The following is a 72,089-nucleotide window of genomic DNA, read 5'->3' as shown; positions in this document are numbered from 1 at the left end:
TAACTTTTTTTTTTTACTCTTATATTCTCAATTTTATTACGGAATTTCGTCTGTTAAATATTTTTTCAGCTTTTGCTGCAAGTTTATATAAAAAATTATATAATATGATTTATATATTTGTGTTCGTATCCTGGCCTGGGAGGATTTACTGGGCGCAAATCCTTAACTGTAGCCTCTGTGTAACTCAACAGTAAAATTGGTACTTGGTTGTTAAACGATTTTTCGCGGGGGTCGTATTCCAGGGAACATAGGATTAAGGACTTGCCCGAAACGCTACGCGTACTAGTGGCGGCACAAGAATGTAAGAACTCTTGTATATATAAATAAATAAAAATACAAATAAATAAAAATAAATGTTCCAGCTCGGTACCCGGCGTTGCTTGGGTGATGAAGACCGCAGCTTCACTACACACACGATCTTTATCTCATAAACGCCCGACATTATTGTAACCATCTTCTCTCATGTACACCATCTTTCAAACCCCATTACTTTCCCTTTTGCCCACTTTCCCTGCCCTCTCCCACCTTCCCTCCCCCTTCTCACTTCTACTTAATGACTGTAGCCATCCTTACTACACACAGTCCTCATCGATAAATAAAATGCAAAATATTGTTTAATAATCATGTAAAATATTATGATAGATGAATATTAATGAGGATGGAATCTGGAATTATGCCTTATTGGAAATTGAGCTCCAAGGAGCATGGAGTCAATCTCGTTCTCCCTATGACTATCCCCAAGCAGCAACCAGTCACCCTGCATAGTTTGGTGAGACCGACATCAGGTGTCTGGCCGCCAATTGCGAACCAATATTCTCCATTATGCATTTAGATGTGTATTTACAGACACAAATGCACAGGATCTTGTGACCTCGTAAGCAAAGTCGCCGGCTACTTTAGAACTTGAAGGGCCCAAGAGCTTAAAAAAATCTCAATCCCGATAGCACAAATATGTGAATATATATATTGGTATATTGGCGAACACACACACACATTTATGGTAACAATAGTATTATATTTTATATCTTTAACTAATTTCAATATTGCTCACTTCCCCTTGCTAATCTCAGGATCACGCTTTGTACTTGTTCGTCATTATCACACTCACCCTTTCTTGTCCCTCTACTCTCTCCCGTTTTATTTAATATTCACTCCCTCTGGCCCCTATCCCTTTTGCATTTCTTTTTGGTTATTGCTACTTATGGTGTTTAATCTCTTCCATCTGTTATTCCCCCTTCTACTGTTGTTCTAGAGAGAAACTCTCTCCTCTTTCCATTCTCACTCAACCATTTTCCTCTACCTCCTCCGGTTTCGCATTCTCCATCATCTTTTTTTTTCTAGACTTACCTTCTCTTCGTACTTCCCTTCCTCTTCCTCCAGTTTCCCCCATCATGTATTTATACTTCATCAAATAGATGTTTCCATTCCCTCGTATCTCCTGTCTTCTATGTTCTTTAATTTTTTACTCATTTAGATTAGTTCATTATTATTCCATTCTTCCTTTCTCTATACAAAGTTATCGGGACTTTTCCAGTTTTCTTTTCATGTTCTCAAATAAACACCACGAAAAAGGGCACCAATCAATCCACATACAAATATTAAGAGACTTGTAGCGTAAAAATAATCTACAAACAAATCATCGATCAACTCATTGTTACAGTTTAAACCATAACAATAGAGCAAATTTATAATAAATTATTGAACGACCTCTATTAAAATACGAATCAGGTCAGAAGCAGTTCATAATAAACCCTAAATAGAAAATGAATCCTCAAACAGCTCTTAATCACGAGTAAGTCGTGAAGGCTAGTTTGGTGTTACGTTTAAGGATTATCAACCTCTGGAGGGTTAATAAACCCACCAGAAGATTTAACTAACCAGGCAGCAAATTTACCTTTGTCCTGATCAAAACTCCCAACTAAAGTAAATTACAGTTAGCATATATGTCCGTGTGGTCGTGAAGGCGACCAGTTTGGAAGTATTTGACGTTCTACTCCAAGAACGTGGACAGTCGTAGCATCCACGACCCCAAGAACGTGGATAGTCGTAGTATCCACGACCCCAAGAACGTGGATAGGCGTAGTATCCACGACTGCAAGAACATGGATAGTCGTAGTATTCACGTACGACTCCAAGAACACGGCACTGATTATTACGCCTCTTTATTGGGATCTATTATCACTAATACACACACATTCTTCTCCCACATAAGACTAATGATCTAGTAGATATATGCTAATTGCACAAATAAATTAATAAAAAGCATTTGTTATTAAATGTATTATTAGTATCAATATTTTTATTGACATATCATAATAAAAAATGGACATATTTGACATTACATACATAAATATAATTTGTTTTTAACAAGGCACTAATTGGAGCGTTTAAGGTTGGGAGTATCAAGTAACTTGATACAAGGTTTTCAGTAACTGCATGTTTTCTGGTCAATTGTATGTAATAATGCTGTGATTTAAAATTTTGATTGAATACTAATGTACATAATTAGCCATTTATAAGATATTTTTCATTGCCAGAGCATCAGAATGTTTTGGTCCCCAGCCTATTGCCAAAACGCTTTCCATCATTTGAAATATTTTAGATGATATGAGTGTTGAGATTATGCGGGTCTTGCAGAGGAAACATTTGTCTGCTTGATACTTATCACACCTATTGCTATGAAGTATATTTTTAAGAGAGAGTGACTTTTAGAGAAGCTAAGTGAAAGGTATGTGTGTGTTATCAACACTATTAAATGCACACAGACAGCTGCATTCTTTCTGTGTTGTAGAGTCTTGCTGTACGGCCTTGAAATGAATATATTAAGTATGCTTCTTAATAGATGCACAATCCAGTACTGAATTCTGTAGAAATTTTAGACTGCCGACAGGAATCTCAAATTTGTGGGATGAATATAGATCTCATTTGGAAGTTTCAATGTTATGAAGAATCTGACCCTTAATCTTACCAAATGAAGCACAACCCTCAATTGGCATGAAAGTTTCCATTCGTATATGACTCAGCACATATTGCATGTCCCGTAAAGGTCAGATTATCACCAATTTCCACTCCTAATATGGTAATTGATGGGTTGTACATCAGTGTTTTCTTGTCAAGACAATATATTTGGTGGCCTCCGTGAGATAGTAGTCATCAATTGGGTTTTGTCTGCCGCAATAACAACTTAGCACCGTCGTCCCCCATGAAAGTTAACGTGATTTACATCTTTATTCGTGTCTCATGAAGAAGTCAGTGTATAAATTTCTGTCTAGACGCAAATCTTGATGTTAGCGTCAGAATGTCCTCCAGGAAGCTGTTGCAAACTATACAAAAATTACATAAATAATTAATAATATTATGCTTCTTTTAATGCAACTTTTAAGTATTATGTTAATAATTATAAGAGCGTATATTAGGTAATTTGCAGTAATGACTGGGATTTTCTAATTATAAATTTTTGTCTAATTAGTGCGTGAACATTGCTGACCTAATGAACTGGTCACCGCTGGTTCCGTGATCGGTATTAATGGGTAATTAACGAATTCTGAGAGTTTCGTAACTGATGCTTCGTTGTAAAGTCTCATGAATCAGCGATGTTCAATGAGATGTTTTAATGAACAAGTGTTCTTCATTGATATATAAGTAATATATCTCACGATGCTCCAGGTGTTACGTAATGGATTGTCAGCTGAGTGAAATAATAATATAAACAAAGATTCATATATATATATATATATATATATATATATATATATATATATATATATATATATATATATATATATATATATATATTTATTTATATATATATGCTAAACAACCTCACACTCAAAATCCTACTAAAATTATATTTTACATAGCAAGTTATTTTTTATTCTATTAAAATTCTTTAATGAAATCAAACACTATTCAGAATCGGTTGTACACTTGTTATTGATGAAACTTACATAAAAAGTAGAGTACATTAAATACACAAAAAAAAAACACAATAATAGCTAGACTAAACAGGAGCACAACAGTCTAAATCAAACTTATACTTTAATTTAATCTAACATTTATCTTACAACTTGAAAAGGTGATATATTGCAAAAATAAAGTGAAGCTTATCATTAGAGCGGTAAAAACCATTAATTACAAAAAAGGGGCTTCTAGCCTGAAAGGAAGGTGCAGCTAGCCAAGGGGGGGAAGGTATTAGCCTAATGGGAAGGTGCTACTAGCCTAAGGGAAAGTAGCTACTTGCCTAAAGAGCAGTCGCTGCTCATCCTGGAGCAGGCCTTGGACTGTAAAGAACGGCTAGGATGGGCGTCCTAGGTCGTGTGAATTTCCTGAAAGCTTTAGTGCAGTGCAGTGCTAACGCTGCTCTCGGGGTCATCTTTCTTCTAATCACCAAATTGCCCACTAGAAAGGTTGCAGTAAATGAGTCTCGTAAGTCTGGTCATTCCACTGGCGATGTCACTTAGTATCTGAATGGTTACTTCATGCAAGTAATATAAAGTCAAAAGTCAAAACCCGGTATAAAGTCAAAACCTTATAATTTTAACCTAAGTATCTTGTATGTCATCATTATGTCCATTTTGTGTCTGCATTGAAAATACAATTGTGAAGTTTATCACTCTTAGCGTCTCTTTATAGTTCCTCTGTAGTTAAGTGAAGCCAAGACGGGGTATTTCACTCATAATGGTGTTTGATTAAAGTCTATCTTATACAAAACGCCATTCGCTCTCCACCTATCTTTCTCTCTTCCCTCCCTCTCTCTCTCTCTCTCTCTCTCTCTCTCTCTCTCTCTCTCTCTCTCTCTCTCTCGCTCTCTCCTATATCTAAAACCAGTAATTGCGCACCATCTCCTAAATTGCTTTCATGCCCCTTACATAACTTTCCCGTCATAAATCTCGCCTTGCCAGTCAAATATCCAAGACCGGATAAAACTGAGTGGAGCTCAGCGCCTGCTGTGCCAAGGACCGGCTAACAGATGTCTTAAACTCTGTGCTCATTAGTCAGCCGCAGGTGTCCAGGAGGTGTTCAATTCCAGCTGGAACTTTGCAAGAAGTAGTGGTTTATTGGTTGGTGTTGCGTGGTTTGTTGCGGGGTATTCGAGAGAGTGAAATGCCTCGTTTCGTATTTAGGTTTTGTGGGTGCTATTGGTGATGATTTTTTTAAGCCGTTGCAGTGAATGCTTATGTTAAATTCAGTAGGAAAACTGTTTTTAATTTCATTTTGGATTTGGTGGTTATGGTCAGTATAGACTATTGTTCAAAAACGGATCACGTCCCCACCGTTCTGTCTGTCTGTGTGTGTGTCTCTCTCTCTCTCTCTCTCTCTCTCTCTCTCTCTCTCTCTCTCTCTCTCTCTCTCTCTCTCTCTCTCTCTCTCTCGCTCTCTCTTTCGCGTCACTCGCATGCACTACAAAAACTTACGTGCCGCTCGCACTCAAAAACAATAGCCACTTCCACTCTGAAAACTCCGGCGAAGGTAATTACCGGTGCCTTGAACAGGTGCCTCCTCTACTGTTGTTACAAAGACCCGTTCATGCTGTTAACAGAACTCTGCCTCAGTCTGACAGCGTCCTTCTGTTAATTGACTAAAAAACTTTTACTTTCAGCTAATGGCCGACAACAGTAAGGTGCGGATGTAGAAAGTATTTGTTTTGTACAACTGGTTAATTGTTATCTCTTATCATGCCTGCAGTACCGGGCATCAGTTCATTCGTTACGCCTTTTGTTCTGTGGTTTGCCTAATGCATTATCCATTCATTATATCTACTTTTAAATTTAGTTATTATGATGTATCTATTTATGTAGCTGAATTACCTTATTCAGTAATATTTACTGTGTTACTTGCAAGGATCTTGTATGTCGCAAATATTCCTCATTTCAAGACGTTTGTAACATAAAATGTTCAAACTCCCTTAGCCTCCCGTCGTATTTCTGTCCTCTAAGTTTCTTGACAAGTTTGGTAGCATAATCTCTCAGCTTTCCTAGTTAATTTTGTGTATTTTCTCACATGAATTCATATACCGTGATCACATATGAAGTAACAGTAGCTTGAATTCTTTCTTGGTGAAATTACTATTATATAGGTGTTTGCCTGCTTTGCATATCAGACTGATGTGATTACGTTGATATGTGTGTGTGTACGTGTAGATGTGTACAGGTACTTGAGCCCTCATATACATATGCATATGTATATGTATGTATTTGTGTGTGCATGTGTGTGCATGTGTGTACGTGACCTCTCTGGGGCAAGACATTAGAATTAACACTGTTAATATCCGTTCGCTGGTGAAAAGACTGTTCACTTGCTTTTATTATCACACGTTATTCTCTCTATTTATGAACCTTCGTCTCTGGAAATTACTTTTCACACTGGTACATTTGTGTCTCTAATTTCTACCTGCATCTCAAGATTCCAGCTGCCTCCTCTTTTTTCAGTGTTCTACACATTAACCATTGTTTCCTTCTCTACTTGTTGACTACAAATACATTTTTTGGTATTCAGATAGCACATCTCTGATCTTAATTCCGGTGTGGTCCAATTTTTATTCTCAGATAACATGTGTGGGCGTATTCTCACCCGCAGTATTCTCTCTTTCTCGCTATCCTTACAGCTCCGGCGAGTTAATTTATTCTTGCCTGTATTTAGATTTTAATAACCGCGTGGTGGTGGACACAAAATATTCTTCACTTTGGTCTCCAAGGACAGAGTTCGATCCTACAATCTTCCCACAACGGAGGCCGCTATACGGTGTCTGTCAATGGGCAGAATTTTAGAGAGGTGGAATAAAGATATTTTCTTTATACTATAAACAATAGTCTCCGACTGTTCAGAATTTAGCTCCATCTCTCTTTCTATTCCTCTTGTGTCTAATTTATCTGTTGAACTCCATCACTATGTTCATGGCTCTCTACAATATACCTCAGCTACTAATCTTACTTCTCTCTATACCTACCCCTAATCTCCTCCTCTTATATAAACATATATATTCACCACTAATCATCTCTTTCTATATATAACTCTACTTCCAATCTTCCCTCTCTATAAACCTCCTTCATTAATCTGCTTCATCTACCAGTTCAACACTTACGAACCTGCACCTCATTTTAAGGTTTAATCTTGGAGGGTAATTTTGGAGAGTGATGCGGCAGAGAAGATAATGGGGAGAGAGACGGGAAAAGGAAGAAGGTTGATCGGGAGAGGAACAGGCGTGAAAAAGGGTGAAAGTGAGAGAGAGGGATAGAGGGGGCGAGGGCCGAGAAGGATAGGAGTGAGAGAGATAGGGAGAGAGGAGAGGGAGAGAGAGAGAGAGAGAGAGAGAGAGAGAGAGAGAGAGAGAGAGAGAGAGAGAGAGAGAGAGAGAGAGAGAGAGAGAGAGAGAGAGAGAGAGAGAGATGGATGAGCGAGTGAAGATAAAAGGGTGACGGGTGAGAGGGTGAAGGTACGGGTGAGATGTAGCGGTGTGAGAGGGAGATAGGTGAGAGCGAGAGGGGTGAAAATGAGAGGGAGCGTGAGGGAAATGGGTGATAGAGACAGAAGAAGAGGGATGATAGAAATGAAGAAGGGGTGTTAAAGAGGGAGATGGGATGAGAGAGGGGGATAGGGTAGAGAGAGAGAGAGAGAAAATGGTAGAAAAGGGATGGAGAAGCATGAATGGTGGAGAGAAGAGACTGGGATGAATATGGGGAGAAGAGGAGGAAGAGTATTACGAAATGGTCGCAAGGAAGTATATATAAGAAAGATTAGAAGAGCAAAGAAGAGAGAGTGGAGGAGGAGGTAGAGAAGCAGAAGGAGAGAAAAAGACAAACAAGATAAATAGATAGATAAAGAGAGGGAGGGGTCAATATCAGAAACTGAAATACAGATAGGGTGAGAGACACAGAGAGAGTAAATATAAATTGAAAAAAAAGAAAGAGAGCAAGGGAAAAATATAGAGTAGAAGGGAATGATTAACATATTCATAGCAACTGGCAAATACTCTGCAGTAATTACTCTTTAGGGAAGTCGCCTCATAACCTATTCTGCCTATGTGTTTGTTAATTATTAATAAACATGTTACTCCTATTATTATTCTTTGTATTAATTTTACGATTATTAGTAATGTCATAATAAACATAATTTTACATTCATACATCAAATTATTGATAATTCTTTTAAAGAGTATTAACAATAATTAAAACTTGCTCAAGAGCTTAACAACAATCAGTCAAGTAAATAGGTTATTGGTTTCGAAGGTATACCAACTTGAATGCGAGGGGAAAAAAATGAATAGTGATCATCGTTTAGGATTCGAACCAATACCACAACTAAAGCTCGGAAAGCACTCAAGCGCGAAGAGCTTTTTTCCCGTGTTTCCGTGGATGTGTAAACTTTTAATAAGCTTTGGCAGTGTAGCTCCCTCCCCCACTCCTGACCGAAAGTTGAGCCATGGAGTAGACATTAACGTGGGTCCATTAACTTAGGAAATGATAGATGAGTCACGACCAGAGTAGACAGTCTTAGGAGTGATAGATCAGCCACGACCGGATGGTCTTGGAAGTGATAGAGGAGCAATTTCCGAAGTTGACATAAGCTTTGGTCTAATCATAAATCATATTACATTTACCTCTCCTTCCTGGAACTTCATTAAATGAGGTTCCGTGGCGTCTGTTGGGTCTAGACGCACAAGTAGGACAGGACGGAAACCCTCTTGGGTGTTGTGGAGGTCATAATTGCTTATAATTTGTCTTGCTTAGCTGCTAAAGGGTATTCTGTGAAGCGTAGTGTGTCTCTGTCTAGGTCTCTCACTCACTCTCTCTCTCTCTCTCTCTCTCTCTCTCTCTCTCTCTCTCTCTCTCTCTCTCTCTCTCTCTCTCTCTCATTATTTATCTCCATCTCCAATCTCATGCTCTTCTTCTTCTCCTCTCACTCACTTTCATGTTTTAGAACTTTTTAAATGTAGTAATTATGTTAATATATGTTTTTCCACCTTTTTCGTAGTTAAAATTTATGGTAACCAAATCATGTGGTAACCCGTTAACACAGTATTACGTTTTCAAGAACAATTTGATAATGTGGTGTCAATCTATTTGAAAACCATCAGTTTATAATACAACTATTGAATGCATCAGTATTCATTGTAAACAAATGTGCATGATATAAGCAAATGAATTGCAAAGTGAAATTATGTAAATGTTAACAGCAAATATATATATATATATATATATATATATATATATATATATATATATATATATATATATATATATATATATATATATATATATATATATATATCTGTACGTACTTAATAAAATCCCCATCCAGATTAAAACAAAACAAAAAAATATAAGCTTTCCTTCCCTCCACCCACCCCACTCCCCCAAAAAATTACAATGCCCCCGGTCAGAGAGTGCAACAGGTCAGTTGCCACACACAACACTCCTTCACAAGTCGGGGTTGGGAATTTTTTTCTTTTCCACAGTTTTTGTAACGGGCGATAAAAGTTGGGAAAACAAACTGGGACCCCGACAGCCCCTTTCTTCTACAAACAAAATGAAAAAGAAAAAGTGAGAAAATTGTGTGGAAAAACATCTAGTTATCTGATCACGGGGGACAAGAAAAAATAGACAGAGAAAAATGGGAGAGAAAAAGAGCATATAGAAAAATAATCAGATTAGGATAGACTATACGGATTATGCCGAAACAATATGCCTGGTACACTCACTGTTACTTGTATATTAGCTGGGTAGATGATGTGACGATAGACAATCCCAGCAGGGAAAAAAATAGTTTCACCCCATTGTACTCACAGACATTGTGCAGAGAAATTCAAGAGAGAGAGAGAGAATGAATTTGGGATAATATGAAACTCATTTAGCAGTATTATTATCCGTTTCCCACTAGAAAGAAGATCCATCAACCTGATACGGTCAATATATACACACAAGAGCTTATTTCATTCATTGGTGTATATACACACAAATACACTTGCTGGCTGATCAGTGAGAGTGTTACGGAAACCAGTGATGTAAACACTATGAGGTACACCCTCAACCCCCCTCCCTTCTCAGTGTATATACACTGTATACATACAATATATATATCAACACTGAGAGTTTACTTTAGTCCTCGAGACAGTTCTGGACTAAAATGTTTTGGCTTATTGGTAAGTAAGCACTTGTGATCATATTAACTCTGCAGAGGTAAATACAATTCCACAACTATTTGGTAAACACCAATCCTATCAGATGAGAGTAAAGAATGAAATCATAAATAAAAGAAAATTACATATATTAAATACAAAAAACATTTCACAATATTGTTTGTTCATTCGTTATATTGTTCACTAAATAATTACCACTATCCGCCAACTACTAACACATACTGTAAATGTACAGCTTCAATATCCATTACGGCTAACAACAACAAAAATTAATATATATATATATATATATATATATATATATATATATATGCAAGAATTGAATAAAAAATTGTGGGAATATATACACTTAAAATATTGAAAGACTTTGATGTGATCAAACTCACAACCAAGCGAGTGTCAACATTAGAGTACTTTTTAAAACAAATATTGGATTTTTTTATTTATGGTGGATAGCGTGAGAAATGAGGTTCTGTAAATGTAACGACATGTTGCTTTTCCTATAAAAATATAGCGACCGATTTCCATTTTTTTTTAAATTCCAAAGAGTTTTCATATGTCAATTTTACATCTTTTGTCTATTAGAGTAAAAAAAAATGCATATTTCAGCTAGTAAGTATCATCCTACTTCAGTCGTCCATTCAGGCCTATATGTTAGTATAATTTCTGTTTTACCTGCTTTCTTATTGCAAAAAATGGAAAACCTATGGGATTGACTTGTGTGTTAATGTTAACTCACATGATCAACATTTACCAGATATGATATTTATGTTTTTTAACTATCTATGGGTATTATTGTTCACCTGTCTCACACATGCACTTTATTCGATCAGACATATTTTTTAACAAATTTTTTTCCTCAGCTATCTTAAACTTGAGTCTTCTTCACACTTTTTTCTTCAGTGTCTACAACAACACCTTCAAATAAGTTAACTAGCATCTTAAAGTATATCTACGAAGTTTGTAACTCTGTAGATTGCTATCATGGTCAGTAGATCAGATGATATCGCAAGTACCTTAGATGAAAATTGGACTTAAAATAATGTTTTGGTCACTACTGTGGAACTTTTCACTGACCTCACTTGAATGAAGTAGTTCCTGGACTCTGGTAAGAAAGAAGTCCAAATAATTTCCACCTGACGTTGGTGAGGGTCATTACTGCCTTAGTGAAGAGAGGAAAGAAAAGCAAAGCGGAGAAAACACAGAGGCAAGAAAGTAAAAAAAAAATATTTAGTCAATAAAATGGTTTCATGAAAGTTCGGTCTGTTGTCGATCGCTTATTGAACCTTTCCACTAAGTGGCATCTGTCACTGAATGAATACAAGATCAACACGATATATTTTTTACCTTGAAAGGCACTACAGACTTTCTGTAGTGGCTGAGCTTCAGGTACTTAGTATCTCAGGTGACATACTACAGTTAAAAAGGTACTAGCTTCACGAATTGACTAAGAGTAGTTGTTGTTGGGGCTGAATCTAAAATATACTCGACAGATGCAAATTCTCCCCACAGAGTAGCGTGCTTAACCTTTATTGCTTTTTTGTGTAATGTGTATTTCAAAGATCTTCTCATTTCTGAAATCACATGCTGCTGCTGACTGCACTTTACCCTTGACATATATAAGAGAATAGAAGAGATGCTTAATGCTACGACACTCATCAACTACACTTGCAGCAACTTCTGTCTGTAGTAGATGATGGCAGGTAAAATTTTATGCAGATAAGACACACGCGTTGATTAAAACTGGATTGCATGTCACTGAACGATAGACAGGTAAACGAATGAGTTTAACAAATCTTATGCTATGGAAAGAAGTTTCTACCGGCATGCTCGATAAACACGTGACAATAGGTGAAATGTAGTAAATCGACCATTTTAACTCTGGCACAGTTATCTTCAACGTCATCGAATAAATAATATGTTGCTTACTTACCGCTATATACAAATTTTTGTTGCTGGAAACAAGTAAACCCATGAGATAAATATGTTTCAAAGGCAACACTTAAAATGAACTGAATATAACTGCTATTAACTTGTAGTTTCTTTAGGATCAGCAGCAGTACTCCTAATGAGCCCTAGACTTAACTTAAAGAGAGAGAGAGAGACCGAGAGAGAGAGAGAGAGAGACAGTGATAGAGAGACCGAGAGAGAGAGAGAGAGAGACAGTGATAGAGAGACCGAGAGAGAGAGAGAGAGAGACAGTGATAGAGAGACCGAGAGAGAGAGAGAGAGAGACAGTGATAGAGAGACCGAGAGAGAGAGAGAGAGAGACAGTGATAGAGAGACCGAGAGAGAGAGAGAGAGAGACAGTGATAGAGAGACCGAGAGAGAGAGAGAGAGAGACAGTGATAGAGAGACCGAGAGAGAGAGAGAGAGAGACAGTGATAGAGAGACCGAGAGAGAGAGAGAGCGCCAGAGACAGATCGTGTGTGTGTTTCAACACTGGGAGAGAAGTGGAGTAGGGTGGGGCCACCTCCCTACTCACATTCAGCTCGGAACAAATGGAGTGTCCATCAAGCGGAACAACTTAGGCTTTTCCTTGGTCCACCTGCAACCCAAACACCTACACACACCTTCACCAAACACCCACACACACACCCACACCCACACACACACACACACACACACACACTTTCCAACACCACACACACACTTCCCAACACCACACACACACACACACACACACTTTCCAACACCACACACACACAAACACGCACACACATCCAAACATGTTGTTAATATTTATTCCATCCAAAGCAATCGATAAATAATTACTCAGAGAATGGTGAAGCACCTACGAATGACAGACTTTTTAACAAAGAGGTAACATGGCTTTAGAGGTGCAAAGTCATGCCTGACTAATTTGACACACAATAACAGGACCACAGAATTCGGGCGTAGAGCGAACCCTGAAGCGACTGCATTTTTATATTAATATCAAAATGCATTTTATATTGTTCCTTTCAATAGACTGAGTGGCAAAATATAGATTCAATAACTGGAAATACAATGAACTGGAAATGATCGTACCCAATCGAAAGGAAACAAAGGGTCACAGTCATATAAGATATAAGGATAGTGAGATGGAACTAGACTCCCGTTGAGAGTCCTTCAAGACCCAAATCCTTGACCCGTTGCTGTTCCTTATCCACGTGAAGGACCCACCAGAGGCACCCCTTGTAAACGTCAATGCTTGAAGTGAAGGGCAATTTAGTGGGAGGAATATAAATAAAAAGATTACAGTGTGTTGCATAAAGATTTTGACAAAGTACACGAGTGGGCAGACAAATGACCTCTGGAGATCTACCCCCCAATAGGAGTAAGGAAATGAGACAGGAGACATATAGGACTCTATACTATATAGCAGAGGTCCCAAAAATTTTATCTGCTTCGAATTTTCGAAACAAATATTTGCTAGAGCCACACGTATTTTTTTTATTGATTACAAGTACATAACAAAAATTATTTTAGTGCTTGATTCATAACATTCCACACAATTACTGAATACTATGATCATGGGACATCCAGAAAGTATACAACAATGCAGGAACAGACACACAGACTTGAGTCATTCCCAAAATATAAATTTAGACGAACGTCTTTAAGTTTAAAACCTCTCATTGAGAGAAATTAGCTTTTCTCGGGTAATCTCATTTTGCATATAATATATTATATTTATATGCAACCAATATTATTTGTATTGGTAGTATATAATCTTATTTATATGCAACCTCACAACACTTACCTAACTCCCGGGTACCTATTTAAGGACACGTATTACCCTATTTCTGTACAACATGAAAATCGAATCCTGGATCTCCGATTGTGAGTCGAGAACGAAGTCTACTGTACCACGAGAACTTACAGTCACTATGCAGGAAGTGGCCTAAGAAAAGAACTGCTTTCGTGAAAATACGCAATTTGTTTTCCCAAGATAATTTGCGCAGCTTATATCAGGCGTGCTAGATTACGCAGAACTGACATAAAACTTGTAAACACAAAACATATTACAGAGGTCATCACTTAATCTTGTGTATAAATTAAGATATTAAACCAAGAAGTAAGATTAAGGGACATAACTCTCATTTCAAGACAGTGAGATATCACAGGTGATTAACTCTCATTTCTAAACAGTGAGATATCACAGGCGATTTGATCAAAACATACAAAACATCGAAGGGAACAGACAAGGTGGATAAGTACTATCTCTTTCAATTGACAACGCTTGTAACAAGAGTATATAGATAATTGAAAACGTAAAAGAATCAACAGGATGAGACTGGGTTCATAGAGCTAAATCTGACCATCCATTGCCCCTGATAGGTGAACAGAAATAGGTAAGTCCACGTGCATATTCACAGTCAATTAGGTGGTCGCTTCTTCAGGTGAGCCTTTATGCTCAGCGCCTGAGTTTGCAGAATAATTACTACGACATTTCAGTCCGTTTTGGACCATTATCAAGATGAGTAAGAAAATGGAGAAACGTCGTCATTTCTGCAGTTTTCTGATGTGTGGTTTCGTCATCATATCCTTAGCAACGTTATTGTGATTCATCGTCTGCAGAGTAATTGATATATAATATATTTCTGGGTCGAGACACAACCTGAGGACCCCAAACTTGGAATGAAGTTAATGAACAATTTTATGATTAACAAGATGGGGCTGGGTCACCTAAAAACTTGTCTTATATGAACTGCTAATAAATATGCCCTCTTCAGGGAGGCTTGAACCACTATATCCTATAATGGTTTTAACTAATGCCTTCATTATAGGAACAGTACTGGCTGGGCGTTATTACTAGTAAACAATAATCAACATAAGTCCCAGTTTAAAAAATTAGCATAATTTATGATCGGCTAAAACCAATCAGCAAACTTCCTGAGGTAAAAAGAGTCAATCAGCATACATTGTCGGGGACTGGAACCAATCACCACACCATTTTTTGGTTGAGAAAATCCAACCAGAGTATATTAAAAACAGTTAAACAATACGGCTCGCTTTAATCACTCATATACATGAAATCAAAATGAAACCACACTATTATTTTGCATTATTAATTAGTAATACTTACACAATGAAATCACGATAATGTTATATACTAATGAGAAAATCAAGTAGAGAAATTCCGGGATTCGAACCCTGGACCTGGTTACTCCAGAGCCTCGCACCTTACCTCTAAACCACGACATGCTATAAGCTATACAACCTGGGATTCCACTGGATCCACAGGACGTCTGGATAACCCTACAAAAGTCAGTCCAAGTTTAACATATAACCCGACTGCACTTTGGTACAGATAATAGGTAGTTTTGTTCATTATTATTATTATTATTATTATTTTATTCTACGCATACTGTTTATATGTGTCTAACTCACTTTATCTGTTCTTCTTCGAATCTCTGTATCTATATCTGTGTCTGTTTCTGTCTAGGTATTTCTGTCTCTCAATCTCACTTGAGGAATGAGTGTATGGAAATGGGAGTAATGGGTGAGAAAGTAAGAGGGGGGGCTTTGACAGGTTCGAGGATTGTGCTATAGTGGGTCTGGTTTGGTCTGGTGTTGGACTTAACACCTAACAACCTGTGGAACTATACTTCAGCCCTGAGCATAGTACAGGATTAAAGTAAACTTGTTGTGTATATATACACCGTGAAGGGTTGTATAACTCTCAGTGTGCACCGAGAGTTATCACATGTGTAGAGGGTAATGCACATGTCATCGCAACTGACTGAAGAGGCAGCAGGAGTGTGTATATATGGAGAGAAGGGACAAGTGTAGTCAGACACCAGATGTTGATGCACATATATGCTTGTTATGGGCAAAGTATGCTATAATTATTGGGACAATTTGCTGATATAAGTGCGATATGTTTTACTAAACTGGAAGAAAAATAAATGTTTTTTTAATGTGTATTTTAGAACATTTTAAAGGTCATGCTTGTTTGATAGTCGCTAGAGGCCAACAGGGGTCACATGGCAGAATCCATGCAGTACGCATTTAATTGGTGCTGATCCCGACCCAGCCAAGTTGAGCATGTACTCAGCACCAATTACATGGAAAAAAATTAGTGAGGTTAGTCACAGGCGTCTGGCCTGCAATCTTGTAGGCCAGATGCAATACATACATACATATATAAATACATATATATATATATATATATATATATATATATATATATATATATATATATATACATATATATATACATTTATATATATATACATAATATATATATATATATATTATGTATACATATATACATTATATATATATATATATATATATATATATATATATATATATATATATATATATATATATATATATATATATATATATATATATATTTTTTGAAATGTAATATCTAAATATCTCTCTATTTATATATATATATATATATATATATATATATATATATATATATATATATATATATATATATATATATATATATATATATATGTCGTACCTAGTAGCCAGAACGCACTTTTTGGCCTACTATTCAAGGCCCGATTTGCCTAATAAGCCAAGTTTTCCTGAATTAATATATATTCTCTAATTTTTTTCTTATGAAATGATAAATCTACCCTTTTCATTATGTATGAGGTCAATTTTTCTTTATTGGAGTTAAAATTAACGTAGATATTTGACCGAACCTAACCAACCTTACCTAACCTATCTTTATAGGTTAGGTTACGTTAGGTAGCCGAAAAAGTTAGGTTAGGTTAGGTTAGGTAGGTTAGGTAGTCGAAAAACAATTAATTCATGAAAACTTGGCTTATTAGGCAAATCGGGCCTTGCATAGTAGGCTGAGAAGTGCGTTCTGGCTACTAGGTACGACATTATATATATATATATATATATATATATATATATATATATATATATATATATATATATATATATATATATATATATATATATATAAATAGAGAGAGAGATATTTAGATATTACATTTCAAAATAATATAAAAAGTTTATTCAAAATTTCTGAATTTGAAATTTGCAGTCAGTTTTACATAAATACTCGACGATTGGATGTGATTTTAAAACCAAATTGCTTTTCTAGGAACGCTACGAACTTCGTACCTCTGTAATGGCTGATGGTTGGACATTTTCTAATTAAAATTAACTCTCTATTATTTCTTTCGCTCCCCTTTCCTTTCTCTCTTCCTCTCCAGTTCCCCCCTCCTTCCAGGGCCTCACTCTCCTGCTCCGTCCCTCCCTCTCTCACTCCCTCTCTCTCTCACTCCCTCTCTCTCCCACTCCCTCTCTCTCCCACTCCCTCTCTCTCCCACTCCCTCTCTCTCCCACTCCCTCTCTCTCCCACTCCATCTCTCTCCCACTTCCTCCCTCTCTCTCCCTCTCCCTCCATGTCCCACTCCCTCCCTCCCTAAACCCAGTAGTGGAACGGAAGCTTCATATCCGGTCGTTTAAGGAGACTGGTTATCGCACGTGAACCAAGGGAAGGAGGGAAACCGAAGGATATTAGAGATTGTAAATGTTTAGCAATTATTATTTTATTAATAAGAACAAAGAGAGAGAAAGAAAGATAAAAAAATAATGTTTATTAAACTAAATTTAGTACTTCAGAGTGTCTAACAATCATGAATATTCTCTTTATGCTTCAGAGCTATACAGGCAGTGAAGTATTCATAAATATATATGGAATAAAAGCTATGACCCTTCGTGGATTTGAACCTGGATGGCCAGGGGTCACCCCACTGGCTATCCAGTACTGATATCACTCCACCATCCTTCGATAACCAGACAAATAAACATAATCTCTTACTCATGTAGATCGATGCTAGTTACCCTCCCCTCTCATCCCATGGCCCCGTTACTCTATTCCCCCTTCTCACATGATCCCTCCCATGCTCCTCCCTCCCATGGTCCCCTTCTCCCATGCTCCCCGCCTCCCATGTCCTCGTGCTTGCTGTCCGCGATGAGGAACTGCAGCATGAAGACATAATTGATACATTAGGCATGCACTGGTTCCGTCCAGCGCATATTACAATCCCCAGGAAAGTGGTGTAAGGGACCTCTGGGCGAATCTAGTTTAACGCGCATGTTTATATATATATATATATATATATATATATATATATATATATATATATATATATATATATATATATATATAAATATATATATATAATATATATATAATATATATATAAATATATATAAATATATATATATATATAAATATATATATATATATATATATATATATATATATATATATATATATAAATCGTCTCTTTCCCTTGTCCTCCCTCTCTTCCTCCCCTCCCCCCTTTATCTTTTACCTGCCCCTGCTCCTCCCTGTTACCCTTCTCTCAGAACTTTTTTTTTATTAAGAAGCACTGAAACAACTGACTAACAAACACACACATTCTCTCTCATATAATATAGACCAGATATGAGAATACAATTTTACTACTAAATTTTCAATGATTAAATTATAATTATCAAGAAAAAGTCTACCCATTTGATGTTTATTTCACTGCTATGACGCAAGTTCAGAATCAACTTGCTGTCTATTTCACTGTTATTATGCTAGTCCAAAATCTACTTGCTGTCTACTTTACTGCTAAGATAACAATCCAAAATCTTCTTGCTGTCTATTTCACTGTCAAGATTCTTATCCACGATCCAGAAAGACGATGTTTTAACATTTAAGCACCACTTCATAGCAGCCGCTGAAAGCGGTGCTATGGAGGAATTCTCTCGTTACCATTCACTAGATACAGGAAAGGCTGTGGGAGCTGGATGAGGAAAACCCATGACAGCTTTACAATTGCTACGAACTGTTGGCATCGCTTCATATTCATCCAGCAATTCTGCTAGGCAGAAGGAAAAATGACCCTTATGTGAATGACAGCAACTGTAATCGGAGTTCATAAATGGATATGCATTCGCTGGCTAGTGTCACTGCTGACAATCACTGTCAGGAGTCAAGACATTAATCTCACCGTATTACGGCAAGGTCTTGAAAGCGAAGACTTCACGACGGATTTATTGCAAGACCCTCTCCACTGTGAGTCACACAATACGTCAGACTCAGGTTTTTATATGCATCGCCACAATGGTACCCTCAACCTCTCCCATTGTTTAACCAAGAGGAAGGGTACTATAAGAGGGAAAGCGTCAAGCCTTTACGATTATATAGCACTTGGAAGGGGTCAGGATAAGGATTTGGGATGGGACGGGTGAAAGATATGGTGCCCAACCACTTGGATCGTCGCGGATTGAACGCCGACCTGCATGAAGCGAGACCGTCGGTCTACCGTCCGGCCCAAGTGGTTGAACTCAAGACTCATAAAAAGAAAACACTGCTAGAAATTTTCCTTGAAAAAATAATTCCCACAACAGAACAGGCTAAGGCTGACGCGTGGCTAAGACCAGCTACTCATCATCGCCTGATAAAATCTATACTGGATATGATCACGATATACGAGATCTTCAAAGACATAATATATGTGAATTTTGGTGAACTGAAAGACGTAACAAATACTGGAAGCTCTGTAGAACTATATGGAAATAAGACCTTATTAATTTGTCAATACGAGTGTATTCAGTAAATGGAATATGCTAGCAAGTAAGATAGTGTGGGATATTATTTATGTTCTCGTATATAAATGTGATTCAGAACAGAGATAAAGAAGTGAAAGAACAGAAATCTACCAATGGTTAAAAGGTGGTGGCCAGGAGCTAATTTATCTTCCACAAGACAAGTAGATAGACAAGTAGGTATCAATGCATACACACACGCATAAACATGTATTTAAGGACAAGCAAACGCCTAAGTTCATGCGTTCAGAACTCACGTTGGTACCCCTGCACCTCTCACATCACAAGGGTAACAATAATAGCTGACAAGAGAAGCGAGGCTCGCTTCTAGATAACTAATCAGAACAATGTAATCCGTCAGAGACAATTCGTATCCTACAAACCCCTTGAGTCGAACGTATAACTAATTCACAATGCTTGTTTCGCCAGCTCGACACAGTCGCTTCCTGCTACCGGTTTCATTCAAGTATCTCTACCACCTACTCCACACAGACAACTACCACCTACTCCACACACGTCCACAGCTATTTCATGCTCCACCAGAACTCTTGGACTAGACTGTCAGTGTCAAGAAACTTCTCTCTAGAGACACTGACCGCAATTAAATCACAGCGTGTGTGTGTCAGTTACAGTCAAGCCTGCTAATATATTAAGTCACTCTTGAGTTACAGTCAAGCCTGCCTAATATACTAAGTTCCTCGTGAGATTTTTTTGTGTGGGGGGGTGAGGGAGTTGATGCAGATGATCATATGTCCTAATTGTGTATTCTTCCCGGGATTAAAGAGAATCAATATACATATTATATAATATGCAATATTATATATTATTGACAAGTATTGATAAGATCTTCCTGGTTAAGTCTTCAAATATACTTGCCATTAATTACACGTCCACTGCACCGAGGATGAAGTTGATTTGACGTCATGAAAATTTGCTCTAAATCTCAATCCACTTTTGTTCAGTAGTCCAGCACAAACTGCATTCGACATTCCAATTACATTGAGAGCCTAGATTCTTAATTCCAACTCCTCTTCCCTCTTTCTCTTCACTTAAAGTGAGGTTAAATGAAAATCTTTCCAGGTTTTGTAATTATATAAAGGCTTCACTCCAAGAAAATTATTAGCGTCCGTAATTTACTAGAAGTCTATACATGTCATCTTTTTAGATACAAAGGGTTTGGCATTTAGTCATTATTTGGCCACATTATAATTTTTTGCTTCACCACACACTGCTAAGCAATTTTAGTCAAGATTCATAGTTTTCGTTGTTCCTTTGCGTTTCCTGAGTCAGACGTGAAACTGGAATTGCTAGACGAATAGCAGGAAAGGTTTCTAGTCAAGAAAACACCCACCGTCTGCTGGGCCTTGCAATGCCCTTGAAAATTTAAGGGTCATCTCCCGTACTTAATTGTCTACTGTAAAGCAAGTCAGTGTTAAGCTCTCTGAATGAACTTCCTCTGACAATGATAAAGGGCCACACTGGTTGATTATGCATCACTGATTTGGCTATTGTAGTAGGCATCCATGAGTGATACATGCCTACTAAAAAATTTATCTTTTATTGATTGAAAGATTTTGGCTATTGAAATCTATGATAATGTGGTGACATTAGTCACATTCGATGATATTTAAACATGAACGACTTTACGCAAAACATATATGAATGCGTAATATTATGCGTCTATAATTATATTATAGTTCCATTTCAGCATGAATAATAACAGGGAATTTACACATCTATAAAAATAAGCAGTTATAAACAGAATTGGAATATTGCTTGCAAGTGTTATACCGCGTGTGTAGTACTGGATTACCTTGCATCAATAGATAGTTATGGATTCGTCACACTAGTTTTATGAGGGCAAGTGGTTTGGCTCTTGGACCATGCCTCCTGCTACTGGGTTCTCGCTGTGTTGACTCGTTGATAAATTTTCGTTCAGTGTCGAATATGCTCCTAATCCAGAGAATGGAGGTTCATTGAAACCTTCACCGATCTCAGTTCGTTTCACTTGTTTGCCACTCACTCCATATGGAAACTGGCTTACAACACACTGACTCAATTCAGTTTTCAACTCAAACCTATTTTGCTCTAGCTCTATTCCTCCATTCCGTAAGAACAGTATATGGTTCCTGTCCAATTTATTTTATTGTAATTTTTGATTGTCATTATATCTATGATCTTCCTCAACCTATTCCTCTACTCCCCCCCCCTCTCTCTCTCTCTCTCTCTCTCTCTCTCTCTCTCTCTCTCTCTCTCTCTCTCTCTCTCTCTCTCTCTCTCTTTCCCTCTCTCTCCTAAATTTTGGATTCGTTGCCATTTTACTAGATTTCAGCCACATTACCCCCACACCCCCTCGCTCGTTTGCCAATTCGAAAATTTTGACCAATAACTACTCCTACTGATTGGCAATTCTGAGGCTATTGGCAGTTACTACCTGTTGCATCAGTTGCATCAATCTCTCGTTAGCCCGGACACAAATCGATATTGCACCTGAAATTATTATCTGGCTTTGCGGTGCAACTGTTATTTTGTAAGTGTTGTGTGTGCAAAGGGTTTAGTTCAGGGTAAATGTTGAGGTGAGAGAGAGAGAAAGAGAGAGAGAGATAGAGAGGGAGAGAGGGGGGGCAGACGGACAGGCCAACAAAGACAGAGACTGTCTCCTACTCTCTGTCTCCTATTTATATTTTTTGCCCCTGGTTTACAGTCCTCCTGTCTATCTCGCTGTCTGCTTCCGTAAATGTGCTTGTTTACTGAAAAATAATGATACCATTAACAATGAAACTATATATTCATTGTCCCATCGTCCTCCATAATCCGCTAACATTCTCTCGGTTCATTCAGCAAGTTATGCACTAAATTCCTAATCTAGAACTATCATACGCTGCCCTCGTCTCTTTTACCAGCATCCGGCTCCCTCTCCCTCTCTCTCTGTCTCTCTCTCTATGTCTGTCTCTCTCTCTCACACACATACACACACACAAACGAAGGTTGGATTGGCAAACGCATTGGTTACATTCTCCTCTAGATATGCATCCTTTCAGATTATAATTATACCCATTACCAGCATCCTGCTCTCTCTCTCTCTCTCTCTCTCTCTCTCTCTCTCTCTCTCTCTCTCACACACACACACACACAAATGAAGGTTGGATAGGCAAACGCATTTGTTACATTCTCCGCTAGATATGCATTCTTTCAGATTATAATTATACCCATCTCCCTTCAACACAACGCTACAGTATACATCGCTTCACCTAGTCATCAACGACACCCCTTTGTGTTGCCTCGCAGGTAAAGTCTTACACTTCCCCCCAATCAGGAATAAAAGGGAAAATGTTGGTAAAATACGAAGGAAAAGCCCACCTCGGGCTTGCACCCTCGACAGCGACTCATCATCGCCTGATGCGTAACCCCAATTACGAGTCGATCCAGCAGCTGGCCTTATTGACCACCGACCGTCTTGGGGGCGGCGAGGGAACTGAATTATGTTTTAATTATACTCAGAGAATATTTTCTGAGCTGACCTGGACAACAGTTGAGGTGATGGGGTTTGTTTGTGGTGGAGGGGAATTGTTTGTGGTGGAAGGGGATTGATTGTGGTGGAAGGGAGGATTGTTTGTCGTGGTGGGGATTTTTTGGGGGCTGATAAAGATCTGTGCTGGTAGTTGGTGGTGGTGGTGGTGGTGGTGGTGACTCAATTATGAGTAGATATAGTGATGAGAGAAATGGTGATTCCGGTGAGTTTGGTTGCATGAGAGTTTGTGGTGGAGGGGAATTGTGGTGGCTGGGTGGGTTCGATTGAGCGAAAGGTGGTTAAAATTTGACATGGCTGCTGTTTTATAGTGTGGGTGAAGGGGAGGGTTGTTTGTTTGTGGTATGCCAGATGGAGGTGACGTGAAAGATTTCGCTGCTGACGGTACGGGGAAAGCAAGGCTTGAGTTGCCGGAATGAAATAGGGTGATTGTAGTGTGAGGTAGTTGCGTGTTAGAGGAATGTGGTTAACTATAGTAATAGGGGTTTCTGGGGTTACCAGTTGTTACCGAGAGTTACACTCAATAATTACCGTGTTTGCCAGTGTGTACGACCAATATAATTTACAAGGAATTTGTGCACAACAAAAAATTGTTTATTTTGAAACGTTTCATCCTACAATTATTTAAAGTGATTTTTAAGTGGTTTTGTTGGGACAAACATGCGACTTTTTGCATGAAAATGCAATATATATTCAGTTGGGTGTGGACCAAAAAACATTCATGCTATCCGCCAACAAATACAGGACTTCAACATATGCATTTTTTAAACTAAATTCTGGACCTCGCATGACTTCCAGTGATGATTCTAAATTGGCACACTACTCTGCCACCCAAATATATATATTCCACATTTCGCCAGTCATCGCCTCAACAATATGCCATTCTTCATAACACAAATATTCGTAACCATTAACAATATACAATACATGTGAACATTTCCACAATATCAGTAGTGCCAAATTATAATCATAAAAATATTTATTCTCTCCTATATTATTGTTTGTTTATGGTAAATAACAGTTATTAAGATGCTGCAAGTTTCTCAATAAACGTGTCCAGCTCCGTATAATGGATTGATGCATTATAATAAAATCTTTACGGCCAGAAAAAACTATTTATATACTCATTTGTAGTAAGTATACTGTATATACTGCATTACATTAACATATATCCAAAATAAACACATTGAATAAGATGCTGTTCCATACTGAGAGTTATACCACGTAAACGCACTGAAGACGATGCTGTGTCATTCTAAGACATTAAAGGCAAAGACACTAAAGAAGATGCTTTGTAATACAAAGATTTGCCCCCATGTAACAAAACACTAGTAACAAAACCCAGCATAACAGAGACATCCACGAAATGTTATCGCAAGATGAATAAAACATGGAAGTCAATATGAACATCATGCTAGACAGACCAAAAGTTCAATCATGACTTATTCTTTGATATCTCTTGCGAAATACCTAGCTATATTTTTCCGGCATGACGAGAAACAAGGGTACTGCGGTTGCAATATGATATCATGAATGGTAACCACATACATTGTAAACAGCTAGTAACACTGGTATGATATACTTCAGGGAAAAAACTACTCCAGTCAACTACAAATTTTTCGGAAATAAAATTGTAAAATCAGTCAAAACCTAACCTAGCTAGGCGTGTTGTGTGTGTTGATATCAGTGACCATATCTGGAACACTAGGATTATTCAACAACTTACTGGTATTATCATGGGGAAATGAATCGGTGAGTGATGCAAAAATACAATAAAAATTGATCTATGGTTTTCTCACAGGCTATTGGGAAAATTCTCCTTTTCAAAGATGATCTTATATACCAGACACCAGTTTTTCTCACAACCAGTGATGGAAAGTCATAAATTTTGTCCATGATATAAATTATTTAAGGAAAAAACGAAATATTGGTCAGTTTCACTAGGAAATCAAATCAGTTCACGGCTCGTATTACTGCATAATTATTGTTGAAACATGATGATCCATGATGATATTTCATGATGATACAGCTGGTTCAGTGGCCTTCATTCAAATTGAAACACTTCCTTCGCAATGCAGCGACACTCGGTACAACCACCTCTCAAGACACTTCGTGCTTGAATGAAGTTCTGCCTCCCTGTGATTGGTTCCAGTATTTAAACTTACATGTTCAGTCCAGCGACATATGTAAGTTTCACGTAAGCGCTCGTCCATTGTTATATTAAAAGCCACATTACTCCATTATCGTAAGTTCTTAAATTAGTTACTTAAGAATAACTCATACAGGTATTCAGTTGTATGAGTAATACAGACGAGTAAATTATAGTATGAATAACATTAACATGAAACGCCCTTAAATACCCTGATGCTAAATTATTTAACATAGAAAACACAACAATTATACTTGAATAGTATTTGAATCGTTCGTTGACAATCAGATAAATGAAAATTAGAACAAGATTTTGAGTAGTTAAATACCAAAATTAATAGAAATATAGACGACGTAATAAGCAGTGTTTATCGCTTAATTCAAAATAAAACATCAAAGTTATGCATTACCATGACAACTTTTCACACCGTTGCATGATGCAGAGGATCAGCCCAGTGAAAAAATTACATTACAGTACATTATAGTAAAAGTGTGAGAACTATCATATAATTCATAATACATTGTATCACTGCTGCACTACAGCAGTAATACACACCAGCACGCCATTGCTTCATAACATGAAGTATAGAGCATTCCTCGTGAATTGTCATGTGTAGTTTATACAAATGACTTTAGTCATATTTTATTTTCCACTCAGATTTGTATGTTACCATATCCAGAGTGGTTGTTCACACTCCTTGCTTCCTCACACACTCGACATGTTCACCCACCGGCATCCCATCTCTTTATTCAGGCGATGAGTCACAATAACGTGGCTGAAGTATGTTAGCCAGACCACACACTAGAAAGTGAAGGGACGACGACGTTTCGGTCCGTCCTGGACCATTCTCCACAATCGACTTGAGAATGGTCCAGGATGGACCGAAACGTCGTCGTCCCTTCACCTTCTAGTGTGTGGTCTAGCCACCATCTCTTTATTCTACCTTCATATTAACTTTGATATAATTAAATCCATCCTATTAGCATTTATTTGTTAAACATGGTCGAATCATCTCAGCTTGTGTTCCTTAGTCTTAAGCTTTGTTAAGTATTGCATCGCACATCTCTCCGTTATATTTTTACTCATTATTTTATTCCCTAATGCATCATATGTTCCACAAATTATCAATTTATCCTTCTGTACCATAACCCGTGGTTATTTACGTTCATACGACACCATCGTCTCGCGGTCATATACACAAGATTCAACACCATTGCTCCTTCATGTAGATCTTTGGCTGCATCTTTCACTATCTAGTTTCTCATAACAAAGTAATTCATTACACAAGACACTTTCCTTCCCCTGACTGACAGTTCCCTCAACAACGATTGCGCACATTCCTCTATACTCAATCACACATCGACCTGATCGACCAGCACTTTCACATTTATATATATTTATAAATAACCCACAGAATTTAGTGGGTTTAAATCTCTCACCTGCATTAAAATATTGTACTGATGTTATGCACTTTTAACCAACGTCTGTCATACTCTGCGAAATTTCGCAGAGTATGTCCTCATAACTCATTTGCTCTTGGTTGAAATATCAATCATCTCAGTACATCAAATTTGATATATTCCATTTACTCCTATTAGACTTGGAAGCAAAGGTTCTTGTAATATTCTTTATTAGTCTCAGAAGCAAAGGTTACACACTTGTAATATTTATAACGTGGCGCAACTCCTTTATATTTTATTGCTATTAACGTGCATAGCTGAAGAAATTCGTAGATAGATAACATAAAAATAAATTCACGACTTTCCTGAGACTCAAAATAGAATTTCATGTCAGTGTTTGGGGTCTACTTCTAAAAACAAAAGAATTACTAAAATTACTAAAATGTAAATTACTAAAATGTAAAAGATTCAAAGACACGTAGGTAAATAGCTTCCAAATGGAAATATTAAGAGTCATGAGGAAATGGTAAAGACGCTAAACATGCCAAAATTGGAAGACAGAAGAAAAATGGGAAGATGTAATCACTGGATATAATCATGATGGTAATCGATCAACTTCATAAGGATTAATCATTAGAAGCTACAACACTGAGAACGAGAAAAAAGGTACATATTGCGATTGAACAAAATTCTTAAAAACAAACAAAAATGCGGTTATATGGGAAAGAGATAAGGGAAGGGAACTATCAGGAAAAAGCGCCAAGCCACTACTACTATAAAGCACTTGGAAGAGGTCAGGATAAGTATTTAGGATGGGACGGGGGGAAGGGGGAAAGGAATGGTACCCAACCATTTTGACGGTCGGGGATTGAACGCCGAGCGGACGAGAGATGGGATTAATTACTGGAAGAGGGGCCTAGTAGCCTGGTGGATAGCGAGCAGGACTCGTAATTCTGTGGCGCGGGTTCGATTCCCGCGCCAGGCAGAAACAAATGGGTAAAGTTTCTTTCACCCAGAATGCCCCTGTTACCTAGCAGTAAATAGGTACCTTATAGTTAGTCAGCTGTCACGGGCTGCTTTCTTTGTGTGTGTGTGTGTGTGTGTGTGTGTGTGTGGGAAAAATATAAAAACAACAACATTAGTTAGTAGCTAGTAACAGTTTATTAATTGACAGTTGAGAGGCGGGCCGAAAGAGCAAAGCTCAACCCCCGCAAGCACAACTTGGTGAATACAATTAGGTGAATACACACACACACACTCTCTCTCTCTCTCTCTCCCTACCCTGCAATAGTGACAATTTTTTTCATCACGGAGGTCGTTGACGTGAACGAAGCAACGGTGCCAAGGGTGCCACGATAGCCAGCGGGGCCAAATGGGCAAAACTCACATAATGCATTCATCCCTGGCCGGCCAACGGTGGCTGAGAGTGTATTAAAAGTTACCTAAATCCCTCCGCCAGGCCTAGTCTTCCAGGGGGTAATATTGTACCTGGTTGAGAGGGAAGGGAGTGAGATGGGTGGTGGAGAAAGAGTGGAAATGTGAGAGTGATGTAGAGTGATGGTAGAGTGATGGGGAATGGGAGGAATAGTATAGCTATGAGAGGGAAAAATGAGCAATGAGAATCAAGTGAGGTAGGGAAAAAAATACACGAAACGGGAGAGAATGAGAGGCAGTGAAAGGGAGAGGCAGGGAAAACAGAGAGGAAGTAGATAAAATGAGAGAGAAATGACGATATATACGATGGGAAGGACAGAGATAGAATGGGAGGTCTTGAGAGGGAAGTAAAGAGAGAAACAGAGGAAGTTAGAGAGGCCAGAATTACATGAAAACACTTATTTTTACGTTAAAATATATTCTTACTATTGTAATATGTCTATATTTTTCCCTCTTCCATAATCTTTTCCCCTCTCCTCTTCCATGGTTTCCTTAGACTCAAGAACCCATCCATCTCCGTGAACTTGCCTCTCCTTATCTCCTTTCCGGCACCCGAGGAGCTCACTCACACGCTTAACTTCTAAGACTACGTAAAAAATATATATATATTTATCTAAACCTTAAATTCAAAGACCTTTGTATTATTTTTATACACTCGAGACCGGCCTTGACAAGCTGTGTTTGCTGTTATATTTTCGTCAACTCTGTGTTTGTTGTTTTAACCCGTCAGTTGTTCTTGGTTAATATTTTGTCCCAGTCAGCTTTGTCCTTGTTATTTACACAAGTCAGTTCTGTTTTTATTTGTTGTTCGTCAGGTGTATGCTGCTTAATTCCTTTTACTTTATATCTTTATAACATTGCAACCGTCAAGTCTGAATTTATCTTATTCCCTCACAATAATCAGTAGGTATATTTATATTAAACATGAAAACAAACATATATCACGAACAAATAGTTGAAAAGATGTTTATTCCATTACCAAGCAATTTTATTTTATATTTATATATTTTTTTAACTGATGTGTAAACAGAAAATCGCTTCCCCGAGAATTGCCAATCTACCATCCAATATGTCACCCAAACGACCATCAACACCAATTCCGCTTTTTCCCTCATAAAATCATCAGAAAACGATACTGAAAATGCCTAATCTATAAACCCCAAAACTGACCACTACCTATCAATAAATCCCGATACTCAGCACTCCCCCATTAATAAACTTCTTGTGTATAGACCTCGTAACTCATCAAAATGGGCAATTTATGAGAAATGCCAGACAAAAAGCTATAAATTTAGGGGAAAATTGGACAGGAACTGGAAGCTCAGATCGTACAGTTCAGGCCCAAGCACAGAAGCGCTTGTAGTCGATAAGGATAAATGGTGTGTGTGTGTGTGTGGGTGTTGGTGTGTCTATGTACTCACCTAGTTGCTGTACTCACCTAGTGGTGCTTACGTGAGTTGAGCTCTGGCTCTTTAGGCCCGTCTCTCAACTGTCAATCCATTTTTCACACACACACACACAGGAAGCAGCTGTCTATCTTCCAGGTACCTATTTGCTGTTAGGTGAACAGGTGCACCAGGATGAAACAAACTGCCCATCTGTTTCCGCTATCGCCGGGGATAGATCCTCGGTCCCTAAGATTACGAGTCCCGAGCGCTGTCCACTTAGCCACCAGGCCTGTGTGTTTAATCATCTAGATGTATTCATCTGGATGTACTTACAGGATCGAGCGTCCGCTTTTAAATCCCCAAAAGATTGTCTGAAGGAACCGTCAGACAATCAGTTATTCAATAAAATGACTTGTCACTATTTTGTTAACACATTTTGCATATATATATTTTTTCGACAACTTTCTCATCCAGTTCGCTCCATGTATTTCCACCTCAAACTGAAGACGCCGTTCTTTCTGATGTCTCGCACTCATTTTACGCTGTTCAGGTTCTGCTTCCTTGTCAAATAATTATTAAGTGTTCATATTGTTGTGTTTTTCATGTCTGCCTGTCTCTCTTTCTCTCTCAATCTCTCTATCTCTTTCTTTCCCTCCACCATTCCTTCCCTTTATCACCTAACTTAATGATCATAACTGCCCACAGACTTGCCATCACACATCTGTATACTCTCTTCCCACCTTCTCCCATTTTCTTAGCTCACCTTAATATCGTAGCGTTTTCTTGTTTTTTTGTCATTCCCTTATTTCATATTGGTGCTGTTATTCATCATTTTATCAATCATTTTTTTTCCTAAATCTATATTAATGTAAACAATCTAAATTTAAATCCAAATTCTATTTACTGTTACTAGTGGTACAGGTTTCTATCAATGTATAAATCATTCAAACTGCAAGAGAAGTGATTTTAATTTGTATGAAAATTTAAGTTTGATTTTCACTACTGTACATCATTTGAATCTAGCCTGAACGTTAACGTTGGTAAAGTTGTAACAAATAATTCCACCTAGTTTTTAATTTGTAATTATATATAAATAATATATATATATATATATATATATATATATATATATATATATATATATATATATATATATATATATATATATATATTTAATGTTCGAATGAAAAGTCCATGCATGCTGCTCATATAATTTTGCATTATCGTAATTGCATGACAGGAGACCCAATGGGTTTGGAACACAAATATCATAAACTCAATTTCAAATTTCATGTAAATTACAAGGCATAAATTTTCAATGAATTTCAGTTAAATGATCCGTAAAATACGCGATATTTACAGGGGAAGAGAGAGCGAAATTCTTTTGATGTTAGATGAGTTCTCATTTTATATTTTACGACTCGCAATCTCTGTCTGGATTTTATTTCACGCCTTTTATTAACCCTCGAGTGCATGTGACTGATGAGTGTAAGTCATTGATGAGAGCATGTCATTGATGAGTGCACATCTCTGATTAGTGCGCATCACTGATGATTAATACCCCTGATGCTCCACTGATGCCACGTCATAAGCGGATCTTGAAGCTGATTGCCTGAAAAATAATTATCTTAGAGCTCACTGGATTAAAACACGAAATTTCGAAATGAACACGAGAAGCTTAGAGTGAACCGGCTTGTACCCCATGAACCACCAGAACTCACGCTGATTGGATGAGAGGCCAGGCATCATATATATATATGTATATATATATATATAATGTACAAAAATTAATTTAAGAGAACTATTAGTAACCGGAGACACGACCATCTTAAATCGACCTGATAACCTTCTATTTAGCGTTTTCCATTTATTTGCAGCTTTTCCAGACGGCCTTACTGAGGAGCCCCCTAGAAGCACTGTTTTTGTTGCGTATGACAGCCCCTAGAAGCACTGTTTTTGTTGCGTATGACAGCCCGTAGAAGCACTGTTTTTGTTACGTGTGACAGCCCCTAGAAGCACTGTTTTTGTTGCGTGTGACAGCCACGAAGCACTGTTTTTGTTACGTGTGACAGCCCCTAGAAGCACTGTTTTTGTTGCGTGTGACAGCCCCTAGAAGCACTGTTTTTGTTGCGTGTGGCAGCTACTAGAAACACTGTTTTTGTTGCGTGTGGCAGCTATTAGAAGCACTGTTTTTGTTGCGTGTGACAGCCCCTAGAAGCACTGTTTTTGTTGCGTGTGACAGCCACGAAGCACTGTTTTTGTTACGTGTGACAGCCCCTAGAAGCACTGTTTTTGTTGCGTGTGACAGCCCCTAGAAGCACTGTTTTTGTTGCGTGTGGCAGCTATTAGAAACACTGTTTTTGTTGCGTGTGGCAACTACTAGAAACACTGTATTTGTTGAGTGTGACATTTACGTATCGACTCCTCTCGTTGTCCTAGATGTATCGCTCAGAAGCGTAAACATCTTTTCACAGTATCGGTTCAAAGTACCTGTACATTCGAACAGTACATTTGGCTACATAGGTTGGCCATATAGTCAGAACATATGGGCTATATACTTACGCTGTAGTACACACTGTTGACGATGACAAGATTTAAGTGGAAGTGGAAGATGAATTCGGCAAAGAACGGCCGCGCAGGAACAATCATGAACAACTTCTCAAAATTAATGCCCCAAAAATTTTGACGTTTCTGACACGTATCAAAATTCCAAAGCTTCTGACACATTAAAACAAACGTAATATTAACTCTCCGAATCATCCTCTACTGCAGTGGGTTAAGTATGTTTAGTTAAATTCGAGCTAGTCTTCTAATTAGGTAAAGCCACTTCAAATTTGTCGCTGGTAAGCTTGTAAGAAAGGACTCGCTAGCAGTGTTTGTATAATGGGGGGTGAGGAAGTGGGGGGGGGGGTAACAGCAATAAAATATTCATGAAATTACGAAAGGAAATTACACTAACGTGATATATCAATGATGAAATCAGTTGTAGGCATGCAGAGATTCAAACCAGCGTCTTGGGGGCTTTCATGACGCTGGTTCGAATACCCGCATTGCTTTAATTCATTTTATTATTAATTATGACATTAAGCATATAGGACGACGTTGGTGAATAAGTCATTGTTACGTATTTATCTAACTCCAAATGACAAGTTAAATTTATTAAAGTCCACCACAACAAATTGTTTACACTAATACAAAAAAGTAGTAGAAGAGAAATACATGCAATGTACATTTTATTATTGTTAGTCATAATATACATATAAATATAATGTGATATTGTGTGAAGGCAAGGTAAGTGATCTATTACTGTGATGTCGAGTCGTGTTCGTCTCTTATCGCTCCAGTGGTGTATTGTTACCAGGTAAAGTATTACGTTGGTAGTAAAAATAATTAAAATCAAACGTTATATTGACTCGACTGAAATATATTGAATTTTCATCTATTTCTAGGTTATTTGATTATCATTCTGTCTGCCTCTCTCTATTTATCTCTCCGTCTTTCTATCTTCCATCTCTCTCTCTCTCTCTCTCTCAACCCTGACCTTTAATATAATTCATGCACTCTACTACTTATTGCAATTGATTCAGGTGTTTTAAAATACACCGCAAACCATTTTCTAGTTCTCGTTTTATTTGTGGTTATCAGTTTTCACATTTCTCATCATGTTTTATTTCTTTATACAACACGATGTGTATAAATCACGAAATTTAAGCACATAACGAGAAACATGCTTTTTTCTGTGTTGTTTTCTGAGTATATCATATTTGGGAATTTCCTCGCAATGTGAAAGGTAAAATTTCATTGCTTTCACGCTTGCTTCAAGTTGTTAAGGCAATCTAAATGAGCAGGTCTCGCCCAAGTCGCAGCTGCCTGTTTGAGTCGACAAATTAAAGGGACTAACATTTTAAGGACTTCTGCTCCATAATTGTGAAGAAAAATATTGAAGTTACTAATTAAGAAAGCATTCTGTTTTCAAGAATTTTGATATTATAAATTCAAATCGTTTTCATTCCACTAATGTGCAAATTTTTTTTATAATTTTTTTGTATTAAATGTATTATCTTTGAAAGTCTGCAATGTATGAACTGTTTCTCTAACATAAATCTACTTATATGATGATTATAAAGAAAACATTGAGTGACATCAGAAGCTTGAAGATCAAACGAAAAGTGCCATAACCAATATCCAGTAAAGATCTATTTATTTACGCAGCCTCGTTACATTTTATTGGTTACTAAATTGGTAGGATACGTCAATAAATCAGTTATATCAACATTTGATAATAATACCATTCCAATGACGGACAAAATACTTATTATTTGTTGCTCAAAATATTTGAATAAAATAAATCTCGTGTTATTGTTGACAAACACAGATGGAGGTTTTTCAGAATTAATACAAACTTTTGAGATAAGAATTTATCATAAAATAATCTTGTAGAAACAAATTAATGTCTGCAAATTAAAAGTTTGTAATTTTTGTTTTAATATTTAAGCAATTTAATTAAGTTCACAATAAATAACACTGATTATAATATGTTTAGGAAATGTAAACTATTATGAATAAAATGTTCAGATTCATTACAAACAAAAGTTTCAGATAGCCTACAAGCAAAAAGTTTCAGAACAAATAATATATTCAGATACCATACGAGGAAAAGTTTCAGATACTCTACAAAAAAAAGTTAAGATATCCTTCAAGCAAAAAAGTTAAGATACCCTTCAAGCAAAAAAGATCAAACACCTTACACACAAAAGTTCGTATTCTTTACTAAGCAGAAATTATAAGAAACTTGAACAACTAATTAGAATTAAAAAATTAAGGTAAACTGAAATACACTGATGCAATAACAGTAATAATGATGTTTAACTGGGTTATTTGTTTTACATTCTTCATTAACCAATATAAATAAGAAAGGTTTGGATATGAATTCAAATTTTAATATCAAGAAATCTCATAAATTATGATTTTAAGTTACATATTTAAATTATTGTTTTTCTTATATTGTTAATTATATATTGGAAATTATGTATCTCATCTAAGTTTATTTATTGAGTATATTTTATTACATTACTGGAGAGTGTATTTTATGTTTGTTTTGAGATTGTTTATATATATATATATATATATATATATATATATATATATATATATATATATATATATATATATATATATATATATATTTATCGTGAAGCATTATATTACGCACAGTGCAAGAAGCATTTAATATATTCAATCATAATTACATTACCAGTGTTTCATAGAGTGTAAAATTTGAACAGTACAAAGCTTCGTAATGATCTGTGATATACCATGATCCAGTGTAATCCTCAGTGATATATTGCAATTACGTTTTAATTCCCTGTGGGCCTTTTTCATTCCCAGTAATTATTGTAATTTTGATGGTTGTAGTATTTTGCGAGATTTGAAAGTCTGTTGCTTTAAGGAAGGCAAACTTAGTTCGAGCCGGAGAGTGTATGTTTATACACATATACACACACACACACTTTATATATATTATATATATATATATATATATATATATATATATATATATATATATATACATATATATATATATATATATATATATGTCGTACCTAGTAGCCAGAACGCACTTCTCAGCCTACTATGCAAGGCCCGATTTGCCTTATAAGCCAAGTTTTCATGAATTAATTGTTTTTCGACTTCCTAACCTACCTAACCTAACCTAACCTAACTTTTTCGGCTACCAAACCAAACCTAACCTATAAAGATAGGTTAGGTTAGGTTAGGTAGGGTTGGTTAGGTTCGGTCATATATCTACGTTAATTTTAACTCCAATAAAAAAAAATTGACCTCATACATAATGAAATGGGTAGCTTTATCATTTCATAAGAAAAAAATTAGAAAAAATATATTAATTCAGGAAAACTTGGCTTATTAGGCAAATCGGGCCTTGAATAGTAGGCCAAAAAGTGAGTTCTGGCTACTAGGTACGACATATATATATATATATATATATATATATATATATATGTATATATATATATATATATATATATATATATATATATATATATATATATATATATATATATATATATATATATATATATATATATATATATATAGTGTCCCTGTGACAATGTCCGTGTAGTAGTGGTCCTACAGCAGTGGTCCTGTGGCAGAGATCCATTAATACAAGTGAGTTCTTAGAACACGTAAGTTCGAACACGAACGCAAAAGTGTTGCACAAGTGTGCTCTTTGAGCACGAGTGTTTTGATACGTATGCGCTTGAGGCACGAGAGTTTGAACACGTGTTTTCGGACATATGTGTATTACAACAGAAGTATTTGGACACGAGTACTATCGGGGCAAGAGAGTTCGGACACGTGAACTTGGTTTGTGAGAATAAAACCAATTGTCAGGCCCAATTTCAGGTCAATTAGCATAAAACACTACGTGTTTGCGCCAGATATGGAAATCATTTCAGTACTCAGTTTCGGCAAGTACAAATATTTTAGGTGATTTCATTATACGCTTTCAGAGCCAATTAAAGCTGAGTACACAGCTTGGCGTTTACCATTCGTAATTGTATTTGAGGAAAATATATATATTACAGAATTACGAATGGAATATTACCCTAATTGACGCATATTTTTTTCAGCCAGAATGATGTATTTTCAGTGTCAATTAACCCTGAAAATAAGATGAGATGGACTAAACTTTTTAGTAATTTTAAAAACTCCGGAAAATACACAATATTTCACTCCAGTTATATATTTGGTAAAAAAAAAATAATCGACCTTTTCAGAATTCATTATTAAAAAGTTGACCTGAAGTGCACCTAACTAATTTAAGGGTTTTTAAGTTGATCTAAGTGCATTTAGCCTTTAGGAACTATTTTGATATATCTAGCAAGAAAGTTATTGCTGAAAATCATGCAGTGTTGTCTATTATACAGCGTAAGATCATGATGTGAAGATCATGGTTTGTTCTTATGAGCAAAGTGAGAACTACTGTTAAAGTTTATTCTCACCTGCTGTTAAAGTCTACTTTCATCTACTGATAAAGTCTACTATATTATATTGATAAAGTCTACAATTATCTACTGGCAATGTTTACAATAAGGTATTGTTTAAAATATAATATGATCCACTCTTTATTGCTACTATAATCTACTGTTAAAAGCTACTATAATCTAAAGTCTACTCTCATCTTTCTATTTCTCATCACATTGTTTACAGTTTTTTTAATTAGGCGAATCAGGTATTTTTACCTGTCAAGTGAGGGGATGATTCTTAATATTTGAACTGTAGTTTCTGTCTTGTCATCCTACAGGTCCCCTGACAGAGGTGTTCGCTATTGAGGGAGGTCGGACACTTCTCCCATGCAACGTTACACCTTCCACCGTGGGAGATGCTCCCATACTCGTCCTCTTCTACAGTGGGGCTACGGGACTGCCCATATACAGGTGTGTTGGAACAGTTGTAATGAGGCAGGTATGTCGGATAATCTTTGCTCGGTTAGAGGTGTTTATCGAGACGTGTTTGGAAGGAATGATGAAGGTGTGTTAGTGTTGAAGTCAAATGTCTTGCGGGTGTTTGCAATGATTGTGGTGGGTATGTTGGGGCGGTGGGCGGACTGTGGAGGGTGGGCGTGTACTGGAACCGGGCATGGTGGGAGCTGGGTGTGTAGGGGGTGGTGAGTGTTTTTGGGGAGAGTATCTTTTGGAAGAGAGTGAAGGTGAACTCCCATTTTGGAGTGGGGTGTGTTGGTGGTGGAACATTTTTGGTGTGGTGAACTTTCTTAGTAATTGGGTATTAAAGAAATAGTTTTTATAAAACGAGTTAACCTATACTAAATAATGAGGTTATACGTTGCTGTATAAAACTTTACAGCCACTTTACCTTGAAAGTTACTGAAACGGGTAAGAAAGTACCAAACAAACTGGAAACATACATACATATATAGAGAGAGAAAGAGTTAGTGTAGATGAAACTAATAAGAAGCGTTATGGAAAGACTCGAAATTTTCATTCCTTCTCTTGCAAAGTTACCCAATTGAATTATGAAGAGGAAATATCTCTAATAATAAAATCTGACAATGTAAAAGAGATAAGAAAGGTAAGACTAGAGAAAGATTACTCAATAATGCATAAAGAAACAAGCTACATGTTTGGAAAGACAAATTGCTATTTGTTGTAACAGCAGAAGGCCTATTGGCCCATACGAGGCAGCTCCTATTAATATCCATAACTGGAAGATATATAAAAGCGCCATACAGGTTAAATGGATGCTATATTGTATTGATGTGCTATATTATAGATTTATAGAAATTTATATTATAGATTTATAGAAATTTATATTATAGATATTATAGAAAATCTATAAGTATAGGTTATAAACCTCTGGGCTAGGAAACTCATATCATAGACAAAATACGTAGGACCAGTTCTGGAATCTACAGCACTACCATTAAATTCCCACACTGTGATCAACACCAGATTTATCATCTATAAGCATATTTTTTTCAAGGGCATGTCGGCACACGAGACGATGAACCATCAGGAGGGAAGAGATGAACACGCAGACGAGGAGTCACAATAACGTGGCTGAAATATGTTGACCAGACCACACACTAGAAAGTGAAGGAACGATACGTTTCGGTCCGTCCTGGACCATTCTCACAATCGACTTGAGAATGGTCCAAAACGTACCCGAAACGTCGTCGTCCCTTCACTTTCTAGCGTGTGGTGTGTTCAACGAGATGAACACCCAAACTGGTCAGCCGGGTATTGTCCGTTAATGCTGGTGTCTGAGAGTACAAAAGTTCGCTCATAAATACAGCCAAGATGATTCCCTGGATTTCGTCCTCACTATGCAAGCCGCGCATTTACCCAAGTTCAAACCCTGGACAAGGGAGATAGATAAGGCACCAATTCAAAGGATTTACCTCCATTCACCCAGGAGAATTTAGGGATTTGATTGTAAACTGCATCTAGGATCGTGCTCCTGAGGAAACTAGTTAAATGAAGCTAAAATTGAGCTGTGGTAAGGGGACGCTCAAACCATGCTAACAAGAATCAGAAACATCTTTTGTACGTTTCCGTGTGTATGTTTAAATTTGAGACCATTAAGGGGTCTTTGAAAACGTTTTAAATTTTAGGACTTCTAAAATTTTTATATAATAAAAATATTAAACGTTACTAAAATAATTAGGTCAATAATTACAATAATATGAATGAAGATAATAATATTATAACTGACAGTAAAAATAATAACGTTAATATTAGTAATGCATTAAATAATAAAACTAACGATAACAAAAACTGAAAGTACACGAAATTATATCCAGAGAAGCAATCATGATAAATCAAGAATGGAAGATTACCACATGTTACAAAAACGGCTGTGAATTTCTAGTCCTAAGACAGATGATGAGAAAAAGATAGGAATCAGTGACAGTTTTCTTTCTTGTTATAAGTTACCAAGTCTCTGATCTCCTATAAATTGTTTTGAGAAGACCTTGAATTGCGTGTAAGAACCACCGGAGCACAATAGTTTATGAGAATGGATGAGAGATAGAGAGAGAGAGAGAGAGAGAGATAGAGAGAGAGAGAAAGATAGAATCAGAGACAGATGTAAACAGAGACCAAGAGATATAGAAAAATAGAAGCACAGACAGAAGCAGGAAGAAATAACATTCAAATTTAAATTCCCCTTAATGTTGTATGTATATATATATATATATATATATATATATATATATATATATATATATATATATATATATATATATATATATATATATATATATATATATATATATATTCACTGACATTTACAGAACTGCTAAGGACTTCGAACATCGAATCTCTCAATCATATATAAATACATATATTCAAATCTATGCATACATATTAATCATATAATTTTATAAACAAACATCATAACCATGATTCAATACCCTCACTGGGGGATTTAATCCTCTTAATCAGCTGTGCAATCTTGCTCAAAGGATTCAGGCACAGGACTTAGATGGAATTAATTCTCCCACTTTTCCAAAGCAGCCATCATAGAACTCTCCCGAGTGGAATGTATCTATCTTCCTTTATTAATGATTCATGTTAATGACTGCTCGCCAGAGATACCTGTATGCTGGGGGTTTTGTGTTGGTGAGGCGAGAGAGCAATAGCATGGGGAAGAGAGACCGAAACAGGGACTGAGACAAGGGCAGAGACCGAGGCAAAGACATAGATTTAGACGAAGAGAGAGACCGAGACGAGGACATAGAAAGAGACGAAAACAGAGGCCAAAACAAGGACAGAGACAGAAACCGAGACAAAGAAAGAGGCACACAGACACAAATAAAAAGAAAGTGTGGTGGAGGCAGACTCTATACACTGTTTCATATGTTGATTTAATGGAGCCCAGTATGCCCAGGATCCCTTACACCAGTTGGCTGATAGTTCAGAGTCTGGGCCAAAGAGCCAAAGCTCAACCCCCTCAAGTACAACTGGGTGAGTTCAGTTAGGCGAGTGCCAAGACAGCCACACAAAGACAGACACACAAAAGCAGACAGATACAGTAAAATATTCCGACAGTGCATACTCATAACACATCATCACCATTGCTAACAACAGATTGCAACAGTCCTCTTCAAGACAATGTTCTTCATTAAACTCTTCTAATATCTTGTTAAATAACCCATCATATCCGTTGACCACTTGTAAATTTTTTTGATCTGATATCTCCTCATATGAGATCATTTGTAATAAAAGGCATATTATGGACATACAGTGCCTATAATTGGTATACCAATTGTTGCAAATCAACGTTAATATCAAACAGATGCGGGGATGGTAGGATATCACGGTTTAACAATATCTTAACAGGGTGAAAATGCGATATATATATATATATATATATATATATATATATATATATATATATATATATATATATATATATACTGTGCTAAATACGAGTGCAATGATATGTATTAACAAAACCCTTTTTTTAGACGATGATTTCCCAGCATGCAGCCCATTTCTTAGACAGATTAGAAATATTAACGAACTCTGCAATAAAAACAAATGGCTTGGCAGTTGATTCTGCTTCCAATTGTATTTATTTGCAGTACACGGGCAATCCATCCTCAGGCTATACTCGTCGAAGCTGCAGCTTAATCCACAAGCTAATCCCTCTTGGTAGTCTTTTTTCAAAGAACTTTATTTTGCCTCGATGAAACCTCTGATTCCTGACTGTATTTCACTGTTTATAACAGAATGATTTGCAAACAAGTTATTGTCTGCTGTTCACGAAGGATTATAAGAACGAGCACTTGAGCAAACAGTAAAAAATAATATCAATCTCTTTTTGACAGTTGCGTTGACTAAGTGTTATACATATATACTCTTAAATTCGTTGCAGCATCGACGCGCGCATGAATTCCCTGGGCAGATCCATCCACTGGACCGAGCTGGGAGATCGAGCGCACTTCGACCTCGTCTCGAGCCCGTCTGGTCTGGTAATCGACGATGTGGACGCTTCTGACCACGGCCACTATCGCTGTAGGGTCGACTTCAGGTCATCTCCCACCAGGAATCTGAGAGTCAAGCTCTTGGTGGTAGGTAAGTTAGTGGGGAGAGAGAGAGAGAGAGAGAGAGAGAGAGAGAGAGAGAGAGAGAGAGAGAGAGAGAGAGAGAGAGAGAGAGAGAGAGAGAGAGAGAGAGAGAGAGAGAGAGAGAGAGAGAGAGAGAGAGAGAGCCCATCTATCACTCAAAATGATTCAATCATCCAAAAGCGAAATCAATTCATCTTTCTACGTCTCAACCAACTGATTTATCTATCCACTTATTTGTCCAAAAACTATATTTGTGTATCTCCTCAATGTCTTGCTTCTCCCGTGACACGCACCACACCAAGATATCCCATACGGAACCTTTTTCCCCTCAAATATCTGGACAACTGCCTGAGTATGTCAAAGTGTCAAACACAAACCCCAGAAACTTGCCGAACATTGATAAATAATTATTGCTGTTGGCAGGGCTGTGAAGTGAACTGGATAGGTGACATGTTTCCTCACTTAGCGGTAAGGCAAGAGAGTAGGAAAAAGAATGAGAAAGGGGAGAGAGAGAGAGAGATGCGTTTTTTTTTTCTCTTGTACTGACGTGCAGTACTAACAGTCTTTGTGTGAATCTATAAATATAAAGAATAAGAAATAATACAGAGCGCAATAATCTTTAAATCACAAGATTGACGCTAATGTATCGACATGGCAGAGGTTTGAAAGAGTGGATGACGAAAGAGTAGAAAGGAAAACATTCGAATGAAATTTAAGAAAAAAGAGAAATGAGGCGAGGAGTGATTAAACGAGGAAGTGGAGTGAAAACAGCACACACACACACACACACAAGAGGTGTTGGAAAAAAATATTCGGGGGCAGTTGTTAGTGAAAAGGACTCTACACCTAGTGTCTTACGAAACAATGGGATGCATTTGTAGATTTGCTGGAGTGTAGTGGTGCTGGTTCACTGTGAATATATGAGTGTGGTGGTACTGGTTCACTGTGAAGATATGTGTGAGTTGTTGGTACAGGTTCACTGTGAAGATGTGAGTATGGTGGTACTGGTTCACTGTGAAGATGTGAGTATGGTGGTACTGGTTCACTGTGAAGATGTGAGTGTGGTGGTACTGGTTCACTGTGAAGATGTAAGTATGGTGGTACTGATTCACTGTGATGATGGAGTGTATTTGTGCCGGTTCTCCATGATGTTGCTTGAGCATATATGCTGTGTAAACAGGCGCCATCTTGAATGACTTAGAACGTGAATTCTCTATTATTCTCAAATCAAGTCCCTCCCTAAACGTTGACAGTGACCTGCCAGGTAGTAACGATTCACGGTGTTTCTTCCATCTGTGCATCCACAGTTCCTCCTCGTCGACTGAGCATCCTGAGTGAGACGGGACTGGAAGTTAGCGGATTAATTGGACCATACCCTGTTGGAGGCTCCCTCGTTCTCATCTGTCAGGTCACCGGAGGTAGGTCCCCCAGGTCGAAAGAGATGGGTACCACCAGGTATACGAAGGTAGGCACCCTCCAGGTCAACAGAGGTAAGCATCCTCAGGTCTACGGAAGTAGGCACCTCAGATCGACTGAATTAGGAATACCATTTTCAGTAATAATAACACAAAAGTAATAGATTAAAATTAAAATCATTAGTAACAATGAAATCAAACAACAATAGTTTAAGTCCTAATATATACAGTGATTGTAATGCAAGTAAGAATAACACATTTCTAACAATTATATTGACGTGAATGATCATCTAATCGAAACTGAAATACTCAAAACAATTATGCAAATTGAAAACACATAATTATGGCTGGAGGATTTATTTGTATTTTCGAGTATCGGATAATATCCTTTCGTCAGCATTTGGCACCAGAGAACGTTGGCCAGTCATGCATCTAAAGAAAAAATATAGATATTACGGGATTTACACGGTAATTGTCGCCAGGAACTGATGTTTGAGGTGACTTGAGAATTATGAGTAATAAAGAAAGTGAACACAGTGTGAGAGTGAAAGTGGAAGACTGAGAGAGAGGGCGGAATTATCCTATCCCATAACGTCATATTGCACAAACAGTTCAACAAATCAACATACCACCTGTTTTTTAATCCCAGGACGACAGATATATTTAGAAACTAATTTATGTTCCAGCACAATTATGTTTAAATCGTATAAAAATACAAAATGCCAAAGAGTTGAGAATACAGTCCTCACTCTGCTCTTTAAAACCCGACAAACTGCTTGCCTTCTCTGCCATTCAAGCCCCTTCTTTTGCTTGGAAAAATGTTTTATGCACTTGCGTAGAAGCCATAAAGTGCTGAGAGAGAAAATCTTTATTGAGAGCATTCAGAATTCTCACACCATTTTAAATGTCGATGCTTGAGAATTTATTTCTCAAGATCTCTCTAGATTGTGGAATTGAAAAGTCTTGAGAAAGCTTGAAAAATGTGTCCTGCCTGTCATAGTTATTGATGCTTTGGGGAATTTTGTGCTTCACATGGGCAAGTGTGTTCTTGTGTGGGGGAGTGCGGGTGTGTGTGTGGTGGTGTATGGGTGCGTGTGTGTGCTTGGATGAGTGTGGGTGTTTGTGTGTTTGTGTGTGTCCTTCCATTTAATGCGTGCGTTGCTGCCCACACACCTGCTGAGATTCTGCGCCCCACCAATATCTGCTGACATCTGGGACCTCTGGGGGTCCCTGATATCAGCAGGCCATGACATTGGTCAGAGTTTGCATTGGCCAACCATTCAGGGTTTGACTCATATTCACGTGACTACATATTCACGCCACGTGAGGAGACACTGTTAGGGCTCCATATTGTGGCTGGAGTCTTCATTTTCGTGTCAGCGCTCATGGAGTACGGATGTTAGTTGTGAGGCGTCCCCTTATTTAACGAAAAAAGAGCGTTATACAAGTAAGCTGTGTATGGGCGACCAAGCCAATGTCTTCAAGAAGAAGATATAACTGCACTTTCTGAGATTCAGTGACGTGTCAGGGTCGAACTTTGTGACAGGTCGAGACGTCCTGGCATCACGGTCTGGGGGCCACTTCTCCATAACCAGGCTGTGATGAAACTCATTAAGACTGGTGGTAAAGAACTGTCGACTGGAGCTACAAGCCTGGAGCTATAATAGTTACACCCGACGCGCAGTCCTGATCATGTGTGATCGGCTATTTTACTGATAAGCAGTGATGTGCCATGTGTAGTGTTGTTCATATACTCTAGCTCGATCAATGGAGCAATCGAGTGGTAGCCTGTAGTGAAGGACCAGAGATGAAGCAGTAATCCCCATTGCCGAGAATCAGTAACATTAGCATTTGGTGCCATTGACAGCCAAGTAGAATTGGTGCAGAGTCGACCTCTACAGAGATACAACCTCTTCCGCTCTCTAATTCACTAAAATTCGCGCACCACCATATAAATCCAGGTGGCAACACCTTTATTGCCTTGTTAACATTTACCCTCTGAGTTTACCTCGCATCGTTTATTGGTCCCACGAGCAGTCATTCCAGTAAAGGTCGAGTGCTTTCATGGATATTAACTTCTGGAGATTTTCATATACCCTCAATTTTGAGATGACGTAAGAGGACGTGTATTTTAGGATAGAGACTTCCTGGGTGCCGTCATGCATCTTGTGAGTAAGTACAAAAAATATTTGAAGTTCAGATCACCCGTCCTGTCTGTCTCTATCTCTCTATATAAATTATACAAAGAAAATCATTATTTCCACAGTTCTCTGCATTACTATTTACCTTAATAATTATAACTCTACAGCAACACGATCGTAATATCAGTAACGTCGAATTCTCTGATTAAACATTTACATCACGGTAAGGTCACACAGCATTGGATTTTACCAAATTTTTTTTTCTGGGTCAAACACTCGTTCAGTCCGAGTTGAATTTAAGTAAAGCAGTTACGAATAGATTCGTATTGTCATATATTCCGGATCATGTAGTAGTTTAATATATGGATCGTATTGTTGTTTTGTAATGGTCGCACTGCATGCTCGTATAGCGTCCGGATTGTCGTTGTCTTGCAATACTAATCGTATGGTTCTTTTGTACAAGTTGTATGGTTGTATAGTTAGATTATGTGATTGATTAGAATCGTGCCCTTGTTTAGTCCTTCTTGTGTGGCCACTTAGTCTGCAGTTTGTGGTCATTCACTGAGTGCCGCGTGGTTATATATTCCGAGTTTCGAGTTCGTTATTGTTGTAAGGCAATTAACATATACCGTCGAGACGCCGACAATGTCACAATGTGGCTGGGTTAATTTCCCTTCTGAGCAGCTCAGGTTTCTCCGCATTAAGTCTCCACTGGTGGAGATTTACTTTAAGAGTAAGCGGATTGAGTGACATAAAAATTTGATGAAATCAGAAAATGTACAGCTTTATGAACATTTATTTCGACTAGTCGGTAAAGGGGCATTTCCCTCCTGGACAAATTAATGTAGGAAGCTACAGGGGGCACGCTACAGCTACGCTTTTTTACAGCTACAGCTACGCCTTTAAAGCTACAGCCATGCCTTTTCATCAGGTCGTCGTTCGGTTTTATACTCAAACGGATTTATCTCAATCTTATGGTAACTTGCTTATCTCATACAAAATCCAGTTATCCTTAATTAGTGCAAAGATTATAAAGGGAAGCTTCCGGATTTCATCACAAAGCATTGTTCTCTTTGTCTCACAGGATCACCCCGTCCATGGGTCAGATGGACGCATGAGGGCTCACTGCTGGACGGCAGAGCAGAGGAGGTCACTGGTCAGGTCACCCGGAACATCTTGACCCTGCCTGAACTCAATCGCCAGCATCTCTATCGGGTCCTGACCTGCAGGGCTAATAACTCAAACATGACCAATCCTCTAGCTGCTACGGTCACACTGGAGATGAGCTGTAAGAAAATTGGAATATACTCTTTCTCTCCCTCTCTCTCTCTCTTCTCCGCTCTCGCCTTCCCTCTCTCCCTCTCTCCCTCTCTGCCGTTCTAATCTCCAGCTACAGCCATGTTAGCCAATAATATACGTAGTAATGCAGTGTAGTTTCCCAACAGAAAACCAAGTTATGGACCCGTGGTTCTTCTGTTTGTCTCTCCTACGTGTTCTCTTCGGTTACATAGAAACGTGAAATGCTACTTAAATCTCCATCAAAAGAATGAATACATATATAGATTTCCCTATTATTATTCTTGTCCCTTATCCTCTCATTCACTCCCAAGTCACAGTTCTCTCACAGATCTCTTTCTCTCTATAACAGTCCCGCCGCTGGAAGTAACCATCCTGGGGGAGAACTCTCCACTATCTGAAGGGTTGCGGTACTCCCTTGTGTGTGAGGCAGGAGGTTCTCGTCCCCCTGCAGTCATCACTTGGTGGATTGACGGAGTACTGATGACAGACACTAAGGATCAGGTACGTTCACAGGGATACAAGTCACACGTTACGTTGGACGGTTCGCTAAAGAATGTTGAAACCATTCTAAACTTACACAACCTAACGTTACTGATTCTACCACAATCTAGGCGAAGCTTATTGACTCAACCACAATGATATGTTCGATTTCGACACTTTGATAACGAGCTTTGTCGAACTGTCTGCTGGTCGATTTACACACACACGCACACACAAACATACACACTGTTGATATACAATTGAAAGGCGGGACCAAAGAGCCAAAGCTCAGCCCACACAAACACACCTTGGTGAGTTTGGTGGGGGCGAGGTGAGTAAAAACTTAATTCACACATTTGTAATACAGACGCATATACACATTTGGTGTATTTTCTAACCAGGATTCCCACTGCTTCCGGTATACAGACAAGGTACACATAAGAAATATACTTAATATGCCCAGATATTTAGTATACACAACTCGTGTACGCAGATATCTGATTATATATATATACAGATATATAATATATATATATATATATATATATATATATATATATATATATATATATATATATATATATATATATATATATATATATATATATATATACATACATATATATATATATATATTACTACTTATGTATCTACACATACCTGGTATGACCACCCCCCATCACCCCCCACACACACACTTTCTGTACTCCTCCCTCAAACAGCTATTATGACATCCCCTTCCTCCACACACACACACCTGCAACTCCGCCCACACACCTGGCATGCCTCCACATAGCTGGTATGTACCGCTCCCTCCCTCCCCCCTCCCCCCTCACACTCACCTGGTACGACCAAACCCAAATACACACTTTCTGTACTCCTCCCACACACCTGCAATTTCCCCTTCCCCCATCCCACACACCTGAATGAGACAATGACAGTACCTTCCTCGTCTGCGTTCAAAAGGAACAAAGACTATCAAACTGTTTTCTTTGCCTCCTCCTTTCCTTTGATCCTCTCGGTTGTCTCTGTCCGTCTGTCTTTCTCTTTGTCTGTGTGTATGTCAATTTATATGTCTGTCAGTGACTGTCCGCCTGTCTTCGCCCGTCAGTTTCATTGATCTTCTTCTCTTTACAACTGTCAATCTTGCCTGTGCCCTGTATCTCCACTTTTCATAATCAACTACCATGGTTATCTTTTCTCCTTTCTCCGACTTTAACTATTTGCCTCATTCTTCTCGCTGTTCCTTTCTCTCGTCCTTTATTCTGTTTAAATCTTATTTAATTTTTCTCTCCGAGTTTGTCAACAAGTTTACTTCAATTCATAAATTTGCGATTTTAACTTCCTCTTTTTTCCTTTGGCATCCTGTTTCAACTGGGTTTTCTTTTATTTCTCGTTTTGCTTCTTCCTCTTGATCTTTATTTCGTTCCCGCCTTTACCACTTCCTCCAGGAGCTACACACTGGACTAAATCCTTCACAAGCCTCACAGTAAACTAAACACTACAAGAGCTCTACATTGGACTAAACCCTCTAGGAACCACACACTGGACTATGTCCTTCTGAAGCTGCACACTAGACTATATCCAACAGAAGCTACACACACTAAACTAAATCCTCCACAAGCTTCACATTGGACTAAACCCTCCCTCTACATTGGACTAAACCCTCCAGGAACCACACACTGAACTAAATCCTCCAGGAGCTCACACTGGACCAACTATCCCAGAAGAGGTATGCGCAGAAAGGTTCTGGCACACTTCATCTCCATACCTCATTTGAGAAAGGATCTCCTTCTCTGTAGAGATTTCCGCCCAAGGTTTATCAGTAATGTGTATGTTATATATATTTTCTGTTCATTTCTCCCGGAAGCGGTTATCGAGGGTAGGAAGGGAGAGCCGACTACTACTCATTTCTCATCCTATTGTCATCTACTATCCCATCCCAGAGTTATCAATCTCCATCACGTCTTCAACTGCAATCCGAGTGTCATCAATTATATCCGTCTCAGCCTAATCTACTATTTATATCCCTCATCGCCATCTACAATATCCATCAGTATTGAGCTACAAATCGTTAATCCTCTCAATTTTTTTTAATAATTTTCCATTCCTGTGAAAATTTATGCTTCTTTTCTTCCTCCTCTTCATTTATCTTCTGTTGTTCTTCCCATTTACCACTCCTATTTTCGCTCATCTTTCACTCTCATTTTAATATTCCATCTTTTCAATCAGATATTCAGTTCTCTTTTTCACCATTCGAATTTTTTGTTATTATTCTCTTAATTAATTTGCCCTTTCCAGTTATTCTTATATTCATTGACGCTGAAATGTATAAAATTGATTTCGAAAAAGTTTTCTTCAGCATTCGCCCAGTCCTGAGCACTCGACCCTCAAGTCCTTCTCAGTCAGAGTCCCTCTCCAACTGTTGCCACATAAGGGGCAAGTTCTTCAACGTTCCTAGTCCAATTGTGTCATCCTATTATTGCTTTGTGTTTAAAATCAATGTCATCTGTCATAGTTTTTGTGTTCTGGATGTATTCAGGTGCTAACCTGGTTTTCAACTATAGACATTAGATCCAAAAAATGTTATTTACTATTTCCGTTGATTCTTTGTGCCCGGATCTCTCAATATAAGTAACCTTTTCAGAGAGAGAGAGAGAGAGAGAGAGAGAGAGAGAGAGAGAGAGAGTCTCCAATCCTAGATTTCAGAAAGGCAATCTAAAGTTTTTAAATTAGAGTCTCTTTCGATATCAACTAAAACAAAGAAAAAAGGAATAAGCCAATGTTTTCTTTTTGAGCTTACACGGTAATTAATGTTACATTAAATATTTGTTTGAACTTCCTGAGATATACATATATATATATACCTATTTACATGTGTGCATGTGTGAGTGTGTGCGAGCGAAAACCAGTGAAATGAGAAAGGAGCTAAATGTCCCATTTAACTGTGGTTTTCTGCTTCTCTATGACCAGTGTTTTGAGATCATCAGTTGCAGATGTATATTAGATTAACAGAAAAATTGATATAAATATTGAGACGAATATACACAAAAGAAAGTAAATAAATAGACGGGTAACCTGACAACGAGAGCTCAAAAGAAAAACAATTTAGACAATGATTGGTCTCTTTCTTGTTCACAGCTGTAATTCCAAAACTTTTCTCCTAAATTCCTGCGTGTAGAAACGGCGCTTTTAACGAAAGGCGCTAATAATAAAGGATGCCAATAACGAACGGGGCTAATAATAAATGTGGCTATTAACGAATGGCGCTATTAACGGTTACATCATTCAACGATCCTCGCTATTAGCAATCCCACTGTTAACGAACGCATCGTGTCGTTTTTTCGTTTTTTTTTACGACTGCTTTATGCAAGATGGTCCAACGCACAGAGAAGTAAACGGAAGGGCGTCTAAAGCAATTATCATGACGTAAATTCCATTGAGCGGAAACGTGGCTTCTGAGAGATAAACGAAACTTTGTGATTGAATAGGTTTTTCATCTCAACAGAATCATTCTTAAGTGCTCCAGAATGGTCAAGTTTTCACTGGTTGGGATGTATCCTGCATTGTAAGGATATAGTAATCTGAATCGATTTGGCCTCACTGATGCTTTCTAATCATCTATGTGTATGGTACAGGTTGATGAACTTTTAGCATATCCATAGGTTAGTGCACGCGTTTGGGGGTGAAGCAAGAAACAGGTTCCATCCCTATCCCGCTTTAAAGATTTTCCCATGTCCAATGCTTTACTGGAATCTAAATATATCTGAAAAATGCTAATACATAAAAATATATTGGGCAAATCGAAATTTTGTCGTACTTTTTTTTCTCACTCTTAACAAGATTTGTTTGTAAAGGAATGTAAATATGAACTCGATCTGCCGTTTGAAGCTGCAAACGTTATCACTCAGGGCGTAGAAGCTGTCTTGAATACCTAACAAGGTAAATATCCTTAGGAGTGAAGGAGACCTGCTGTAAGGCGCAAGAATCGCGAGTTTGCAAGAATTTTAAGACGACTACTCACGAGAAAAGCAAACATCATCATCTTGTGATATCCATCCACTTGGGCTGGTCTGTACAGCAACGGTGCTACTTACAGGGTCGACGCTCGATCCCCCGATGGTTCATGTAGCTGTTCACTCACTCCGTCTTCTTATCTCAGCTCTTTGCCTGCGTATCCCATTCAAGGGCTGTATAGAGGTACTGGTTGAGCACTTTTTCTTGGTAATTATCTTAGTATAAATAATTTCTTGGGGAACCTGGTACTTCCCTCCTCCAAACACAGAATATCTTAATTGCTAATACAATATATTTACGCACTTACAATTAACAGGAAGTCCAAACACTTGGAAAAGTATAATTGTAACTATTGCCGTGAGAACAATAATAATAATTTCAGTGTTTACTCAATTAAACAGCGCAATAACAGTTTTCTTGCTATGCAATCCAAATTAGTCTCTCTTATACAAGTTTTCAATGATTATAAGGACGTTGGAAGAGCAATGTTTGTGCTGAGGCTACCTGTACCACAGTAATTGTTTTGAAAGCACCGTAAGATTGAATGATATTAGAGTGAAAATAACAGCCGGTGTGGCATTAATGTATGTCTACCCTGAAATATATATATTTCAAATTATTTAATCTGTAAACATGGAAGACAGATTTTGTTACAGAATTTCAATTTGTAATTAAGTTATCTGATTTCATGTAGGTTATGAGCAGCATTGTTTCATATACTTCTGATTGTTGCATCAGTATTCTAGTGTTTAGTGTCTGATACTCAATCCCAGCTGTTTATTAAAAAAAATAGTATAATCATCTTTATATATTGAAAAGATTATCAGGCCTTTGCATAACTAAACGGTGGAAAACAAGTAACTGAACATAACTTCTTGGGAACGACTTCAGGCGTCGTGTAAGTCATTGTTGTATCTACTCGACCAACTTGCAACATCCTGGGTCAAACGTTGACCAAGTCAGTGTTTATCAACAAGTTCAAGGTTCAAATCAGTTTGATAAGTCAAGGTTGGCGAACAAATATATTTTTTTCCAAAGCATTTATACAACCCACAGTATTCAGAATGATTAGGTCGTATAACGAGAGTAAATCAATGAAAGTTGATGACGTAAAGGATGAAAGTTTATCAATATGAATAATTAATGCAATAGTGTTGCAAATGAATGTCAAGGTCTAGTAGGGAATGTTGCAATATTAAATTCTGTTAATCGATGATAATGTAAATCCAGGAAGAGAGTTATTGAATTATTAACTAATCCATAACAGGAAAACCGGAGTTTAAGGGCAAAAGTTCGAGTTTGTAAGAACATCAGAGGTAGTATATCTGTGTGAGTGAGGACATCTCTCTCTCTTCCTCTATCTTCCTCTCTCTCTCTCCTTTCTCTCTCCTCTCTCTCTCTCTCTCTCTCTCTCTCTCTCTCTCTCTCTCTCTCTCTCTCTCTCTCTCTCTCTCTCTCTCTCCTCTTTCTCTCTCTCTCAAGACCACATACACACACAACACAAGTAACCACCTGACCTATTTAGCCATCAGTGGTGTCCACAAATGTGTTGAGTAACCTAGTATGTTATCAGGTGCTGGCTGAGGGTAATGTGAGCCGGTCAACACTACACCTGGCGCCCGCCAGAGCTACCAACGGAGCCGTCATCGCCTGCCGGGCTGATAATCCGCTCCTTGATGGTACGGCTTTGGAAGACGCCCGAAAACTACTCGTCTACTGTGAGTCAACTATTGTCTCTTCCTTCTGATTCTTAGCGCATGTAAGTCTTGATCTGTGCTTTCTCTTCTTTGTATTGATCTGTGCTTTCTCTTCTTTGTTTTGATCTCTGATTTCTCTTCTTTGTCTTGATCTGTGCTTTCTCTTTTAAGTCTTGGTCAATGTGTGTTTCTTGCCCTTTTGTTTGGGTACTGATTAGGTCTTTCGTGTTCTGTCAGTTGCAATGTCTGTCTTCGTAGGAAGCATTTGGGTAGCTTCTCTGTCTTCCCCTTCGTTTTTGTGTGGATCTGTTTCGAGTTATGTGTGGAGTGTGGGCTTGGTGTGTGTATGTGTAGTGTGGTTCTTTGCAGTATGGTGTGTGTGTGTGTGGGTTTGTACTGTCGTGTTTTTGTGGTGTGTGTTTATTTCAAGTGGAGTGTGTGTGTGGGTGTTGGATGTGTTTGTAGTGTTATGAGTTTCGGGAGGTGTAATGTACGGCAGTCTGAAGTGTGTGGAGGGTGTTTTGTTTGTGTGTATGTTTAGGAGAGGTGTTTGTGGAAGGTGTATGTGCGGGGGGAGGGGGGAGGGGTGAATGTATGGCGGTGAATATAGGGTGTACTTACTTAGTTGTGCTTGCGGGGGTTGAGCTCTGGTTCTTTGGTCCCGCCTCTCAACTGTCAATCAACTAATGTACAAATTCCTGAGCCTACTGGGCTCTATCATATCTACACTTGAAGCTGTGTATGGAGTCCACCACATCACTGTGGTGTGTATATGTAGAGATGTGTATGTGTAGGAGTATGTGAATGTACGGGTGTATTCACCTAGTTGTGCTTGCTGGGGATGAGCTCTGCTCGCTCGGTCCGCCTCTCAACTGTAACTACTAATATCCCCCCCCCCCCCACACACACACAAAGGAAGCAGTCCGAAACAGCTTTCTAACTCCCAGGTACCTATTTACTGCTAGGTAACAGGGGCATCAGGGTGAAAGTAACTCTACTCATTGTTTCACGCTGGCGCCAGGAATCGAACCCCGGACCACATGATTACTTGTATAGAGTGCTGTCCCCTCAGCCACCGGCCCCTGGTGGCTGAGGGGAGTGAGCATGTGTGCGGTTGTGTGAGTGTGTTAGGGGGATGTGTATGAGGTGTACAGGATATGTGTTTACTATTTGTACTCGCCGGATCCAGCTCCTAGCTCTTAACAACGGGATCCAAGAAGAGCTCAGCGAGTTCTTCTGTCTTCCAACGACGTGAGGTGCAGTTCACGCAGCCTTTCCTCGTAACTCATGCCTCTTAGTTCTGGGACTAGCCTAGTGGCACGCCATACAGCTTCATCATGTGCTTGACAAGGTTCAGCCTTCAGGCTGGAGCCCCCATACTCCAGGATTGGCCTTACATATGTGTTATTCAATGTTCTGAAGGATTCTTTTCACAGGTTTCTGAAGGCAGTTCAGATGTAAGCCAGCCAGGGTGTCTATGTGGGGGTGTGCTCGTAGTGGGGATTCTGATACTCTCTCTTTTCTCAGACTCGCCACGCCTACGCCTTCGTCCTGGCCAGAACCTAAACATATCGAGCATTAAGGAAGGAGACGATGTTTACTTCGAATGTGACATCGAAGCCAATCCGAACGTCTTCAAGGTCCAGTGGTTCCTGAATGTAAGTCCAATGGTATTTGTTGTAGTACTAGTAGTAGTTGTATTAGTAGTAATAGTAATATGCTACACATGCAGGTATACCTCACGATGTATTCTAGGCATACTGGTATAATACAACCACAATACAAAACACGAGCCTTTTAAACCATAGAAATGCACAAGTACTATATATCAGAATATACTGAAAAGAGACTAGAGGACATTTCAGTCAATTTCCTGAGATAAATGTGGAAAGGAAGCACAAATGAGATGATTTCTTGACCTTTAGTCAAGGAACCATCTCGACTCGCACTCTATTGGGTACGAGTTCGATTCGTGGCCATGACAAGACGATTATTTCCTAACCCTGTCTCTATACAGATCAACACTTTAAGCTTCTATCACTTTATTTCATTATTCACTGAAACACCTCGTATCTCTAAGTCTCTCTTTGTCTGCCAATCTGTATTACATCCCAGTTTCCCCCAAGGCATCGAAGCTCAGAATGGTTATAATCTTGAATAGTCAATGACGTTACCCAAATAATGCAATCAGGTAGCAATTTACAGAGCACAGATCAAAGAAGATTCCGTTAAATAGTTAACTGTGCTGACCAGTACACTCTGAGATTAATGGAGGGGGGAGGCTGCATCTCTGTGGAAAAGAGGAGGACCAGAACAGTAATATTACACACTGCAGTGTCACTCCACCTTTTCGTGCCTCCTGGTGCAAAAATGTCCTTTTTTCAGTTTTCATTTAAAATATGTATTTCACTCATATACTTTTTATCTTAACTTTTTTTGGGAGTAGTCGATCAATAATACCAGGAGACATGATCACGAGGTAAATGATCTTGGGGGGGACGTAATCATCTTGGTGGACGTAATCAATATTTGCGTTAGAACAGATTAATCAAAGTTAAGAAAAATAGAAATAGATGACGTAAATTATATGGAAACACAAATACAAATGCACAAAGATATCACAGTAACAAAATGTATCAATGAGAAAATGATGAAAAAACACGAAAAGGATTCGAACCTGAACACTGAGTACTGCCAATTGCAGCATGTCGTGGCAGAGTTGATTAGTGGGGGGAATACCTTGGAGTACCCAATGCGCGGTTTCGAATCCTTATAATGGTTTCCACTGATTTTACCAATGCATTAAATGTGGAGTTCAACAAATCATCTCAACATACAGCCTGCACACCTCATAACTTCCAATAAACCACAACCCAACAAATCCGGCTCTTACTTCCCCTCTTCAACCCTATCTTAACTGCCACAACCCCACCCTAACATTCACCACCCCAAGAGACTCTTATCTTAAGCAGCTCACCGCTTTCTGAGGGGGAGGAAAGGAATGAGGGAGTCACTGAACACACCTGTACCTGCTAATTTACAGGTGTACGTCCCTGCAACCTGCTCAGGTATTGATTATCAGGTCAGAAGTGTGCCGGAGCTGGAGACATTATACACAGGTTATATTAAATTAAAGGTGGTCTGCTGTCCATGAGTACAGAACTACATGAATACAATAACACAATGGTGTAAAGGATTAATTGATAAATGGACATAGAGATACAACGATAGAGAGTACAGTGGCAAATGTATATATTTATACAATGTTACTTAATTAGAAATGGCAAACATTAAGTTATAATCATATTACTCTATTTTGCTGTAAAAATTCAATTAGATATACAGTTCCAATTAAAATATTTTTTGTAACATAACCGAGAAATTACAAGACTGTATCATTGTGAATTCTGAACGCCAAACTGGTACATGCCACTGTTGAGCAGGGATTACCGGTGGAGATTTACTGGAGGGCGTTAAATGGGGCGTAGGGATTAGCGTTAAACTTAGATCACTTGGTTCCTGGGATAGACGATACGATCTAGCTTTAGTATGCTAATGTTGAAGGCTTCCAAGAATTTTAGTCTTGGATAAACTGCAGAAATTCTACTTATTATTATTGAAATACTTTGTGTAGTTATTGAGATACCGAGTGTAATTATTGAGTATAGAGCTTGTAATTACAAAAACACTACTTGTAATTACAGATACCGCTGATAATTAAGGTACTTGCTGATATCTACAGAGATAGTTATTATTCCAGATTATTAACAGATTATTATTTGTCATGAAAGGTTATCCATGATTACAGATAGAAGTACAGCATGTAGCAGTGGGTTATAACAGATTTAGCGCAATTATTGGGTAACCGGCAAACAGCGCTAATTGCAAGGCTAAAAGGGATCATTCGAATTCAAAGGAATGATTTTGTGAGCAGGATTAATAAAACTACAATAGGCAATAATTCATCAAAAACAAGAGTTTACAGAGTGATGTATTGTCAACGTCAATCAATAGGAGCGTTAGATATGCGGTTCCTTGATAATTCCACATAAACAGTTGCTAATAACACAGCCCTAAATAGGCAATTCACTGCCTGTGGTACAACTACCACCAATGACTATGCTCTAAACAGATGGTTCGCTGCTAATTCCATCACAATCAACAGCTGTGTTCTAGACAAGTTATTCAGTAACAGCTGCAGAACGAACCATCAAAGCAAAGTTCTAAACAGATGGTTCGTCCGCTACGATTGGTTCGTTTGCCCAACCAATTGGGCTGGACGGTAGAGCGACGGTCTTGATTCATGCAGATCGGCGTTTAATCTCCAACCGTCCACCAAGTAGTTGGGCACCATTCATTTCCCCATGTCCCTTTCCAAATCCTTATCCTGACCCCTTCCCAGTGCTATATAGTCATAATGGCTTGGGACTATTCCCCGATAATTCTCCCTCTCTCTCTCTCTCTCTCGCTGGGGTTTTTAGGGTGTGGAGCTGCAGCAAAATGTAACGGCAGGAGTGATCCAGATCAACCAGAGCCTAGTGCTACAGAAGGTCGGGAGGCACTCCACAGGGCTCTACACCTGCAGAGCCGTCAACGTCCATGGCACAGCCACCTCTAACGCTCTCCAGCTTAATGTCAAGTGTGAGTAGAACTATTTCTAATCTTACGACTACTTACACTTGCAGTATTAACAGAGAAATATTGGCAACTGCTTGTGTAAATCGTTTCAGTTCTGGATGGTTATTATCTTGAACCGTTAATAAGATTACCCATTTTGCATTTATAGACAAAACATTTAGCTTGCAATTTGAGTGGTGATATATTTTGGATGAAATCCGGTGCAGTACTAATGAGAACAGTGGTGGTAGTAGTAAGAGCAGTAGCTGCTACTAATTCTGAGAGAAAGAGAGCGAGAGGGAGAAAGAGAGATAGAGAGAGAGAGAGAGAGAGAGAGAGATGGATGCTACTGCAGGTAACATCTATTCCGTTGCGAATAGTGTTTGCAGTCTATATTTTTTTCCGGCTCGCTATTTAATTTGTCTTGAAAAAATAAATTGTGTTTTGTGCCGAGTGTCTCCTGGATTTGTTCTGAGGGTTGGAGAGCACTTTTTTTCCCCTTCTTTGTTGGAAAAGCTGCAGTTAGTCAGTTGGGTCTCGTGAGGGGTGAGCCAGCTAGAACCACTGGAGTTGTAGGACGTGGTTGATATGTTTATGTTGCTGTAGGACGTGTTGATTTGTTTATGTTGCTGTAGGACGTGGTTGATTTGTTTATGTTGCTGTACATGTGTTGTAGCTCGTGTGAATAATTAACAGAAGTGTTTTCTCGTTATATCTCTCACACTGTCACTTCTCTCTCTCAAACACACTCTCTAACTTCTCTCTCTCACACACTCTCTAACTTCTCTCTCTCTCTCTCTCTCTCTCTCTCTCTCTCTCTCTCTCACTCTTTCATTTCTCTCTCTCACTCTCACTCTCTCACTTCTCTCTTTCTCTTTCTGGTGGACAGTTGTGGAGCCTGGCACCCGGCCTGAACCTCTTGAAAGCACACTCAGAAATTCTATTTGCATCTTGTTTTTCTTCGTATTTGCGTGTTTTGTCGAAACAATTTTTTCCCATTTAAAATATTCGTACTTATAACTCATTGTACATTACTTTAAAATAAACTTTAGCTTAGTTTTTTGTGTTTAAATTACTTTGATGTAAGTTTTCTGGGCAGCTTAAGAATGTTTTCTCTGTATGGTGTGAAGCTTTAACTTCCCATAAGAATCTTCCCAGGAGGAGAATAGACCCAGGCATCTGTGTCAGGTGTTGCGAGTTAAAGGGTCCTTGAGGAGTTAAGTGGTCGTGCACTGTTCAAAATATTGCGAGCTTGTAACATTTTCTTTCCCTCGAGCCATTATCTTGCATCTCGGACAGGACCTTGAGCGATAAATGCTTAGAACGCGATAGTGTCTTCACTAGCGCACACTTTCCTTGTATTTTGTCTTAAAGTGTAGCAAACTTTAAAATATGGAAAGTAAGGATTATTACACTCTTATTTTGCGGGTTTAAAACGCTTTCTTTACAGTGTCAACAGATGTACAGTGTTAATTGATAATTTTTAGTTTAATAGATGCAACCCATTTGCGACCATGGACGAGGTCGACGACACCACCAAAGACGACACCAGTACATGACCATAGACGACACCGGTACATGACCATAGACGACCCCGGTACACGACCATAGACGACCCAGGTACATGACCATAGACGACCCCGGTATACGACCATAGACGACACCGGTACACGACCATAGACGACTCCGGTACACGACCATAGACGACACTGGTACATGACCATAGACGACCCCCGGTACACGACCATAGACGACACTGGTACATGACCATAGACGACACCGGTACACGACCATAGACGACACTAATCCACACCAACATTATCATATTTACGGTTCGAACAGTCTCGCCAGTGTGCTCCACCGGGCAGAAATGGGTGTACGGCGGGGGTCGACACCAGCCAGTGAACGTGACTTGCCGGGTAGAAGCGTACCCAGAAGCCACGAGCTTTCGCTGGGCTTTCAACACTTCGAGCGAATTTGTGGAGCTTCCGCAGGACCGCGTCTACACCGGCCGCAGCCGCAGCCTGGTGGTGTACACGCCGCAAACCCACCACGACTTCGGCTCACTGCTCTGCTGGGGTCGAAATCAGATCGACCTGCAACGCCAACCGTGTGTGTTCCATGTCGTTCCGGCAGGTTAGTGCTGTTTTGTCGTGTTGGACATCCATATGTAGATCGCTGGCGCTGTTATGCGCTTCCAATTCCAGACTTTTGTCTGCTACATAAATCCTGTAGATTCTTATTTTTCATTAAGCTCTATTTTACGATTTGTATATCTAGGTAAGTCTACAAGAGCTCTATATTACTGTTTTCATCATCATTTTTTTTCTCGATTTGCCTATAAAAAGCTATATATATGTCCATTATGTACGTCATTTAAAAATATATATTATATATATATCTTACGATTCAGTACCTTATCCCCCCATATTCTGTTCCTCCTCATATCTATATATTATGTTAATACATTGTGATAATGTGTATCACCCTCTTTCTTTGCAGGAGTGCCAGAACCGGTCCACAACTGCAGTGCCTGGCACAACGGCAGTGCCGCTGGGGAGGTCGTGGTGTCGTGCCAGGCCGGTTGGAGTGGGGGACTCGCACAAAGCTTCACCCTGGAGGTCCGCCACGCCCCACAGGGTTCTTCCGTGGCACCTCCGGGTGTCCCAGCCGCTGGAAACCTGCTGGCGTCCCTGAAAGACCAACCGGAACCCCACTTCACAGTGACTGGCTTGGCTCCAGGGACCGAGTACCATTTGGTGGTGATGGCGTCTAACGCCCAAGGGCCGGCCTTGCCCACTGTCCTGGTGTATTTCACCCCGATTGACGTTGCCGAGAAGCAGACTAGCGCAGCGGCTGCTGAGTCGAATTCGATCCCTCTGGTGAGTCTGGCGACCATTGTGGGCGTTGTGGTGGGCGTGGTGACCTCTTTGGTGGTGTGCTCGGCAGTGCTGGTGGTGGTGGTGGTCCGTGCGCGCGCCTCTCACGCCCATAGCCATACTAAGATCGTCTACGACAAGGCTTCCTCCGCAACTGTGCCAAGACCTGGGGACGATGGGGGATTCGTTCAGCAGCAGGTGCAGCAGCAGGCTCAGCAACAGCAGGGTCCTGATATTATTCTCATCAAAAGCGGTGAGTATATAGGAAAAAATGGGAGATATAATAAAAATACACTAAATGGTAGAAAGAGGAATAAAATGCATATACTTACACAAGAAAATAGAAAAACAGGCAGAAGCTAGAGTGCAAAAATTAGTGTCAATGGGAGGTAAGAGAAAATGAAATTCAACTTGCAATTTCTCCCTCTCTCTTTGTTTGCCTTTAATTTTGTTCCCTTTGTTTAAGTTTCTTTTCTTATAGACGAAAGCTAATTTGCTCTTGACGCAACAAATCGCAGCTCACCCAAAGAAGGTATAAAGAGACGAGCCATTTTCGTACGTTGGCTCTTATCCCAGGGCCATCTATCCTCTATCCTGCATTCAGTTTCCAGCCATCAGCGACAGAGTGCCAACCATTAGCTCCAACTGTCCCCACGGTCAGGTTGACTTGGTCTGCAATACAGGTTGACGGACTGCCCTTACATCACTGCAAGATTGCAGCAGCGGGTGGTCAACGCCAGTACACTGAACGCTTATTTCGGAGGTCTGCTGGAGCGAGACCAAATATAGAAAACTTTCCATCATGCCTTCGCAAGAGTGTTGACGTTATAAAACTAAGCTTCTTATGGCGGTCGGAGGGCAGCGGAAAGCTGTAACCAAGCTGTGGTGTTCTCCAGACCAGTATACTCTTTAACTTGAGCCAGAATACAATTATGAGGTCATAGTGACGCCATATACCTCTGCATATTATATTTAAAATACAAACTTTATCCTTTTTAATAAGTTAGGATGGGTTAGGTTAGGATGGGATAGGTTAGGGTGGGTTCAGTCGGTTCGGGTTGGGTCGGGTAATGTTTTGTTTACTTAAAAATGAGTGAAAACGTAGAGTAGAAAAAGTTTGCTCATGTCATAGACTCTACCCGTCCATAGCGGCGATAAGCTCAATGTCCAGGTTTCTATGTTATCTGCGGAAGTCCACTGATCAATAAACTTCATTCTATATATAATTCACAGAGGGATAAGAATTACAGTACACTAAAAGAATATTGTTCTCCTGTATAGGGAGCCGGTCGGCCGAGTGGACAGCACGCTGGACTTGTGATCCTGTGGTCCCGGGGTCGATCCCGGGCGCAGGCGAGAAACAATGGGCAGAGTTTCTTTCACCCTATGCCCCTGTTACCTAGAAGTAAAATAGGTACCTGGGTGTTAGTCAGCTGTCACGGGCTGCTTCCTGGGGGTGGAGGCCTGGTCGAGGACCGGGCCGCGGGGACACTAAAGCCCCGAAATCATCTCAAGATAACCTGTACTCACACTGTGAACACGAAGTGTTCCAACGGCTTCGATAGCTATTACGAGCTGTATTTAAATTCATGTTATAAAGGACTACTTTTTTATGGAACATTCCATCAGCTTTACTTCACGCTGGATGGCAGCGTGCTGCTGCCATCCAGTTTACCTGAGCGGTATTTATAAGGGATTATGGTAGTACTCTTCAGAACCAGAAAAAACTATCACAAAAGCAATTCACTGTGATATTTATCCATGCCTACCTGACGACTCTTTTGTTTAAAACAGTAACGGTCGTTCCAACCACTCAATCTCTTAGATAGCTCCTGCTCCTCCTCCTCATCTTTTGGGGCTTGAGTGCATAAATCTTTCCAATACGAGGGAGTGATGAATCACGGCTCGAGTGCCAGTATCTCTCTCTCTTCAGTGGAACGCTTCTTAAGTCTTTGCATATTTCATCACCCTGTCGGTCCAACTCGTGACGCTTCTGTCGCATTGTGTCTCTCTCTCACACATTCTTCAACAGTTTTGTCTTTTTCCATTTTTTGTTGTATTCGACTTTCTCTCTGCCTCTATTCCCATACCCAATCCCCCGAACCCTCCTATCGTTAAGCCTCTTTCTCTCTCTGTCTCTCTCTCTCTGTTTCTCTCTGTCTCTCTCTACCCTTCGTACTCCACCATTGCGTCCTCTCTCTCTACCTCCCTCACATTTTTAACCTCTTGGTTTAACCTTCTCTCACTTAAAACGTGAAAGCAGCAGCAAGATTTATTGAACACGCGCGTTAAAAAAACAAGAAAAAAAAATCTAAAAGCTTCCACTCTCTCCTCCACGACAAATGTACCAAGATCTTGTAAACACAAGCATTAGGAAGGAAGACTACATCTGCTTCCCGAACTCAAGAGTCGAGGAAACAATCAATTGCAGGGTGTAATTAATGACCGCCAGACGGAAACGGAATCCAGAGGCTCTTGGAAGGTTGGATATTGTAACTTTGAGATTATTACCTTGAGGTAATAACAATTATAATTATTGCTAAGGTGAAGAGGTATGACAGTATGACAATATTTAGTCCTCGTAGGTGATATGAGGTGCATGATACGAAGGGTATCATACACGAATTGTATGTATTATACAAGTAGGGATATGAGGACAAGGAGATTGGATTTGAGAACAAGATGCTTTATGTGTGTGTGAATGTATTATATTTACTATTTGTATAAACTGCTTGTGTCTGCAGAAACGAGCTGTCAGATTTTGGACCCCGCCTTTCTAACTGTTGATTGTTTAATGAACATATTTTCGGGCTAATTTCTTCTATTATATCTACTACATATATTTACATATTTACCTGTAGCACACTCACACATAACCCCAGGATACAACCAAGATGTTTGTGTGTGTAATGTATGTACTGGGGGTTCTACATATATATGGAGCAATTCGCGGCTTTGCACACGTACATATTCAGCCCATCTCCTATTCCTCCCAATTGGATCACATACCACCTCGCCACAACATTGCTACAACATACCAAGCATGCCCCTCACCAGCCTCTCCTCTCCACCTTCCTCCGACAGACAGCCAAAGTGACAGTCACGCAGACAGCGAGGTTAAGGTGCAGCTTCTGACAGAATACAGGTCGTCAGGACATGAAGGATCGTTTCACATCAATCCAGGATCCTTGCTTCCTACAGTAAGTTGTTGTGGATGCTTTGATAAATTATTTGTATTATTAATAGATATTTTAATTTAGATGTTATTTAGAAAATATTACTTTGAAGTTAGCAAGTTAGAATTTCACTACTTTTGTATTTTTATCTTTAGCAATGCGGCGATTCTATAATTGCGTTAAATGCATATGTTATCAGCCATTTACATTATATTTTATTTCTTGAAATCTCAAAAGGTTTTGTTCGCATGTGCGTTCCTAAAAGTTGTTCTAAGATTTTGCGTATTTCGGGTGATAAGACGCTTCGAATTTGGTCTATTCCAGTAAGCACATCATCTGGTTGTCACATATCGCACCTATTGTTTGCATTTCATTCTCGAGGGAGGATCTCGTAGAACGATTAAATGATGGGAAATTATTTTGTGAACTTTATCAATTTCACAGAGAACAGCCGCACACCTTCAGTTTGGATGTACGACATTTGGTCAGGTTCATTAAACTCATTTCTCTCTAGGTACGTGGATTTGTCTTGACGTTTGCCTAATATTTTAGATAAGACTTTAAGATAACAATCCTGAATTAATGATTACCCCCATTATAGATTTGATTTACGTGTTGAATAGTCTACTGTACCCCTTAGTGTCTAGGCGATGCGCTGTCATCCATAGACATGTTTGTTTCCTAAATCATTTGCAAAATTCACATTTCCTCCGAAATACATGTTCATCAATTTTAACTCCCAATTGGGTAAGTAGTGATTTGTGTACTTTTTATTTTTTATTCTTTTGACAGGACGGTATATTTCGTGCTACGTGAAACAGCGATAAATTGATTTTATCTGAGTCAACAGTTACTTGCAAACATTGTGTCCAAGATTAACGTTTTAAGGGTTTTATTGACGGGTTTTACGTAATCACTTGAGAAAGTCAGGGTACTCATCTGCACAGGTGCTACAGCCTCTTGAATCGACTTCAGGATGACATGGCAGCTGACTTTTCACATGAGTGGTCCGATCACACTTCCCTGACGTAAACTAACCTCTATGTCAGAGTTCTCAGGAGGACTGATTGTTGAGAACTTGGATGGTTCGAGTACTTAAGTAGTTACAAACGAGGCGTAAATGATACCCTTCAACTTCAAGTCTGTTAAGTCCACACGTTAGGACCACACATATCTTATCAAATGTTGCAGCCACATTTTAACTTTAAAAAACAATTAATTTGGTTTTATGTTATTTTTCCAAAGACCTTCCCATCGATTGTGAACAAAGACATCGCCTTAAATTGTTATACTAATCTCTTGATTCATGTTTTTGTGGATATGTGCAACTGCACTAATCAATCCTTGATTGATTAGTGCAGGCCAGGAAGGGGTTACAGGTTGAGACTTCTTAATTTATATTGGAACTTAGTCTAATTAGGCCATGCTATTATTCGTCACGAGTAAAAGGCATATTAATTTATGTCGTATGAAGTTACAGGAAAGTAGAAACTGGTAAGGGAAGGAAGCACAGGAAAGTAAAAGCCTGTGTAAAAGAGGTCTGTGTAAAAAAGAGGGAAGTAAAAGAATCCTTGTCACGGCCCTCGTGGATTTGTTCATTTGAAGTAAAAGCGTTTGTTCAGTAAATGTCTTCATGTTCGTGATGCGAAAAGCAAATAGTTCAGCCTCTCCTTGGCACTGGTAACTACAGTTGCGTCAACTCTCTTAAGTGGTCGTGCTGCCAACGATTCCAACTCTTTAATTTTACGAAATTAACTATTACTCCTCACTGAAAGAAATGGGAATTTGCTTCTTTAGATCCCCTGCAACTTATCAATATTTCACAGTTTTCATTTGTCATTTCTTTTGTATTTTTTGGATTTGTTTTTTTAAATGTCAGAATATTGTTTCGGTGGGTTGATCTGCTTTCAGAGCGACTCAAAGCTCTTGATTCCTCATCGGCTGTAGTTCTACAATACTATACCCGAACTAAAGTTGAGCTCCTGGTTTATATATGTTGACTCGCTTGGGAACATGAGCGTTCTGGTGTTTGAAATATGAAATGAGAGCTTTTCAGCATTGCGGTGAATCATAATTTTATCCATTCAGTGCATAAGCATGAGACATAACAATGAAAAGAATACACTTTACCATGGAGTTAACATTATCGCCTTTCCAGATTCTCTCTCACTCTCTCTTTTTCTCCCTCCCTTACTCCTTTCCTCTCCCTCCTTTTTCCCTATCTCTAAGCAGCTACACTAAAACAAAAGACAAGTACACTCGCGTGTTCTTCCTGTGACGGCGCTGGAACCAATCGTATTGGCAGTTTGCCTTTCTATTGGAGACTTTTGGCGCCGTGGAGAAGAAGGGGGGGAGATCTTGCTGCATGGGTAACAGCTTCTCCCCTGTATCAACCTACCCTGTCTTTGCGCCCTGGAGAGGCCACTCCAGAGCGACAACCAGAGCTCAACTCCATAGTCTCCTGAGACTGATGGATGCCTACTACTACTACTACTACTACTACTACACTCACACGAATAAATAAAACCCAACTAAAATATTCCTCTCAACATTATATTTAAATTCCTCTTTAATGAATGGTATTAGTCTTATTTTAGCTGGCCAATAAATTTAATCACTGTTAAATGCCTGTGTAATGAAGTAATATAATAACCTTCCGAATATGCACAGAGCAATTATAGCTTCGTGTGAAGTGCAATTAAAAGTCAAAACTTTTAACAGGTTTTGCAAAGCCATTACTAAAATGTTGAAGGGGATAATGTTGGGCCTTGTAATTCGTGCTAACGTTAATGCCTAAACTCAGTATGAGCACTGGTGAAGCTATCATGCTTGATATCCAGCACTGGTGAAGCTATCATGCTTGATATCCAGCACTGGTGAAGCTATCATGCTTGATATCCAGCACTGGTGAAGCTATGGTGCTTGATATCCAGCACTGGTGAAGCTATGGTGCTTGATATCCAGCACTGGTGAGGCTATGGTGCTTGATATCCAGCACTGGTGAAGCTATCATGCTTGATATTCAGCACTGGTGAAGCTATCATGCTTGATATCCAGCACTAGTGAGGCTATGGTGCTTGATATCCAGCACTGGTGAAGCTATCATGCTTGATATCCAGCACTGGCGAAACTATCATGCTTGATACCCAGCACTGGTGAAGCTATAATGCTTGATATCCAGCACTGGTGAAGCTATGGTGCTTGATATCCAGCACTGGTGAAGCTATCATGCTTGATATCCAGCACTGGCGAAACTATCATGCTTGATACCCAGCACTGGTGAAGCTATAATGCTTGATATCCAGCACTGGTGAAGCTATCATGCTTGATATCCAGCACTGGTGAAGCTATCATGCTTGATATCCAGCACTGGTGAAGCTATCATGCTTGATATCCAGCACTGGTGAAGCTGTGAGGGAGGGTGGTGAACGGAAGCCCAGTATGAGGGAAGTATTGTGTGAGCTTCGTGAACACGGAGACCAGCCAAATTTCTATATAGAGATGAAAGTAAGGCATTGACTCGGGTAGATTATTATTATTAATATTAATATTGTTATTACTATATATTTTAAATGTTATTATATTACTTATATTATTTAACATATATTTTTATTTTGTATTAATATAATTTAGATTTTATTTATTGTTAAATTTAAAATACAATTACTATTGTTTATGTGATAAAAAAGTATAAAACAGTAATTTTTTTTATAATCTCTGGCCGTAACGAAAGTCAGTGATGCCAAACCAACGTCTTTCCACCCACCACACCCCGTTTTCTGTTCCTACAGGGTACTATAGCATCTGCGCGGGAAACAGATGCCCTCCTGAAGGACTCCATCACCACCACCACACAGAGCGCCCTGCCACCAGAGACCTCTACATCCTTCCTGCCTTCCCTGACTGTTGGGGCAGCAGATTCATCCCCTCCTCTCTCCTATTACCCGGATGGATGTGGATCCCCTCCTTCACCGTGCCCAAGAGGCCCTCCAGGGGAACAGTACCCCCGAGAGCAGCCCGACTTGTGCCCAAAGGACACCACCAGCTACGTCCCCGTCAGGACCATAGTTACCTGCTCCCAGGGAGGGAACGAGAGCTCCGTCTAGGGCTTTGAAAAGTGAGTGTCATGGGCAGGTGTTGTGTGAGCGGGGGTAGAAATAGTGTAAGCTACTCTATCCCTTTGAGATGTATTTCTTTCTTGTCTCAATAAACATACTTGAACTTATGTGGTTTGAGAGTCAGACCAAGAGGGAAAAACTGAGTTCCTGTGACAATTCTCTCATTTCTGTTAGTTTACTTTCGTATCATTTATTTCTTCTGTTTCTGACATTTTATTTTACATATTTTAGCTCTTCCATCTTTCATCTCCTTCTAATGACCAAACCACATACCAGAAAATTAGGAGATGACGGCGTTCTGGTCCGTCCTGGACCAATATCAAGTCGATTGTGCACAATCAATCACACTGGATACAATCGACTTGATAATGGTCCAGGACGGAACGAAACGTCGTCGTCTCCTTATTTTCTGGTATGAGGTTTGATCATCATTCCTCAGCCACATTATTGCGACTCGTCTTATTATTCTGTCTGCATGAGGATTTAATTCTGAAAGGTTTTCACCTTCTTTTGGATTAAAGCTTTTTGATACATCATTCTTTTTCGCCTCTCAGAATCATATTTGGACACCTTTCTCATGCTGTGCCTCTTCATTTTGTGTCGTTGTCCTTATCTATGCTACAGTTTGTCAGTTAAATGAGATAATACACATCCCAAAAGGAGAGAGAAATCTTCGCTATTTCTTCACTCTTATCATGTCTGTATGTCTGTGTTCGTATAAGTTTATAACCTCTATGTTTGTGCGCCTGTGTTCCCTTGTGTATATTTATAACTGTGTGTCGATGTTCATACATTATAAATGGTCGAGAATAATACATAAACATACTTTTTGCACACACGAATTTGGTTGTATATTTTATAATGAAAACATACATTAATATATTCCTTTTTTAATTTGCATATTTATGCATTTTATAACAGTGTGGTTGCTGAGTGCCACGGTAGAAGGTCACACTCTAGCTGCTGGGAGGCCCACACTCCAGCTGCTGGGAGGGCCACACTCTAGCTGCTGGGAGGCCCACACTCCAGCTGATGGGAGGGCCACACTCCAGCTGATGGGAGGGCCACACTCCAGCTGCTGGGAGGGCCACACTACAGCTGCTGGGAGGCCCACACTCTAGCTCCTGGGAGGCCCACACTCCAGCTGATGGGAGGGCCACACTCCAGCTGATGGGAGGGCCACACTCCAGCTGCTGGGAGGGCCACACTACAGCTGCTGGGAGGCCCACACTACAGCTGCTGGGAGGCCCACACTACAGCTGCTGGGAGGCCCACACTACAGCTGCTGGGAGGCCCACACTTCAGCTGCTGGGAGGCCCACACTACAGCTGCTGGGAGACCCCACTATACCTGCTGGGAGGCCACACTATACCTACTGGGAGACCACACTATACCTGCTAGGAGGCCACACTATACCTACTGGGAGGCCACACTATACCTGCTGGGAGACCACACTTTTCCTGCTGGGAGACCACACTATACCTGCTGGGAGGTCACACTATACCTGCTGGGAGGCCACACTATACCTGCTGGGAGGACACACTATACCTGCTGGGAGACCACACTATACCTGCTGTGAGACCACACTATACCTGCTGGGAGGCCACACTATACCTGCTGGGAGGGCCACACTATACCTGCTGGGAGGCCACACTATACCTGCTGGGAGGCCACACTATACCTGCTGGAAGGCCACACTATACCTGCTGGGAGGCCACACGTGCTAGAAAACTGATCAAATACACACAAAACTCCCGTTATGAAACCACAAACACACTCAACGTAGCAAAATACACACATTTGCTCATGGGAAAACATACAGCTTCACTCAGCTAGTTGGCTATCAATCTGCAACACTGCAATACTGTTGCTGGTCACTGCAATAATGCATTTGGCATGTTGACCAATCCTCACACTAGAAAATTAAGGGACGACGACGTTTCGGTCCGTCCTGGGCCATTCTCAAATCGATTCAGTCACAATCGACTTGAGAATGGTCCAGGACGGGCCGAAACGTCGACGTCCCTTCATTTTCTAGTGTGTGGATTGGTCAACATATTTCAGCCACTTTATTGTGACTCATCGCCTGTATATGGCATGATTGCATGCAATTTCACATGACTGGGAAATACACATAACGTCACATACCCAACATACAGCTTCCATGATTGAATAGTTTGACATGACTAATGGCAACTTCAGCTTATAGACAGATCTTGAAAATGTTTTCGAAACAGGAATTAAGGAAATAAATGATGGCAATCAAGCTATCATGCAATAATCAATGCAGCAAACAAGGAATCAAATAAGAGAGGGATGATCATATATAGTGCACTTTTTTTTTTAATTTATGAGGCGAGTGCGTGATGGAAGTCGATTAAAATTTCCATTCTGTAAATAATGTAAATAGTTTAGATGTAAATATAAAGTTTCTTGCATTCTTTTCCGGAAGTTTCCTTTGAATCTTGCTTTCTCTCTCACTGTCACTCACTCTCTCACTCTCCATTTCTTCTCTTTGTCTCAAGAAAATTTTGTTCTTCAGTCTAACTTTCAATGTCGTTCGAATCTAGCCAAATTCCGATGAGTTGTGTGAATTACGTCTCCATTTTGTAAATATTTATATAAACGTAAAATTCTTTAATATCAACAAAGACAAACTCTAGATGTTTACTGTACCAATTCAAGACACGTAAAAATACATAAAATAGGCCTATGATATAAGAAACTTGCTACTGCCAGTTCCATGTCAATATAATTTTCAACATCTGACAGGATAATGATTGAGTGTTATGAGTACAATCTGTATCAATGTTGGGTAATCAGGGCTGTATCAATGTTGGGTAATCAGGGCCGAGAGTTGAGACAATTGATCGCGGGAACAAGTCTACACAAAATGGTTTGTTTCCGCAGCGATAAATCCTCTAAACGGATTACATGCTTAGATATTACAGTGAATAATTGACTAACCTCAAATTAAATATTTAAGTTTTATCTTTTAAAGCAAGTTAATTATGAATCTTGGTTTGAATAATTTAAGGGAGAGTTTAATTTTATTCAAAGGGAGCTTCTAAGAAGCCTAAAACAAACTTACAGATATTCGAACGACTCTGCGCGCAGTGTTCTTACATGATAGCCTTTTAAAAGCTATCTTCCTAGGTTTTCCTCCTAGGAGAGTACACGAATCGAGGTTAAAACAAAAGACATATATTCTCTTATTATTATTATATTGTACTTTGTCTGAATTATATATTTTTTTTCTTCAAAGCCTGGATTATATTTATTTATTTATACGCTGTTCTTGGAAAGTGAGCGATGCGGGAAATAATTCAGATGGAAAAGCAAAATAGAAATATGAGGAATATCCACGGAGCGCCTCTGGTAGGATGCTGGGTAGTCTGTGTATTCTGTACAAGCCAATTTCTGCTTCAATAATCCCAGTGTGTATGTATATGATGCTAAGGTTGATCGTGACGGTATATCCGGTCTCATTGTCTGAATCACTTTCCCTCAATTTGAATGGATTTAACATTTTAAATATATAATATTATTGAATATAACAGAAAGGGTTAGATCAGTGAACCTAGTATGTATCTTCCAGCACGAAAATTCGTGATAGAGTAATTGATCTAACTCGTTCCGTCAAATTTCATAAGATCTCTACAAAAAAGATTTGCAGAAAGATTTTAATGTTATTTAAAATGAGAACAGTCTTCAAATTAATATACGTAAATCTAAAACCAATCTATAGGTAACACTTTTGAAGAAATTTAATAATTTGATTTCTAGCACAGAAACTAATGTAATATATATATATATATATATATATATATATATATATATATATATATATATATATATATATATTATATATATATATATATATATATAATATATATATATATATATATATATATATATATATATATATATATATATATATATATATATAACTGAAAACAAGCCATTCAGGCTTGTTCGCATATATATATATATATATATATATATATATATATATATCACATACTCACATAAGCAACACAGAGACAGATCCATACACCCAAACACAGCATTTATGTTAGGACGGCCAGAAAAAAAAGAAATTTAAAAAGAGTTAATGCATTATATACATTGGAGAGCATATATGTACAGTACAAACTTTATGCTATCATTCTGTGCATTTTATGTATTAAAATATGCGAAGAAATAATTGAGTTTTATTTATCTTGTCCAAAGTTCCAAAGAGAAAGCGGTATCTACTATCCCAAAACTGTGTAATTGATCTATAATGGTATGTGTAATGACAACTGGCACTTTTTGTAAATAAAGTTTTGAAAATAATTATAACTAAAATATTGATAAAACTAATAAATAATATTGTTACCAACAATGCGATTGCATCAAAGATTGCCAGTAAAATAATATACTACAGAATGCCTACATATTTGCAATAAAATACATAAGTATTATAATGAAATTTTGTTTATAGAAATGTTATTTATTTACTGAAGAACCCAAATTTCTCCTATTGTGAATATTGAATTTAGATTAAATGATATTTAAATTTTGTTTCCGAGAGAAACAAAGCGAGACAAAGAACGGAGAGAGGGGGACAGAGACAGAGAGGTAGGGAGAGTGACAGAGACGCAGAGAGAAATGAAGTTACAAAAAGGGAGAGAGAGAGAGAGAGAGAGAGAGAGAGAGAGAGAGAGAGAGAGAGAGAGAGAGAGAGAGAGAGAGAGAGAGAGAGAGAGAGAGAGAGAGAGAGAGAGAGATTTAACTGAGCTGAGGTATGCTAACAGCTCTAGCTTGCATTGTCACCAGGTTCCTTATATGATAGCTTCAAAACACATTCACATGAAATAAATGAGACTCAAGGAACAGGTTTCAGATGAGCTGATGTAGGATAACAGCTCTTGCATGCACTTTCACTAGGTACTTCATTCAACAGCCCAAATAAACCCTTGTCTAAGTTATAATGCAAAGGGATATCTATATCCATGTGTAAAACAAGGAAAATGCACAGAG

At 38.7% G+C, this 72,089-nt stretch overlaps 1 protein-coding gene across 1 annotated transcript; it reads left to right on the top strand.

The window, feature by feature from the left end:
- Positions 1–41,038: 41,038 nt before the first annotated feature.
- On the top strand, positions 41,039–70,850 carry LOC123768986 (neural cell adhesion molecule 1-B). Its single transcript, XM_045759907.2, has 12 exons — positions 41,039–41,232; positions 42,533–42,643; positions 45,866–46,069; positions 46,430–46,581; positions 52,151–52,295; positions 53,802–53,932; positions 56,756–56,915; positions 58,734–59,027; positions 59,394–60,023; positions 62,855–62,970; positions 66,738–67,063; positions 67,986–70,850. The coding sequence occupies exons 1-11, from the start codon at positions 41,046–41,048 to the stop codon at positions 67,050–67,052; spliced, it is 2,445 nt and encodes an 814-aa protein (XP_045615863.2). The 5' UTR covers positions 41,039–41,045; the 3' UTR covers positions 67,053–67,063; positions 67,986–70,850.
- The last annotated feature ends 1,239 nt before the right edge of the window (positions 70,851–72,089 follow it).

This window comes from Procambarus clarkii, chromosome 64 (genome assembly GCF_040958095.1).
Source record: "Procambarus clarkii isolate CNS0578487 chromosome 64, FALCON_Pclarkii_2.0, whole genome shotgun sequence".
Classification (NCBI taxonomy): domain Eukaryota; kingdom Metazoa; phylum Arthropoda; class Malacostraca; order Decapoda; family Cambaridae; genus Procambarus; species Procambarus clarkii.
Note: the sequence above shows the minus strand (reverse complement) of the source record. Positions and strands in the feature narration are given on the sequence as shown.

What these genes read in the sequence shown, in the direction of transcription:
- LOC123768986 (XM_045759907.2), top strand. Translation starts at nt 41,046, where the DNA reads ATGAATTCCCTGGGCAGATCCATCCACTGGACCGAGCTGGGAGATCGA. An exon ending in AGGTCCAGTGGTTCCTGAAT is followed by an intron (nt 53,933 to 56,755) that starts GTAAGTCCAATG and finishes TGGGGTTTTTAG; the next exon opens with GGTGTGGAGCTGCAGCAAAA. An exon ending in GTTCCATGTCGTTCCGGCAG is followed by an intron (nt 59,028 to 59,393) that starts GTTAGTGCTGTT and finishes CTTTCTTTGCAG; the next exon opens with GAGTGCCAGAACCGGTCCAC.